The sequence below is a fragment of the Peromyscus californicus genome, unplaced genomic scaffold (genome assembly GCF_007827085.1).
Source record: "Peromyscus californicus insignis strain IS unplaced genomic scaffold, ASM782708v3 Scaffold_17__1_contigs__length_78620276, whole genome shotgun sequence".
Classification (NCBI taxonomy): domain Eukaryota; kingdom Metazoa; phylum Chordata; class Mammalia; order Rodentia; family Cricetidae; genus Peromyscus; species Peromyscus californicus.
The window spans coordinates 4,349,339-4,421,427 of NW_026294469.1; the positions used below are offsets into that span (position 1 = coordinate 4,349,339).

Consider the following 72,089-nt stretch of genomic DNA (forward strand, 5'->3'; position numbering starts at 1 on the left):
GAACTGGCATCCATGCTTATAAAAACTGTCAGATGCAGGTTTTATGAGGTCCCCACAGTGTGAGAGTGTCTGTTCCCTTGTTTCCACTAAGTGACGTGGGCAAGGATTCTGTGGAAAAAGGAACTTTATGCTCATTTTCAGGTTCCTCAGGCAGAAGGCTTCCACAAAGCCCAGGTCCCACTCTGCCTCTCAGCTTATGTGGTATGTGGCCCCATGGCCAGTGCTCAATGGTGAGCACACAGAGAAGAGGACTAGATACAGAGATGGGAGGGAGGGAGCAAAGGAGGCAAAGGAGGAGAAAGAGAGAGAGAGAGAGAGAGGAAACATTGCAGACCAGAATCCATGGGCATTTCAGTTTCTCTCCTGTAGTCAAAAGTTTCTCTGGTCCTGCCCAGCCCCCTGTGGTCCAGACAAATCTCTCTCACTCGAGGTCCCACAGCCACTGGGTCCCAAGTAAACACACAAAGGCTTATATTATTTACAAATTGTATAGTCTATGGCAGGCCTTTCTGTGGCTAGCTCTTATATCTTGATTAACCCATTTCCATTAGTCTATGTTTTGTCATGTGTTCCGTGGCTTCCCGGTCTGCTGGCACATTTTCCTAGGGCAGCAGGCTGGAGTCCCTCTCTTGCCTCTGCCTTTTTTCTTCCTGTCTCTTGGATTTCCTGCCTGGCTATAACCTGACTTGCCATAGGCCAGAGCAGCTTCTTTATTAACCAATCATAGCAGCACATGTTCACAGCGTACAGAAAGACATCCCACAGCACTCTCCTTCCTTTAGCTCCATGCTAGTGCTGTTTTGTCCTAGGGATCAAGCATATACCTGGGAGAGGCCTTATTCCTCTCCTTAAGAAAGTTCACTTGACGCCGGGCGGTGGTGGCGCACGCCTTTAATCCCAGCACTCGGGAGGCAGAGCCAGGCGGATCTTTGTGAGTTCGAGGCCAGCCTGGGCTACCAAGTGAGTTCCAGGGAAGGCGCAAAGCTACACAGAGAAACCCTGTCTCGAAAAACCAAAAAAAAAAAAAAAGAAAGTTCACTTGACATAGAGAATGTATATGTTTATATATTCATATAAATGTATATACATATACCTGTGTATTTAGTAAAAATACATTCACATCATTGGCAACAGCCCTTTTCTTTCCCAGGGATATTTTTATTTGTTATTGTTGTTTATGAGTGTTTGTCTGCATGTATGTATGTAGATCACGTGCATGCTGTCAGTGGTATCCACTGAGGCCAGGAGAGGGCATTCGATCCCCTGGAGCTGGAGTTGCTAACACTTGTGAGGCATCTTGTGGGTGCTGGGAACTGAGCCAAGGTTCTCTACAAGGGCACTGGGTACTCTTAACCACTGAACCATCTCTCTAGCCCCAATATTAGACTTTTTAAAGATTATTAGGTGATGTGAAGGAATGTTGCACTTGTAGACCAGGCTCTGGTAGGGGGCCACACAGGCATTAGGTAAAGTCCTGTAGAGGGACTCTCATCTACACAGGAATTGCAACGCAAGAAGAGAGAGTTGGGAGAGGCAGGCTGAATCCATTCTCTAGGAAGACAAAATTCAGACCAATGCAAAGCCCCTGGTCCGAGGTTAATCCCTACTTCCTGACTATGCACCATCTATGTGGACGTGCTGAGCACGTTGACACTGTATTACATGCACTGTCTATGGTCTATGTGGACGTCCTGAGCACATTGACAGTGTACCATATGCACTGTCTATGTGGACGTCCTGAGCACGTTGACAATGGACCACATGCACCGTCTATGTGGACGTCCTGAGCACGTTGACAGTGGACCACATACACTGTCTATGTGGACGTCCTGAGCACGTTGACAGTGGATCACATGCACCATCTATGTGGACGTCCTGAGCATGTTGACAGTGGACCACATGCACCGTCTATGTGGATGTCCTGAGCACGTTGACAGTGGACCACATGCACCGTCTATGTGGACGTCCTGAGCATGTTGACAGTGGACCACATGCACCGTCTATGTGGACGTCCTGAGCACTTTGACACCGACTCACAGAGGAGCTATCTCTTTTATCTGTAAGGCCAGCTTTTTTATGCAGCTGGGCTGGCCATGAAAAACTAAACACCCTTGTCAGGCAGTAAATTCCATTAAGGCAGGAAGTGTGCCATCCTTGAGCATAAATTTGGTATGTTTAGCTCAGAAACCTGCAGCTCATGGCCACTTAATAAAAATTTGCTGACTTGTTGGCATGCTGCTTAGAAAGGATGTGTCCATGAAAATAAGTGTCCACAGCATTTGTCCAGGTGACCCTGGGTCCATGGGCTACTCTTTTTCAATGAATGTTTCCTTGTCTGCAAAAGATATGGTGCTGAAAATTTATTGAGTGCTAACCCTGAACCAAGCATTGAGCTTAAATACTTTACCATCACCATCTTATTGATTTCTCAAAACATAGCTCTAGAGGATCACTATTTCATAAATGGAAAGCCTCGGCCAAAAGAATTCCCCGGTCCCTAAGAGGGTGAGTGGCGGACTGGTAGCATGAAAGCAGTGGTCTTGCCCGGGAGCCAGTGATTTACCCAATATCTTGTAGCAAGCAAAAAATTACCTGCGCCTGGTTTAATATGCATTCAGATGTTATTCTAGCTTTGTCTCTGTTGCTGTGACTGAGCACTCTGACAAATAGCTTTGGCAAAGGAAGGGGTTTGTTTTATCTTACAATTCCTGATTATAGTCCTTCCCTGTGGGAATGACCACTAGCTAGTCACATCACATCTACAGTCAAAAGCAGAAAGAAGCAAGTGCATGCGTGCTCACTTGCTTGCTTGTCCTTAGCTCCATTATTCCACCCTTATACAGCTCAGGATCCCCCCATCCCACCTAGGGTACAGTGCTGCCCACAGTGGGCTGGATCTTTCCACATCCGTTAACTTAATTAAGATAGGATCCCACAGATAGTCCACAAGCTAATCCGGTGTAAATAATCTCTCATTTGAGACTTTCTTTCAAAGAGATTCTAGGTTATGTCAAATTGTCAGTGCTGACTGTCACAGGGGTCATGTCTCTGGGGAGTGGCTTCTTGGTTTCAGTCTCCCTAAAGACTGGGAGTGAATTCTCCAGGAGGACAACCCTGATCTTGCATTAGGAATGCTTTTGGCTGCAAGTCACGTACCAGCTAATGGTGCAGGCAGGCAGCAGACTTTCTGGGAAGGATATGGTGGTGCCCCATTGGGCGTTGGCTCCTATTATACTCTGCTGAAGAACTGTTTTCTTGTACCTTTTCAGAAGCAGCACCCAGATCAGGGAAAAGCAAGAGCTGGGAGGTTCTATGCCTCCACATGAATTTCAGTTCTTGGCCTAATCCATGTTGCCACCCAGAGAAGAAGGGGAGGCCTCTGCCACTAAGCAGTCATTTTTTGTGCCCTGAATATCCCATGCATGCTGCTCCACCTCCTCTGTCCTTCCCTCCCAACCCTCAAGCCCAGCCTGGCTCAGCTTGTGGTCAATAGAAGGCTGTCTTCCTCCAACTTGTTATCCAGCCTTCCTCAGCAACCTCGATTCTCAGTTCCCAGAAATTCTACAGGCCTGGCTGTCCTGAGACCTGCTAAGATGGCTGAGCAAGTCTCAGGGGAGCGTGGCTCTTGCATCTCCTGGATTACGCCATTTCCACTTCTAGTTGCCCCAGAAAGAATTGGTGATTCATATCACAGTATTCTGAGCAACTTTGGGGCGCAGTTGAGTCACATACACACACACTAGGGGGGCTTTATTCATTGCTCATTCAACATACCTTTTCTCGTTTGCTTAGAGGTTTTCGATTTCATTCAGTACTGCAGTGTACCCACCCCAGGTGGATTCATCTGAAGTATCAACTAACTGTAACACGCATGTACCCATTTCTCAGCCTTCCTTGGAGCCAGAGGTGACCTTGTGATGTTTGACTGCTAAGTGCTGGAGAGCTGGAGAGAGGCTCTTTTCAGATACAAGATGGTGAGGGAGGGGGAAGCCTGCCAGTATGGGCCTTTCCTTTCTAACTGCCTTGATGGTGATGGACAATTTCAGCCTACAGGGACCATTGTGCAAACCTGAGGCCACAAGCCTGGAGGCAAAAAGTCAACACATCTGTTGTAAACAGAACTGGAAGAAGGCAACAGCAAGGCTCACATCTGGAATCCCACCACTCAGGAGGTAGATGCAGGAGGATCAGGAGTTCAAAATTTGCCTGGGCTATATAGTCCCAAGAAAGAAAGAGAAAGCATTTGGATGCTTGGTGACTCTGCTGTTGGCTGTAACAATGTATAACCACATCTGGGCTTCTTATTTGTGACATACTTTTTTAACTACTTAAGGCATTACTAGCTGGATATTCTGTTACTTGCAGGAGAAAGCATTCCTAAATTGTACCGCCAGCTTAATTTTAAACATTATTTAACAAATCAAGTACTTTGCATCAATATAGGAGAATATGATCAGATAGTTCATAAAATAGAAATTTTTAGGTAATTAACAACATATGCATCTAGGTATAGTACATTTATAATATAAGTGAATCATCCTGACAAAGTTAAAATGGTGTTTTGTGGCAACGGTCTATTAAGCCATAGCTGATCGAGCAAAGGAATATGTCAGTTCCACTCACAGGAAAAGAAGATGTTTGCTTCCTTTCTTAAACAACCAGACTTTTTACTCTAAATGAAACCACACTAATATTTACACATTCATTACATTAGTATTGTTTAGGGAGTCTCCATTCTGGCTTTGTGAAAAGTCTCCTTGAGCAAGGCTCCTGCCAAAATCATACCACTGACCCCTTGGTTCAGGCTTGGTTCCCCTCAGGCTTCCTTCCCAGGGAGTGAGGTGTGCCTTTAGGAGAACACTCCAGGCCTGCTCTACTCAGCCTCTCTGGTTTCTCAGTCTCCTGTGGAGTGCCTTGATCTTCCACTCTCTGTACTCATTTCTGGCACCCCACGCAGCAAAGTTTCATGGGCCATGATCTGGCCCTGCACAGGTAAGGCTGGAAAACTCACATCTCCAGGGAAATATTAGGAAACCCAGTTTGCAGCCATTAGTCAAGCATGGCTCCCCAGTTCAGCCTGATTAGTAATTAAGTTGATATTTTGATCTCCATCAGTCTCTCTCCTGTGCCTACTTCTTAACTGTTTCCATACATAGAAGGAGGTAGAACGTATTTTGATCAGTGACCTGGAATGCCGGTGGACTTCAAGTCACCAGTGTGGCAGTCTCCTGGAGGCTTTCTTACTTTAGTAGCAGAAATGCTCATCTTCCCCATTTGGAATAATAATGTTTTACTTATTTAATCGTTTATTTATTCAATTGAAAATATTGAGTATCTACACCATGTGCTGTGAATATATGACAGACACACAACTCCTATAAGACAAAACAAACATTCTGAGTGCCATTAAAAAGAGGCCCAGAAGGGCAGGCTCCATGAAATGGATAAGGAGATTTGATTTAATTACAGAAATTAACAAAGCTGTTAGGCAATAATCAATCCAGCTGAGATGGAGAAATTGTCATTGACTAGTTGAAGGGAACAGGGGAGAATATTCTAGATACATGCAAAGGTCTTGAGATAGAGGAAGCATCAAGGGGTTCAAAGAGTCCAGAGTGGACAGAGGAGAAAGGGATGAAGTGATGTTAGAGGCAAGACTGAAGACGTGGGTAGTGGGCCAGCAGTATAGAACCTCAAAGGTCACAGGAAGTTACAACAGAGGGAGAGCAGCGGGCCCAGCGGAGGGCAGTGAGTGGGAGTTTGATGTAGGTGACAGATTTGGGAAGAGAAGATATACACAGTGGAAACACTTAGAAGATGGTTCACAGAAGTGAGTTTTGAGGAAGGACTTAGCTGAACGGCAGCGGCACCAGGGCTTAGCTGCTGCGATCAAATGGATGGAGGAAATACATTTATTGGGAGAGAAACCTTTGGAGAAGATCATGTTTTCTAGGACAGACAATGAGTTTAGTTTCGGACCTGATGAGCCTCGGATAGAGACTTTTAGATAGAAAAATGGGGATCCAACAGGTGATAGAATCTTTGGGTCTTCAATGTAGATAGGGAGTCTCCCATCAATATACTAGTGTGTTTGGCATGTTGAGGAATATGTTATGTATTAATAATTAAAACCAAATGCTGGAAGAGCTTCTTGGGGCAAAATGTATAGATTATAAACCTAAAGACCAAGGCCTACAGAACTGTAATCCTCAATAGTCAGACAGGGATCTGTGTGAAAAAGGAGAATGATGAGAATTGGGAGGGGTAGGAAAAATCGAGAGAGAAGCCTTCGAGAGGGCGCTTGTTCTGTGGAGCAGTGCCCGGAGCAGGAGGGTGCCCAAAGCATGTATTGAATTAGCCACCGAGATCTTCTCAGGAGCTGCAGCCCCCAGTGGAGGGATGAGTGGGAACCCTGCTGAGGGGGTTCAGTAAGGAACTGGAGGCATCATTAAATGGGACTAGATTGAGACAAAGTCTTCTAGAAACTGTTCTGTGAAGGGAAGGAATAAGGTGATGGGACTGAAGTTGACAATGATCTAAAAACAGAATTTAGGCTGCTTCAACAGGGCTGGGTGTGACGGCACATGCTTGTAATCCTAACAGTTGGGAGGCTGAGGCAGGACGATATCATTAGTGGCTAGCCTGGCTTCCATACCAAATGCAGAACAAAATGAAACAAAACAAAAGATATAGTAATTGGATGTGGTAGTTTTTGCCGGATTTAGTGGGGTGGGGAGAGGGAGAGACAGAGATTTGAAGTTGGTGGGGGTACTGAGGAATTGGAGGAGACAAATGGGGGCATATATGATCATATTTCATTGTACACATTCATGGAATCCTCATGAGAAGGCGAGATGGCTCAGTGGTTAAGGAGCGCTTGCTGTTCTCACAGAGGACCTGAGTTCAGTTCCCAGAACTCACCCTGGGCAATTCACAACTGCTTGTAACTCCAGCTCTAGGGGATCCAGTGCCTTTAAAGGCACCCCAAAAGCCACCTCCACACACATGTCCACACACATAAATAATAAAGATACTTTTTAAAAGCTAAATAATTACAATGTCAAAACAGAGACAATTTGCCTAACCAATGGGAAGGATTTTCTTAAGAGGTATTTGCATATATGAAAGGAAATTAGTCGAGGGAGTAAGGTCCTAAGCAAATGGGAGTGAGTGGCAGGAAGAGTGCAGGCCAAACGGGCAACCGAGGGACCGGCAGGAGAAGTGCCTCTGTGTAAGAGGAAGGCAGGAAGGCTGTTTGTAGAAGCCGTGCGTCCTTCCTGGGATGTTTTCTCCATGAAGTGGATCACGTGCTGGGAGTGAGGTTGTAAGTAGAGAACGGGGCTGGGAGCACACAGACGACCTGGTCACAAGAAGCAAGATGCAGCATTGATCAAGATGCAGGTACCGATCGTTGGCCATCATCAATGGTCCATTTGTTGTAGGTGACCAGGAATAAAGAGTGAAGGGTAATAACTCCTACAGCAATTAAAGCAAAAGTCTGACAGCTTGGTTATCTGTGCATTTGCTTATATTAGCCATTCCATTCACCATGATTTATGGACAAGTTTCGTCATCTCATATGCCTAGATGCTTTTTGTTTTTGTTTTGTTTTTGAGACAGCATCTCACTGTTTAGCCCACACAGCCCTGTCACTCAGATTCTCCTGTCTCAGCCTCTGAGTGCTGGAATTACAGGAATCCACCATCATCCCTGGCCATTCTTACTTTTGATTGGGTATGTACTGATATTTTTAAACAATAGACATTTTACTGCATGTGCTGGTGGTACCTACTTGCAACCCCAACACTCAGGAGGCTGAGGCAGGAGAACTGGGACTTTGAGGCCAGCCTGGGGTGTATAGTGAGACTTCATCTCAAAGTAAAATAAAATAAAATATATGTCTCCCATGTCTGTGGGTCAAAAGCAATTTCATGGGATGGTTCCTGTTATTGTCGCCTATGAATTTAGACCTGGGTATCACTCAGAGCTGGAGCCACCTAAACATGTGGCTGGAGATAAGGAAGCCTCTTGTTACAGGCAGAAGGCCAGAGTCCCGTTTGTCCCATGAGGACTGTCCTTGAGAGCTATCTGACTTGGGGACTGGCTCTTCTACAGTGAATGATGTGAGGGAGCAAGAGAGAAGTGAGGCTCAGTGGATTTGGAGTGTTCTGTAGGGAAACCTGGAGTCTCAGAACAACCTTTTCTTCTTCTAGGGAAGGTTTGCCTCTCCACCCAGGTTGCTGGGTTACAGACTCTGGCAGTCCCAGGCTGTGCTCATCCACCAGGAGTACAGATAAGAAACTCTGGTTCCAGCAAGGGCGTACTTACTTCCAGTTCACATGGATCTTGGATGTGGTCTTTAGGGTCTCAACTAACACCTTGAAGGGGGTTACCAGGATCCCTCTGTCTTGGCTGGCTTTCAACTCAGACTCCTGAGTCCTGTGATTTGGGGTTGATGGAAATCCCTATTGGAGTGCCACAAAGTTTTGCTGTGAGAGCTACAGACATCTGTAGCTTGTATGTTATACCCCAGGACTCACTAACATCCTAAAGCTGGTTCTTACCCCAGAGCTTCTGACTGAGTAGATGTAGGTGGAGCCTGAGAACCTGCACTGACCCTCAGCACCCACCATGAGAATCACTGCTACTAGGAACATAGGTTACACAGAAGGCATAGATACTATTATTTCATGAAACCCTAGGAAAATATAAACAAAAGTGTGTTCTACCTTTCAAAATAGAAGGGAGGGATTTGAATACTCTCACCAGAAAGAATGTTTAAAATTCCAAGTCAATGGACTTGCTTATCACTCTGAATGGATCATTAATCAGTGTATCCATGATTCAAAATATTACATTAAACCTTATAAACTCTCACAAATGTTATGTATCAACAAAAAGGTAAACAAAAGAGTTGGTGATATACTGGGTGGTTAGAATGCTCTTGCTGAGCACTGGAGTTCCCAGCACCCACATAGGGTGGCTCACAACCACCTCATATCCAGATCCAGGAGACAATGCCCTCTTCTGGCTCCTGCAAGTACTGCACTCACATGTACAAATCTACCCCCAGACACACATACACACACAGACACACAGACACACAGACACACAGACACACAGACACACACACACACAGTTAAATAGTCAAAAAATTAAGTAAGCAAATGGAATTTTAAAAATAGCCTTCTTTCTTTCTTCTCTGGGATATGAAGAGTGTGATTTTTCTCACTACTTTGGGGGCTGTTTTCTGATATCCTAATCTGAGTCCCCCTACCTCCCATGTTATAGAGGGGTCGAAGACAGGGTTATTCTGAATTGCTTATTCTACTCCTACCAGAAAAAAAGCTTCCAAACTAATAGCAGTGACTAATACTTCCTGAGAATGCACACGTAGGACCTTGGTTGGCATGGCTGTTTGCTTGCACAACTCCAGGGGACGCCATTGACATTGTGTTCTAGTCGAATGTCAGTAAGATGTCTTAGGGTTAAGCAAAATGGCAGTTCTCTGCAGGAGGGCACTGTGCAATGACCTTTATGTGTAATTCCCATGATTTACAGATAAGAAAATGAAAATGTAGCATAAATTTCCCCACCATGACAGGGCTGCACTGGTAAATGACAGCTCTTGGAGGAACCCAGAGTTGTATGATAATTGAGACTCTGTTTCTTGATATGTAAAAAGAAAGTTTGCCTTAACCCTTGACCTTCCCACCATCCCTGTAAAATGGGTGGAAGGGTGTTTCCTTTAAGCATGTAGCTGGACAGAATGAAGCAGGGATCCTAAACTCCTGGGGGAATTTGCGTGTCTTTACCATCATGGCCCTTTGGAGGAAGTCCTTGTCTCAGGAAGGAATCAACAGCCCCTGTCATTAAGTAATAAATGAAGACAGTCAAGGAGGCAGAGTGAAGGCCAGAGCAGATGTTTCAGAGAGCGCTGTGGTGTGGGAGAGGGAGGCATCCACCTTCAAATGGCACAATAATTTTAAAAAACAACTACTTCAAGAAGCAACAGCTTTGGGGACCAGGGAGGTGGCCCAGCTGGTGACATGTTTACCCTGCAAGCACAGTGACCTGAATTACACCCCCAGAATCCATGTTTAAAAGACTGTGTATGTGGCTCACCCTTGTAGCCCTAGGGCTGGGTAGGTAGGGAAACAGGCAGGAACTCCGGGTTCCCTGGCCAGCCATTCCAGCCAAGTGTTGCATTCTGGGCCAATACTGTTTCAAACAAAGGTGGACAGCACTTGAGGGATGACATTCAATAGGCCTCCAAATATGCATCCACATGCATGTGCATCCACACACGTGCGCACACTTAAGTAACAGCTTCACCCTCTGAGTCATGTGACTTTTCCCTCTGCTATTTTTCCTTTCCCCCTTCATTCCTTCTTCACTTCCATTTCTCTCTAAATGCCTAAAAGTGTTCCTTTAAGACAGGAGAGGTTTTGAAGGTCCTTAAGCCCTTCAGGCATTTATATTGCAACATAAAATCCTTTACCTGGGGTCACAGGTTCAAATCCAGGCTGGGCCAGTAGTGACTAAAAGTCTAATGACTCACCATCTGTTAGCTCTTCCATGGCTTATGTGAGATGAACAGATAGTCTCTGCTCGTTTGCCAGCCTGCTTCAGAATGGGCATTGCCAGACACTGGTTGGCATCCTCAGCACAGAGGGCAAGACCTCAATCGGAAGCTTTAGCTTCAGGGTACTGCAGTTACCTCCCGAGGACACAGCCGTGGGAGGAGCAGCAAGGATGGGAAGTGATGGCGGAACAGGAGAGCCCTTGTCTCCTGTTTCTATTTTCTTGATTAAGAAGAAGACTCACTATCCACGGGTATTCTCACACACCTGTAACCCCAATGCCTAGTAGGCTGACGGGAGGATTCTGGAGTTTGAGGCCAGCTCGCAGGCGCCACAGTAAGTCCGTCTTCCCAAACAACGACAACCCTTCAGAAGCGGGGAAGGGACGCACGTCCTGGTTTGTCATTCGCTGTGCAGCCTGGAGGTGATAGTTGACAGCAACAGATGATGTGGAGACGGCTATAGCAAGCAAAGGCAGCAGATGAGAGGACAGACAGGGAGGGGACCTGACAAGGAGCCTGGGGCGTGGACAGAATACCCAGAGCCTTACGAGCCAAGAGAGAAAGTGGCAGCTAGCCTGTCCTTTCTCGTTTGCCTGCCTTACTTCCTGCTGGTTGCAAGCTCCCCTTAGGAAGGAAAGATCTGTGTCACTGCCCCAGACACCTCTCATGGAAGGTCTTTGTCAAGGGCAGGCAAGGACATTGGTAGCCTCTACTGCCACTTTTCACTGGAGAATTTTTCATTTGAGCATTTCCAGGCTAATTACCGTTCAGGAAACATATACCCCCCCCCCCCCACACACACACAACACACACTGTTCTTTCAAAAACGGCAGTTCAGTTTTAAGCATCATTTTCTAAAAATTGTCCTTATTTCTAAAGTCTTGCCTCAATTCCAGGTCCTTCTTAGTTGAGTCTCCAAATCCTTAGTACATCTGTCCATAGAATACAATGTTGTGGAAGGTCAATTTCAGTGGGTCCAGGTGCAAACGAAGGTAAGACGGTTGTAGTTAGGGGCACGGGATGGTCCTTCCAGAAGGCTGGTAATGAAAGAGGGGTACGGAGCAGTGGGGAAGGGAGTATGGCAGAAGCTTTGCTGTGGTGAAGAAGGAATCACGCAGACACCCCTAGTTTGCAAGATAAGGAAGAGTGGGCGTGTTTAGGGAGGAAGGGGATTTGAGCAGAGCCAAGCGTAGAAGTGGAAGTGAGCCTGGAAGGGGAAGAAAAGTCAGGGCAGCATTTCAGAAGAGGCAGGCTGGGTCAGTGGATCATCTCCAGTGTGCCTGCTACAGTTCCAGGGTTGAATGTGTCCCCCAAAGCTGAGTGTTGAAAACTTAATCCCCAGTAAAACAGCTTTCAAGGGCTGGGGGAGATGGCCCGGCTGACAGAGCACTTGGTATTCAAGTGTGAGGACATGAGTTTGGATGCCCAGAACCCAGGGAAGAGCCAGCTGTGGTAGTGTGTGTCTGTAATCCCAGCCCCGCTATGGGGAGAGCGAGGCATAGGCAGGAGAATCCTCAGAAGATGGACAGCCAGCTAGCCTGACATCTATGCATCCTCCAAGATGGAAGGTGAGGACAGGCACTGTGGGTTGTGCTCTGATTCTGCACAGGAATACATCAATGTTGATTAGAAAAGAGTCCAAGTCTGTGAACTCCATTCCCCGTTTCCTTTCCCTGTCTGGTTCTTTACCATTTTACTACACAGCAAGAATCCCTTCACCATAGTTGATTCTTGAGTTTAGATTTTCCGACTTCCAGAATCATGAGCCAAATAAATGTCTGTAGTTTACAAAGCACTCAGTCTGGGCTATTCTGTTACAGCAGCATGAAGATGAGTAAGGCATTGCTCTGCATCCTTGGCGAGGTGGATCGTGAGGCTGTTCATAGAGAAGTGGTCAAGAGTCCAGAGAACCCGCCAGGGGTTTGTGGGGAACGCAACGCGAAAGGATGCGAGGGAAAGAAGAGCTGGTGGGCTGGGCTTGGATGGCTTTGAGTCCTTGCTTTGTATATTAATATCATATTTAAGCACCATCCAGCGTAGCTTGGCTTTCAGTCACGCAGAGATCAGCACTGCTTTATATTATACAAGGAAGTTTGACGTGAGGAGAAAGAACAGACTAGAAAATTCCATCCAGTATATCTATGGAATGAGGGAGGGATGAGACAAATGGGGTTGTCAGAAAGTTTTCAAAGAACTTCACACACACACACAAAATCTTTTCTCTTATTTAAGTCAAAGCAGCATGGAAAATAATATTATGGCATTCAAACAACATTCTCTCTGTTGGGGGTGATACATGAAGCAAAAGAAGAGTATATTCTGTGGTTAGTCAGATTTTAATTGGTCGCAATATGAAGCAAAAGTTCAAAACTATATGCTAGAAATATCTCCCCTCTGGAACATTCAATTAAAATCTGTGGGGGGAAAAAGTCTCAAAATGACAGCCAGAGACTAACAATAATAAAAACTCACTGTAAGCTGAAACTTTAGCGAGGCCGATGACATTGAAACAAGTTAGTGTGTGGATGTTTGCGGGCTTGGCAGGCGTGGGTAGGTTACCCAGCTGCTCTGAGTTGATGGTTGGGATCCAAAGCTTAGCATTCTGCTCCTGGAAGTGTGACCTGGCCAGAGTTTGTCGTAGGCATCAGAAGCCCTACCTCGCCATGTGCTCTCTTACCCACGGGCAGTTCCTCCCTCCAACCCTACCAACATCCTTCCTTCCGTCATAGAGGACTAGCACTGATTCACACTAAGGTGAAAATAATGAGGGTACAAAAGAGCGGTTGCTTCCTCAGGAACAGTACCACTTTAATAAGCTGTGTCTTAGGCAAGATGAATGCCACTCAACTCTGCATCATGGTAAGAGCCCAGCAGGGCTTATTTCTGTGATCCATTTGAGACCCTCCCATGTTTCACCCAATAAGAAGCCATGGTGCAGAAGGAGCTCCTGGAATTATTTGGGTCCTAGAAGGGAGCTTAGAGGTTTTAACATGCTGTATTGATTTTGATGATGTCAAAAGCACCATAAGAAACCATTAGGGTTGCAATCTGCCTCAGCAACCACTTCGATTATTCTGTGTCCACTTAGCATTTTGGTTTGGGCCTTAAAGGTGAAAACACATGTTTTATAGAACACGTAGAGTACATGTGTGTACACAAGTATGAGCATATCTGAGTCCAGATGGCAAGGTTGTAACATGAGAAGTATACTACCTTTGAAGAGCCAGTGCCTGGTACTTTATTAAATCATCCCTCACACCCACCCCATGAAGTCACAGAGAAGCGAGCTGAGGCAGAGTCCGGGTGACTTGCCAGGGCACTTGTATGGTGCTGAGACAGACACTTATGAGTTCAGTATGGCCCTTCCTCTGGAGCCCAACACTCAGTCACCTGGCGTTGAGAACTCGAGGCAAGCATCACTGAGGTGCTGGTTTTTAAATGGGCATTGAAGGTTCTGTTCTCTAGTTTGGGGTGGGATGAGCCATGTTTGGTGTGTTTCCCACTAAATATGGTGGGTTGGGGAAAACTCAGTATTGTGGGAGACACAGGATAGATTTGAATGCCTCCCGTTTTACTTTCTAAAGAGGCAGAGCTTAGCTGGTGTTAACGTGGTCCCCTCAACTATGGGGGCTTGCTCATGTAGGAAATTGAAAGTATGCTGTGGAGTTTGGACAAGATTGGGAGGGAGAATGTTTGATAACCACAACTGCTTGGGAAAATGCACAGAGAAATCTTCTTTGTGTGTGTGTAGGGGGAAGGGTTCGAGACTGGGTTTCTCTGCGTAGTTTTGGTGCCTATCCTGGATCTCACTCTGTAGACCAGGCTGCCCTGGAACTCACAGAGATCTGTCTAGCTCTGCCTCCTGAGTGCTGGGATTAAAGACGTGTGCCACCACCGCCCAGACAGAGAAATCTTCTTAATGGCATTAAAGGACTCGACTTGGTGTTGAGTTTGGAGGTTCAGATCTGTTACACCAGCTGCTCAGGAGGTTTGCAAATTCAAGGCCTCTTTTTTGCCAGAGTAAGTTCAAAGTTAGCCTGTATAGCTTAACCAGACCTTGTCTCAAAATGTAAAGTAAAACAAGAGCTGAGCATGTGGCACAGCGGTAGAAGCTGTGGTAGAAGTCAATTCTCAGTACCACAAAAGAGCCAATAATCTCACCTGGTAGCATTACTGTGACAGTTAGACAAAATGAGTTCAGGACTGTCTCAGTTAGGATTTCTATTGCTCTGAAGAGACACCATGACCATGGCAACTCTTATAAAGGAAAACATTTAATTGGGGCTGCCTTACAGTTCAGAGGTTTAGTCCACTATCTTCATGGTGGGATATGACAGCATGCAGGCAGGCATGGTGCTGGAGAAGGAGCTGGGGTTCTACATCTGGATCAGCATGCAGCAGGAAAAGAGAGTGACACTGGGCCTGACTTGAGCATCTGAAACATCAAAGCCCCACCCCCAGTGACACACCCACTCCAACAAGGCCACACCTCCTAATAGTGCCACTCCCTATGGTCCTACGGGGACCATTTTTATTCAACCCCCTCAAGGATGTACAGTAATATCTTAGTAAATTCCATGTCCTCTTCTTATTTCTTACTCATTCTTTTCCTTCCTCTTCTTGCTCTCCCTCTTCCTCCCTCCCTTCTTCCTCTTCCTCCTCGTCATCATCATTTGAGACCATGCTCTGTTGCATCTTCCCTTTTACACTCTCTGGCCTGGTCTCCACATTCAAGTGGCCCCTGTGAGCTTTCAGCCAGACAGACACAAGGTGACAGAGTAAGACCACCTGAGAGAGACACTCTAAGGAGCACTCAGGGCCATCTGGAGGTGGGAAGACCATTTCTGCTCCCTGGATCTCATTTGTCTCATTTGCAAAGCTCAGAGAAAGCCGCTGAAGGCTGTAACTCCACGTGTTCAATCAGCCTCCACCAGGCAGTTTGGGAAAGAAAACCCTGAGGTGCAACTGCAAGCCCAGGGTTCATTGCTCCCAGCTGGGCTTCCGGACAAGGTCATGTTACCAATACACACTGCAGAAAGCTGGGGCTCTAATATTAATAGCTAATAGATCCAGTATCACACATTGGCACTGCATATCAAACACAGTGTAACTGGTTTGGAAGCTGATAACAAATAATATTTCCACGCTTGATTATTTTCCCTTTGTTCCAGGGCAGTAGAGGGAAAATGAGCAAAACATCCCTCATCATGTTAGGTTAGGAGTTGTCATCAGCCAGGAAGTCAAGGGCTAGAGAAAAGATTATGTTTAAAGCACCATCAACACACCAGTGGTGTAGTATACACCAAGTTAGTCCTTCAACAACCTCAAGAGTAGGGCTTGTTATTCCCATTGTACACATAAGAAAACAGTGCCCAGAGATTAAATAAGGATGGTGCCGAATGGAAATGCTGGAGCTGGGACCCAAGTACAAATGCTTTCTAAGTACAGTCGCATGGGTGCAAGTATTAACATCGCCAAATCATATCTCTCTCTCTCTCTCTCTCTCTCTCTCTCTCTCTCTCTCTCTCTCTCTCTCTCTCTCTCTCCCTGTCTCAAACACACACACACACACACACACACACACACACACACACACACACACACACACACAAAAGGGGGGATTGCTCCATAGGTAATATGGCAGCGACAAGGCAGCCCAACACTGCATCTACTTAAGGCTTATCTTCAGTAAGAAGGACATAGTCACCACGATCAAAAGCTGCCTAGAGAAAACCAACAAAGCTCCAAATAACAGTTTGAGACCCAGAGCAAGCAAGATACTAGTTATTAAACTAAATAAGCAAATAACAGAATGGTCAAGAGTATCAAGTGCAGTGAAGGAGAGCACAGCAAGGAAGAGATTGAGAGTCTTGGGGCCATCTTGCTTCTTTTTTAAAGTAATGAATGGTGCCTGTACCAAGCGAATTTCTCTCTTCCAGATTGCAAGCTTCATGGTGCAAAGGTTGTGTTTATTTTGTCACCATGCATGTTTAGTGTCTGTAGCAGGCTACAGTGGAGTAGGTTTTCAGTTAGCATTTGTCTAATGAACACGAACGCACACGCACAGGGGTGTCAGCATACACACTGTGCACGGGGCAGAGTCACACAGAATCAGCATTGGGGCAGTAAGATCTCAGGCCCGAATCATGAACCTCTCATCTTAGTTCTAATTTCAAACTATGAAGGCTGAAGATAAAAGACTTCTAAGAAAGGCGAGGTAATCATCTAACGGATTTCAGAAGGAACAGGAAGTAAGAGGCCGCAGTGCCCAGGCCAAGCTGCAGGAGTTGGAAAAGTCCTTCTCTGCAGGGAGGACTTAGCTTGTGGCTTTGGAGAGCGGGTAATGAATCAGCCTAGTTAGTCTCATCCTTTCAGTCACTACCAGACAAGGCCTTGACTACACTCTCATTCAGTTCTCAGGCTGCTCCATCTAGCACAGGTTGCATTGTATGCCATGTGCTTCTCAGATGTCCTGTGCTGAATACAGAATCAGTAAATGCTTTAGAGCAATGTGAATCTGCATCTTTCGGGATGACCAAGTTACCCATGTGCAGAGAGCTTTCTGGGTCCACTGGGTTCAGTGTGTAGTTTACTTCAGTTCATGTCTGGCTTTAGAAAATGGCCAGTTCCTGGGTAAATAGATTGCTTCTGTACTGATCCATCATATGCTAGTTCAAAATTAAAACGGACTGCATTTGGTTAACTTAGACGGATAAAATATCAACTACCTACTGTCATTTTTCTCCATTTGCAGAATGTGGCCATAGCAGCATGGGACAGTACCAGGACCAGTTAAATTAAAACTACAATGCTTTATTGGGTTGCAAAGAACAGAGACATGAGCTGAATAATTTTAGCATCAGCAAGTTAGTGAAAGAATTCAGAGGCAAGCAAGGGAGCAACAAAACCATCTTGGCTCTCCACGGGCTTCATAGAGCCGAGGGGCCACACAGAAAGACACAGCAGAAAGCAGGTTTAAGTTCTAATTCTACTCGCAAGCTGTGTGATCTTGGCAAGGAGCATAATCCCGTCATCTCTTCAAGGGGAAAGGACAGTACCGGCACCGTGAGGCTGTGCAGGTGAAAGCGGGCAGCTCCCGGCAGTCCCTGCCATGTGTCGCCTACCCTAGTAGCCCCACCGATAGTTCTGCTGTCACCATCAAGCTCCTCCAGCCACAGCAGTGGTGGTGACCAGCTCGTCTATTGTGGTGGATTTAAAAGTGGACACTCCTCTCCTTGTCCCCACATGAGGAGCTCAGCTGCTGTCTGATTTCATCTTAGTGTCCCCTCTTCTCTCCTCACTAGATTCCTAGTTGGCTTGCTCCTGGCTCCACACTGTCATTTAAACCTTCTGCAGTCATCCTTCTGTGTAGCGAAACCACACACTCCCCAAATACCAAATAAACTGAAGAAACACAGCCATCCCTGCCCCTCTCACTGAGACCGAAAGGAATTAGAGAGAGTTCTCTCAAGTTCTTGCCAGGAGCTCTGGAAGACACCTTCCCTCAGTTAGCGCCTCGTCTGCTGGCTTCCTGTTTTGTCATAGTGTCCTTTCTGTCTGGACCACCCCCTCAGTGGACCACTCCCTCAGCATCTCCTGTCTGAGAATTCTTTGGCCACCCTGCCTAGTGTTTACAATGATCCTTTCTTTTCAAGATTCTGCCTAGACACAAGTTCACCTTTTCCCATCTTTAAAGATCTCCCGTTCCATCTCTCTTTCCTCTCTAGAAACATTAGTGCATGTGCTGTCTCCATCTTGACCCTCACCCCTCCCTAACCAACGTTCAGCCACCTCAGTCTCCTCTCCACCTCCCCAGTCAACTCCAACTCTCCCCCCAAACCACCAGCAACTGGGATTTTACTTAATTTATTGGACAAATATTCATTAGCATCCAACCTGTTTGACTCCCTCCCTCCCTCCCTCCCTCCCTTCCTCCCTCCCTCCCTCCTTCTCTCCCTCCCTCCCTCCCTCTCTTCCTCCTTTCCTACCTTCCTTCCTCCCTCCCTTCCTCTCTTCTTCCTTTCCTACCTTCCTCCCTCCCTCCCTCCCTTCCTCTCCCTTCCTTCCTCCTTCTCTCCCTTCCTTCCTTCCTTCTTCTCTCCCTTCCTTCCTTCCTCCTCCCTCCCTCTCTCCCACCCTCCCTCCTTCTCTCCCTCCCTCCCTCTCTTCCTTCTTTCCTACCTTCCTTCCTCCCTCCCTTCCTTCCTCCCTCCTTCCCTCCCTTCCTCTCCCTTCCTTCCTTCTTCTCTCCCTTCCTTCCTTCCTTCTTCTCTCCCTTCCTTCCTTCCTCCTCCCTCCCTCTCTCCCACCCTCCCTCCTTCTCTCCCTCCCTCCCTCTCTTCCTTCTTTCCTACCTTCCTTCTTCTCTCCCTTCCTTCCTTCCTCCTCCCTCCCTCTCTCCCTCCCTCCCTTCCAGGGAATCAACCCTACTTAATGTTGACCTCTTTATCTTCTTTCTAACTTCTCTGACTACTTGTTATTCTTCTTTGACAGTTCTTCTTCCTCTTTGGAAATTGAAAGAAAAGCTATCTGATCTACCCTCTTTTCCCCACCTCCTCCACTACCATTTCAGTCCAAAGCTTCTTCCCATGAGTGCTGTTCCCATCAGTGACTCTCCCATTAGAACTCAATTCATGATTTCCCAGAATGCTTACATACAAAAAAGTGGTGATGTTTCTTGGCATGGCTTGGAAGATTCTGCATGTTCTACACAGCCTCACCCTTCAGCCTCATCTTAGCTTTCTTTATTATTCACTTTCTGCTCTAGATATACTGACTTTGGTTGGCTCCTCAGACGGTCATGTTTCTTTCAGCATTCAGGTTTTCGAGTTAGCTGATATCTTTCATTGATATTCTTCTGCTATATTCTTAGCCCAACTCCTGTTTATAACCAAGGCACAAAAGTTCCTCAAAGAAGTTTTCCAGAATCTTGACGGACTGGATCAAGCCTTTGTTCCAAGCTCTTCAGGTACCTTAAGCATCTCTTCTATGACATGTACTGCAGTTAACTACCCACCCTCATAAACTCATAAGAACTCATCATGCTTCTTTATTTCATCCTGGTACTCACAATATCTTGCAAACTGCCTATTCTATGCACACTAACAGAGAGAGAGAGAAAGGAGAGAGAGAGAGAGAGAGAGAGAGAGAGAATAAGCCATCTTCACTGTGAGTGGTTATATGTGGTGCTGCTGAGCTCCTGGTGTTTGAGCTCAGACTTCTGTCTTCAACTTCTTTCTTCCCTTGACTCTTTTTTTAGTTAAGATTCTTTATACAGATTTTTTTTTTTACACACATGATCTCATGTAGTCCAAGCTGTCCCTGAAGTTGTTATGTAGTTGAGGATGAACTTGAACTTCTGATCCTCCTGCCTCCCACTCCTAGCTCCTGGGATTACATGCATGTCCCACCACACCTGCTTTATGTGGTCCTGGGAATCAAACCCAGGATTTCATGCATGCTAGGCGAGCACTCTACTGACTGAGCTACATCCCAAGCCCAGCCAGACATCATCTGTCTCCACTCTGTGAGTCCTGCTTTGAGGATATGTCCCTCCCGAGCCCTCTCGGAGTGTTCATCTCCATTTCATCACTTGTGTAGCTGGAGTTTTCCTGCCTTGCCCACAGTCAGGACAAATCTGTCACCTGCCAGTCCCACAGCCTCTCAGGCCTGACCAAGTAAACACAGAGACTTATATTGGTTACAAACTGTATGGCTGTGGCAGGCTTCTTGCTAACTGTTCTTACAGCTTAAATTAATCCATTTCCATAAATCTATACCTTGCCATGTGGCTCGTGGCTTACCGGCATCTTCACATGCTGCTTGTCATGGCGGCAGCTGGCAGTGACTCCCTCTGCCTTCCTCTTCTCTCAGTTCTCCTCTCTGTTAGTCCCGCCTATACTTCCTGCCTGGCCACTGGCCAATCAGTGTTTATTTATTGACCAATCAGAGCAATTTGACATACAGACCATCCCACAGCACTTCCCCTTTTCTTTCTTTTTTTTTTTTTAAAGAGGAAGGTTTTAACTTTTACACATCTCCAAAGCCAGCTTGGTATATTTGGGAATTTGGGCGTAGCTTCTCTTACTACTTCCTGCTGGAGGGGGGCACTGTATCTTATGGGGACATAAAGAAAATTTTAGGATTATGGAGTAGTCCATGAGGGTGTATCGTCTGAGCCAGTTGCCTTGAAATGGTTCTGGATGTTGGATCATCTGGGCCATGGTGTCATCGGAGACCTTTCAGGGGGTCTTGGCTGGTCAAACCTCATGTATCTTAATCTGGAACAAATCCATAGCCTCTGGCTTTCTGTGGAAACAAAAGCAGAGCCTCCTTTCCAAAGCAACATATCCTTACATCCAAATTTTGAAGTCAAGGTACCTTTAAAATATACATTTTGGCATAACTCAACAGCTTTTGCAATCAAATGTTTTTCTTCAGTTACGAATATCAAAGAGAACATAATCCAGATTCTCTGTGTGGTAGCCATCTTTCTGTGGCTTATTTTTTATATTACCTTGAGCCTATTACTTTAAACTGCACCATTCTAAGACTGAAACAGTGCTGTGGCTGCTGGCTCCGCCCACTTCAGCTTCCCAACATGGCAGCGGTATGTTTTCCACCAGCTCTGGGAGCCATCAACTCTCAGTAATAGTGGGTCTATGCTTTTATCAAAGCAGCATGTAGCCCAGAAATCTCTTTTTGTTTTGTACTAGCAAAGGCTAAATCCACCACACAGCTTAATGTGCCACTTGCAGAGGCCTCATTCCTGCCATATTGCAGGTCAAGCGCACACGTCAGGAACCTGCCATAGTAGCTCAAACACGCAGGCTGCCACTAACTTGAGAGAAACAACTAGGAACTGTTTTTAGCTCAATTTTAGAATTTTTTTTCTCAGGTTTTAGGTGGAAACTCTTGCCAACCCGTTGGGCACCATTTGTAGCTAGAATTTTCCTGCCTGGCCCACAGTTAGGACAAATCTCTGTCACCCACCAGTCCCACAGTCGCTCAGACCCAACCAAGTAAACACAGAGACTTATATTGCTTACAAACTGTATGGCCATGGCAGACTTCTTGCTAACTGTTCTTATATCTTAAATTAATCCATTTCCATAAATCTATACCTTGCCACGTGGCTCGTGGCCTACCAGCATCTTCACATGTTGCTTGTCATGGCGGCGGCTGGCAGTGACTCTGTCTGCCTTCCTCTTCTCTCAATTCTCCTCTCTGTTAGTCCCGCCTATACTTCCTGCCTGGCCACTGGCCAATCAGTGTTTATTTATTGACCAATCAGAGCAATTTAACATACAGACCATCCCACAGCACACTTGCCTCATTATTTCATTTACTTCTTCAACATCAGAAATGCAGAAACTTTAAAAACAGCATTCAGAATTCTTTCCATTACAAAATAAAACATATTCATTGTAATCACTTGAAAACAAATAAAAAACCCAAGAAAATAAAATATCTGTGTAACCAGCAGCAGCCCTTATAACTATTTTGCTTACACTACTACAAACTTCTACACACACACACACACACACACACACACACACACACACACATTATTTTGAAAGTATCATGAACTTTACTTTTTAAAAGGAAATTAGTGACAAACTCGCACATTCCAAGAGAAACCTAAATGGCTGCTAACTCTGTGAAGTCCTAGTTGATGGTCCTATGGAACGTCAATGGGGACAGCAGCAAGATGCTTCCCCTGCCAACTCTGCTAAAAGCATTCCGTGGACATGGAAACCTGAACATTTCTGTTAGGAGAACTTTCAGAAAAGAACTGTGTAAGTAATGATTATCAACACATTGTCATTCTTACTTAGCTTTCTTAGTAATTTTTCTTTCATATTTTAAAACAAATTCCAGAGTTCATGAAGTTTACCCCCTATAAGATGTCAATTCGGTACATGTCTGTAAAACAGAAACCTTGAGATTATAACTGAAACATCATTAGTCCATGGATGGAAACCAACAACCAGTACTTGGTCCCATCCATTGCTTAGTCCATATTTGGTTTCTCTTGTCTCAAAAGTGTCTTTTTACAGCTTGCTTGTTTGAATTACAATCCAAAAATGGCATGTTATATTTTATTCATATATACAGATTTTTAAAATTAAGAACATATTGAACAAGCTGCTTATAATATGCCTTTTAAACCCAACATATTATGTGAGTTTTCCCATATGTTAACGATTTTTTGTCAGTGGTTCTAACATCTTTCCAATTGCTCAGACTTTTTACACTGCCTTAGATTGGGCATTTAGCTTCTTTTCAGATATATTTCCCATGAGTATGCCTTTGATGTATGTAGCTAGGCATGAGACTTGGGCCCAAGGTAAATGAGTGTATTTATAATGCTACATTGCTCCTCAGGCATCATACACCAAATATTCTTTTCATGGGTGTTTCCTTGTAGACAATCATGACTGTCATTGAAAATGTCATTATTTTTATCCACATCAACAAGCAAAAGTATCTTGCTGTTGCTTTATTTACATTCTGCAGTATGGTAAATATGGCTTCATGTGTTTAATAGTCATTTGATGTCTTTAGAAAATTGCATGTTCATAATCTTCGTTCATTGTCTGATTTGTTTTTTGTCTTGAATTGTTTTGCAGGGGCACTTTGTTCAAGGTATGCTAGGAATGTTACAAATGTTGTACTTTTAAAGTTTGTCATTGTCCTCTCTAAAATTATGTATTTTCTCCCCCTCTCAGAGTCCTAAACAACCGCAACTTTTAATCACCTGGAGTTTTATTTTTTCACTGGTTCTCAACTGTGACCCTGACATTACAGTGCTATGACTCCAGCTGAACTGCCCTCCAGCTCTTCTTTCTGCCTGATTATTTATCTCCAGTCTCCTTTGTAGTCCATTGTGAAGACTGCCATCTAATGAGTTATCACATTTATTCTCTCTCCTCCACTGAGGACTTGACAATGGCTTTTTGCAGTTTGTCTGATGGAATCTAAGCTTTCCAGCCCAGCATTTAATAACAAACATAGTTGACCTACCCGCCCTCCTTTCTAAGTCCATTCCCCATTCTCCTTATCGCAGGACTGTCCCTGGCTACCCAAATGCTTTCTCTGCTCTGCACATCAGTTCTTTGGCCTGTGTCTTGCTTCTCTTCTTTCTGAAGCTCATTTGCATCAGGACTTCCACATCTTTGAAGGACAACCGATTTCTCATCTGCTTTGGGAAGTCTTCTATGAGTCGCTTCAAGTCTGGGAAGTCTTCCCCCATCTCCACACATGTTTACACCTACCACCATGTCTTTAGCATCTCCTAATTATTCAGCTATAACTAAGCAACCCAAATCCAGAAATGCCAGATCTGAAGTGCTCTAATATCTGAATTTTCCTAGACACCCATGACATCATAGGTGGACAATTCCATACCTGACCTCCTGTGACAGTCTGCAGTCACAACATGGGCCAACTAAAATTACTGCATAAAATTTCCTCCAGGCTGTGTGTATAAATTGTGTAAGAAACATAAATGAATTTCATCTTTCTACTTGGGTCCCATCTCCAGGATATCTCATTATATATATGCAAATATCGTCATCTCTGGGAAACGCTGAAACACTTCTTGCCGCAGGCACTTTGGTTACAGAAAGCTCAACCTGTATTTAAATTTCGTTTTCTCAATAAAACTGCAGTTGTTTTCTAATGGTAGGTATTCTGCCGTCTTCTTTGGATTCTTTTGCAATGCATGTGCTTGCCCAGTCGGACACTTAGTAACCATGAGTTCATTCTTTCTTTCTTTCTATCTCTGTCTCTCTCTCCCTCCCTCTCTCTTTCCTTCCTTTCTTCCTTCCTTTCTTCCTTCCTTCCTTCCTTCCTGCTTGCCTGCCTGCCTTGAGTTCTTGGTATTCTTGTTGAAGCCACTTGAGTGCTGAGGTTACAGGTATTAAGCACACAGTTTTTGACAGCTGAAGTCTGCATGGGAAGAAGGCACTATTCATTCACCAAGAGCAGGCCAGGCACTTTTTAATCATTCTCCAGATGGTGATAGCTTGGCTACTTTTGCATAGATTTCCTAGGTAGTGATAAGAAGAGTCACAGATCATATCATCTAAGTCTTTTTTATTCATCTATAATCTTCAGTCCACTCTTCCTTTTAGCCCATACCAGTTCCTCTTCATCAAGGAGTGGAATCGTATGTTCAACTATACACAAGCCAAAGGACCCACTGGAAGAAATTTATTTGTTCTGGCAGATGGAATTGTTGTATCAGAAAAGGGTGTGGGATATAAGGTTAGTTCTACCTCTTAAAAAGCTAAAGGAGAGCTGGAGAGATGGCAGAGTGTCCAGAGCACTTGCTACTCTTGCAGAGGACCAGATTTCAGTTCCCAGTGCCCACACAGAGTGGCTCACAACCACCTTTAAGTTCAGGTCCAGGAGTCCAGAGTCCTCTTCTGAACTTCCATTTTTTTGGTACACACACATGCATCTCCCTCCACAAACACAGAAATGCATAAATAATTTTTAAACTCAGTCTTAAAAAGAAAACAGAGTAAGAAAAGTAGCATTTATACCTGCTTCGTTTCTACTGTTAGAATTGGGGACAGGCAAGCTCAGCCCTCTTTTAGTAATTTATTTATTAATGTCTTTATTTATACCATGGAGGTGGAAAGGGGAATCCACTGAAAGCCAAGTGGTGTGTCCAGTGGCTTTGCAAAGAGACACCTCCAGCAATGTCTACAGTCAAGGTCCTAACAGAATACTATCTCTGCCATAGTGAAGGGCAATTCATCTCCCAACAGTCTACTTTCCAAGGTTCCATCATGAATTCTCCTGCTAGAAATGCTTAAATCAAAACAGAATCTTAAGAAGTCTAACTCTAAATTGCACCTAGAGCCTGGCTACGAGGTCTTAAATCAGCACAGTTTATCAGTGTATGCTGTTGGTTGCTTTAGGATGTGTCTGAAGTGCTTAGAAAAATTCCTGATGCTTAATAGGTACCCAATAAGCATTTTTAATGGAATTTATTCTTAAGTTCTTCAGTCACATGTGTGCACGCCTATACACATGTGTGTGCTTATGGTTTCAGTGTAAGATGGCATTCATGGGTTCCTGTGTTAGAATTAACCATGAGTTAATTCTCTCTCTCTCTCTCTCTCTCTCTCTCTCTCTCTCTCCTTCCTTCCCTCCCTCTCTTCCATTCCCTTCCCTTCCCCTTCCTTCCTTCCTTCCTTCCTTCCTTCCTTCCTTCCTTCCTTCCTTCCTTCCTTCCTTCCTTCCTGTCTGCCTCTGACCCACAGTGCAAACAATTCAAGTTTACTTGGACATGAAGTCATGGTTAAGAGCATGGAACCTCTAAGTGGCAAGATGCCTTTTCAGTGTCTTTAAACCTTTGTGGTCACTGCTGACTTGGTGATAACTATCAGTTGTTGGAAATATGAAGGTAAGTGATAAGTTTTGTCTTTAAGCCTATAAGAGAGTTAGACTCAGTCAAAATGCTGCAGTGGACTGGCCATACCTGTAATGCCAGAACTCTGGAGACAGAAGAGAAAATGCAGCAACAGGGTTAAGTATAAAGAGAGGCGTAAGAAGGAGGAGAGATCAAGTCAGCCCTGGGACTCAGCGGAATGTGGGGTCACCGAGAAGATGACACTTATGTCAGACTGTGACGTTTGAACAGAGATCTGGGAAACAAAGAAAGAAGAAGACATCTGAGGCACAGGGTGTTGAGTGGATCTCAGGGTCCCGTCCTGCTCAGCCAACATGGCTTGTATGTACAAGCAAGACACTTGGTCCCTTTGGATATCTAGTTCCTCTTTACTGAGAAAATACACTACACTAGCTAACCACAGAAACGCACTAGCATCCTTTCCTGCTTGGAAGTCTGATGAGTTAGCAGAAAAACCTGTTCTAGTGTTCTTATTGCCTAGGGTAAGCATGAAATTCCCTGGTCTTCGTGTTCTCTGGGGTGGGAAGAGCACTCACCCTTTCAAGCCTCCAGAAGCCCATTTAGTTAATGAATACTGGAGGTGCTGTGGGATTGAATCACAGCGTGCCATTGGCATCAGCAGAGCACTCCTAAAGACAGACTCTCGCATGCAGGCTACCAGGGTGCGTAGGAGAGAAGGGTTAATTGTCCTCTCATTTCTTCTTCTGTTGTAGCGATTCTCGTGGAGAATCATCTGTTAAAAAGGAGAGATAATTATGACAATATCCTCCATGCGTGTTTTTTTTAAGTTGGAGATAGTAACTGTGTGTAATGCCAGCTCTTCATAATGTGTATTTGCATTTTTTAATTTCGATTTTTATTTTGTTTTGTGTATGGATGTTTTGCCTGCATGTGTGTCTGCACACCACGTGTGTGCCTGGTGCCTGTAGATGCCAGAGGAGCAGGAAGGTCTCCTGGGACTGGAGCTATAGATGGCTGAGAGCCCCCATCTGGGTGCTGGGAATCAAACCTGGGTCATCTGGAAAAGCAGTCAGTACTCTTCTGAGCCCTCTCTCCAGACCCCATAATGACTGTTTTTAATTTAGTGGACAGAGTTAGCATCTATCTCCAAAATACTCTAAAATCTGAAACTTTCTGTTCAATATCATGATGTGCCAATTCCTATACCTGACCTGATATAAAAACCCAAGAGGCATTTAATAGATTGTACGCAGTTATCTCCAGAATATGTATATGAAATATGCAAGAAACATAAATGAATTTTACATTTATAGTTGGATTTCATCTTCAAGATATATCCTTTTAAAAAAGATTTTCATTTAATTTATGTGTGCATGTTCTTGAGTATGCTTTTGGAGGCTGGAAGAGGAATCAGATCCTCTGGAGTTGGAATTACAGATGCTTGCAGACCTACTGACCTGGGTGTGAGCAACTAAACTCCAGTCCTTTTGTAAAAGTGCCCAATGTCTCAACCTCCGAGCTCTCTCTCCTGCCCTAGAGAGTTCATCATATATATGTAAATATTCTAAAATCCAAAGCCACTCTGGCCCAAGCATTTTGGGTAGACACTATGTGACCTGAAAGTGGAAACATTATGTTGTTAGTATTCTTCTGATAAACTATTTTTAAAGGCTTCACAATGTTCTATATATTGTATGACTTACTCATGACATAGTAAACCAATCCTCTACCACAGGGCAGGGTGATGGGGTCCTAGCATTGCACATTCATAAACAACTCCGTGATGAACATCTTGAGCTAGCTCTTTGGGCACATAGGTGATTACTGTAAGCCTGGGATGGTATTAAGCAGGCAGATTGGATTCAAAACTAAGCCTTCTGCATGACTGCATGCATGGAAGCTTTGCTTAGAGAGTTATTTTACCCTGGTTGTGTGTGCTGGGGATGATTGGCCAACCCAAGACCCTGGCACACCCTGCTGAGCCATATTGGTACTGCCACCTGGCACCTCGCTATGAGCTCAGAAACCTGCCACCGGGCTGGGGCCTCCCAGTTGAGATAGAAGGCTTGCAGGGTGGGAAGGCACCGTGGGGAGAAGGAGGAGAGGGCCCTTAGCAATTTTTTATGACACTAGGCTTCTGTTCAGTGCCTTGGATAATTAAAAATAGACCCCCACCCAGGCCTCATCTTCAGTCTGAAATGTACTGCGTGTGGATTTTGGAATTAGCTCCTGAGGGACAGGGTGGAAGCATGGTCCTCTGGGACATTTCTACTAACTGCAGAAGTGTTCCAAAAGCTTTCTGTGGAGATGAGGCCTCTGCAGGCAGTGCTCGGAGAGATGACCTCATAGGTCCTTCCCATCTGTAACTCCTGCGATGATAGGAACAGATCTGAGACTGTGGCCAGACTCAGAACACAAGCATTTAAAAAACAAGCTGGGCTGTGCACAGTTATGGATAGATAAGATCTGCTTTCCCTGTGTTTTCAGCTCTGCTCTTGGAGAATGGCAGCATCTCTTCCTTAGTCCCCATGATTGGAGGGAGGTCTGTCTTCCTGAGTAATGGCAGAACATTCCAGAATCCACTCTTTGGGGATTTACAGATGGTCTCCACCATAGTCCTGGCTGCACATGGAAAGAGAGGATCAGTGTACCCTCTGCCAGCCTCACATGCTGTAAAATGTCCTGTGATATCATCAGGAGAGTTGTGATGGAGCCACAGACTTCTGTGTTTTCCCTTGGTGGCTTCAGGAATGTTTTCTCAGTTGGAGTAGAAACTATGGCTGCAAAGGAACACACAGGGCTGTGATATGGAGATGGAACCAGAGTCCTATTACTATAGACTGGGCTGCAGGTATCCAAACTTGATCCATTTGGCCAACATTTACCACAAGAATGCTACAAATTCTTCTGTTTCTTACTGAACTTTTGAAGGCAAGCATGTTCATTTGACTTGTCTCCAGAAATATGGTATGCCCTCTGTAGATATTTTTTGCACAAATGAGTGAGTGAATGAATGAAGCATCTACTATGGCAAGGCACGGTGCCAGGTGCCAGGACACCAACACAGTACCACAGAAAGGCTTGACACTGCATTTACACCTTTATGGTTCCAACAGGCAGTCTGTCGCTGTTTCTCCTGAAATCTGGTGCTAATGATGCCCTCCTCATCCCAGGAAGGCTGTAGTGGTTTTATCTGTTGGGCAAATGCCTAACCTAGGACCCAGACTCAGGAGGTATCTAGCAGGTCCTTACCATGCTTTTCCTGACGGGCGTTCTGGACTGTGTGGCTCCCTGAAGACCCAGCCAGACTGGGAAGATGCTGCCTAAGAGAGCTCTGGCTGCCCTGGGTTCCGCTGCCCTGGGTTCCGCTGCTCCTCCCTGTGCCCGGTGGAGGAGACTGGCGGTGCTTCCACCAAGTCATCCATCTTTTCAAGTCCCACACCTGGAGCTGTGCACGGAGAGGGATCTGCTCCAGCGGCAGCTGGTTCATTTTCCAGCTTCAGGCCAGACACTCGGGAATTAAGAGAGGAGACGGGTTTGCGACCCTCTGCATGCACTGAGAAGCCGTCGCTTTGGTTCTGTGCACTGGAATACCAGCTTGGTGAGCATTGCCTTGCATAAAACCACACCAGTGCACCGTATGGCACACCAGAATTCCATTATAGTTCAGATATAGAAGGTCTCCATGGTCCACACTGGGGAAAAGGAGGAACAGCACCATGAATAACTATTCTTCGTACACCTAACATTCCCACAAACTAATTGCTCATTTGGTTAAATAAAAGGCTCTGCTACGGCCGGGCAGTGGTGGCCCACGCCTTTAATCCCAGCACTCGGGAGGCAGAGCCAGGTGAATTTCTCTGAGTTCGAGGCCAGCCTGGGCTACCAAGTGAGTTCCAGGAAAGGCGCAAAGCTACACAGAGAAACCCTGTCTCGAACCCCCCCCCCCAAAAAAAGGCTCTGCTACAAGTGTGGTCCTTAGCGAATCAAGCTAATGACATTTAATAAAAATGGGTCAACTACCTGAGCCTTGTGCTTCATACCAGAAACCTTAGCTGAAATGTTTTTACGTGGTAACGCTGTCGATGGAAGCAAAAAATAATTTAAACAAATAATTAGCCTTGAGAATAAAAGTGTACACAAAAGCACAATAAATGAATTTACTAATTGTTCTTCCCTGCTGTGGACATTGCTCAAAGTTGAATTTTAAGCCCTTGAATAAATAGAAAGTTCTGTACCAAGCCACAAAACAGAGTGACTCACCATTAGTCACTAATGCTGCCTTAAAAACAAACCAGAGCTCTCGGAGAAAATGTCTTCACCTAGGCAGACTTGAAAATAAAGCAAGTCTTGGATGATAAACTCTTCTTTGAGTCTTTGGGAAAACACACACACACATATGTGTGTGTGTGTGTGTGTGTGTGTGTGTGTGTGAGAGAGAGAGAGAGAGAGAGAGAGAGAGAGAGAGAGAGAGAGAGAGAGAGAGAGATATTTGTGGGGTTTAATGCCCTGTGTAATGTCAGACAGGCACCGTTTTTCTTATTCAAAACTCTCCATTAGCTACAAAAGAATAAATTTGGTCTGTCCTGACCGTGTGATCAAAAATGTCAACTTCCATCTCTACCTCAAGCCCCTGCTGAAGGGGAATAAAAACGGAACCTCAAGTATTTCTATGTCTGCTGTCTTCTTTACTAGGTACAGACGGTCTTCTCCTCCGTCTCCCCCTCCTCCTTTACCTTCTTCTCCTTCCTCCTTTAATTCCTATCAAGACAGCTTCTCTGTGTTTGTCAAAGAGCTATAGGCCGCAGACTGAGAGACAGAATTGGTCTCCTTTTGTCCAGCCTGGGGACCACAGGAAAGGTAGACAGCGCTCGAGCGATGCTCAGGAGTTGGGTCCCTTCCTGACAGCATGGCCAGGTGTTTCCTCAAACAGAAAACTCCAGCATCAAAGGTCTTTCTCTCATAGCGCTGTTCGCTAAATATGGTCCCCAAAGGCGGTTATTTCTAACTTTTAAATTCCACATAAAGAGACGATGCAGGGCACACCTAAGTACAGTGCACTGCAAAGCAAACCCATCCATTAAGGAATCACACCTTCTGCCTAGGACTTTGCAATCCAAGATATGGAATATCTGGATAGCCATTGCACTGTGTGTGTGTGTGTGTGTGTGTGTGTGTGTGTGTGTGTGAGAGAGAGAGAGAGAGAGAGAGAGAGAGAGAGAGAGAGAGAGAGAGAGAGAGAGAGAGAGAGAATCTGTCCTCTCATCTACACTTTATATTGCACTGGACTGAGTCACAGCATTATACCCTGCTCCTATCAGGGAAAGAGAAAATGAAGGAGGCCCTGGGCGTCAGGAAATGTCTCAGGCTGCGCGTTCAATGTCACAGATCCTAGGAAAAAGAAAAAAGAGGTGAGCGATTTAAAAAGGGGGGGCGCTAACTACTAAACACTATTTGAAACACTGCTTGGAAATACTCCAGCGGGTGTGCAGCAAAGACCTTGGGGTGTCCAGCAATGAGAGTTGGAGGAGAAAAAGAAGGTGGGGACAGTCTGCACCGAGCTGAAGGTTCCCTAAGTCCGACTCCAGGTGCAGCCAGGGCAAGGCAGGGAGCAATGCAATAGCGCGGTTTTGGGGGCTCCTGCAGGGACCTCTCTGTCCACCTGGGTAAGGTTCTCTTAGAAAAGTTTGTTCTCATTCCTCCCACCCTGCTGGGGGCGGGGGGCGGGGTGCAGGGTGTGGGGGTGGCATTCCCTGGATACAGGAAGGATCCAAGAAGGAGGGGGCGCTCGCGCGCGCCTCTCCTGTCGATCTTCGCTGTTGACAGCCTGGATGAGGTCACGGTCTCTTCATTTTTGTTTGTCCAGATAGTGCATTGCTGATGATTTGGGTAATTTCGGCAGAAAAGGAGGCCCCGGCTCCTCCCTCGGGGCCAAGGAGGAGGCGGCGGTTGCGGGTGGGGCGACAAAGGACACTGCAAGGAGCTGGGAGTGGCTGGCAAGCCAAGGTATTTTTCCATCTTTACATTTCACTCCGGGCCTTCCAAGTCCATCAGCTCAAACCCTGGCTCCCCCTAAGAGCTACTAGAGAGAGCATTTCTAACCGGCACAAAATCTAACAGAGAACGCGGTTTTCAGCCAAAGGCAGCACAGCCGGGAGCCCCGACGCTGAGATGCCCTGAGCCAGAAGGAGCGGGCTTGGGGACGCGGTGGGGGGAGCCGCCCCCCCCCCCCCCCCAGGCGGGCAGGGGCTGAGCTGGTTGCTCTCTGATGATTTCTTACCGAGAAGTCCTGAGCTCAGGATCTCAGCGAGACAGATGGCCTGGTGCCAAGCTTCCCTCTCTTTGGATCCTGGCTCTGCCATCTCCCATCTGCGTGACCTTGGGGCCGAGATTTGACCTCTCTGCTTCTCAATGTCCCTCTCTTTGAAGTGGAGATAATGACAGGACCCACCTTCTCTCCCCACTGTGAAAGGAGTTCATTCGTAGAAGGCATTAGAAGGAAGTCTTAAGTATCCTAACTGTTAGCTGGAGTCTCAGTAGCTTCCTCCAGAGAGGGCAGAATTTGTCTTTGCATCCAAGTGAAGAACGAGTCAGATGTTGGAGGTTTTTTTTTTTTCTTTCTCTTTTTTCCCTTTCCTGGAATGTTCTCCAGGATGATTTGGCTTCTGAAGAGGGAGTAATAAGGCAGCTGAACTTGCCTGGTTCTGTCTCCCACTCATTATCGCACAGGAGTAACACAGGTTAATCACATAGCTAATTAAGAGATAACATTAATGGAATCTGAGTTGGTGCCCTGATAAAGCCGGAGTCCTGGCAGATAAATGCTGAGGTGGAGCCAAGCCATTTATTTGAGGAGCAGCAGGGCTCCTATCAGGGCACAGGCTCCACTTCCATTAAAGTTATTGATATTACACCCCAATCTACAACTGTATGAAAATCCAGGTCTCTCTCTCTCTCTCTCTCTCTCTCTCTCTCTCTCTCTCTCTCCATTCCTCCCTCTCTCTGTTCTTCTCCCTTCCCCTTCTGTTTTCTCCTCTCCTCTCTCCTCCCCTTCCCTCCTCTCTTCTGCTGTCTCTGTCGTTCTGAGGGAGCTCAGTGTTAGCCATCCAGATTAAACCCACAAAGAGCAAGCTAGGTAACACAGCCTTCATCACTGGACACACTTAATATTGAATTAACAGATACATGAATGACTACATACTAAAAAAATTCATTCATGCAAACACAGCTGCAATGACTATGTTGTTATTCTCAGAGAATGTTGACTGGGAATCTAGCAGAGCCTTTTTGAATTGATTATTTCTCTCTCTCTCTCTCTCTCTCTCTCTCTCTCTCTCTCTCTCTCTCTCTCTTGGACTTTGCCTTCAAGCAAATCAATAAAGCACCCAAAGTGCCATTTCAGTACCTCTCCTGTCTCCTTCCGATTCTCTTGATGAAAGAGCTTTTGGAGACCCTCCCTTCCCAGCTTAATAAATTCTCCTTCAGTTTCTTTAATTGTTGCTTTTTTTACCTTTCTCGGGGAATCATGATCAATTATGGCATTCAGCTAGCTGATAGCTGACAAATGCTATTTGACATAATACAGCCATGACTTAAAGAAAGAGCCCCTTGCTAACTGCGTAGCTGCTTCGCTTCGGGAGAAACAATGATTGTATTGTACCCTCTTGGAGGTGTGGGCTTGGGCATCTGCAGTGAGCCAAGTTTATTTCACTGAGAGCCACTGACAGCTTGAAAGGGAACCAGACACTCAAGACACTGTCATCTCTGGTCATGGATTTAGTGCACATCATCACACATGTCCTGTGGGCACTCCTCATCTCTGCTCCTTGAAACCCCCACACAAGCAAATTCCCTTCAGAGTCAATAAGCTTCGACAAAGGCCTTCACTAGGGTGAAGGGACCTGACAGCAGAGCAATGAGACTTCACTTGGCTTTCTTGTGCTGAGAATGTTAAATACCAATTCCATAATGAGAGGTAAACACGGGAGCTGGTGGAGAATTACTAATCAGCCAGCAGCAACTCACTGGCCATTCAGGTGTGCCTGGGAGTGGATCACAGGACTCCCAGGCCATTCAGGTGTGCCTGGGAGTGGATCACAGGACTCACCGGCCATTCAGGTGTGCCTGGGAGTGGATCACAGGACTCACTGGCCATTTGGGTGTGCCTTGGAGTGGATCACACGACTCACTGGCCATTTGGGTGTGCCTGGGAGTGGATCACAGGACTCTCTGGCCATTTGGGTACACCTGGGAGTGGATCACAGGACTCTCTGGCCATTCGGGTGTGCCTGGGAGTGGATCACAGGACTCACTGGCCATTTGGGTGTGCCTTGGAGTGGATCACAGGACTCTCTGGCCATTCAGGTGTGCCTGGGAGTGGATCACAGGACTCACTGGCCATTTGGGTACACCTGGGAGTGGATCACAGGACTCACTGGCCATTTGGGTGTGCCTGAGAGTGGATCCGAACTGTGCCACTCTTGCACATCTTGGACTCAAGGGCTGGGGTGTGTCTCCGTGGGTAAAGCACCTGACTAGCATTCACTGTGTCCTGGGTTCAATCCCTAGCATTGTGTTAATCCAGGTGTGGTGCCACATGTCTAGAGTCCCCACATGTGGAGACCGAAGGCAGGAGAGTCAGAAACCAAGGTCGTTTCCATCTGTATTAGGAGATTGAGCCAGGCCAGGAGAAATGTATCTCCTAAAACAGAGCCTGTACTTTATGGGAGATAGTATTTAATTGTTTTATAAGCCAGGCTTATGTGGAAGAAAGCTGAATTCCAAAGGAGGAGGAGGGAAATACCTACTCATTATGAGACAAGGTCTCACCACAAAGTCCAGGCTGGCCTTGAACTTGTGATCCTTCTCTCTCAGCCTTCCAGTGCTGGGATGTTAGGAATGCATCATTCCACCCCACTTCCATTATGCCTGTTAACTCAGAGAACAGGAAAATTTATCCGAGCTGGTTGTATTTGGTGGTCTGTATTACAGCTTTGAATAGGAGTAAATTTAAATTCAAGGAATAATCTGCCTTTTATTTTCAGTTACATAAATTAAAATATGAGTTGAAAGTCGAACATTCATGCAGTCGTGTGCTCCTCAAATTTTCCATTTATTGAGTCTCCAAAGCAGATAGTTTTTTTTTTAAATAATTTACCAAATAAATCTGAAAACACTGGAGACAGTAAAACTCAAGAGGAAAATCTTTTTTCTCCTGAAAATGTAAGCAGATATTTTACAATAAAATTAGATGTCATAATTGTGCTGTTATATATTAAGGTCTGTAATTAAGCCTTATAAACACATGATTACACTATTTACTTTAATTGCTTCTTTGGCAAGTAACTCTTAAGCATATAAATATGTGACAGGAAATAGTCTGTGAAAACCGCACACAAATATCCTCACACGAGAAAAAGGACTCACTAAGTAAAGAAACTCACAGCTAGGAATTAAATCTCTAAAATCTACATACAAAGCAAACCGGGGTTTTATGGAGATGGTGACCTACCGTGCCTATGTACTACAGAGTAAATTCTATTCCTCTCAGTCCTTGCTAGATACACACCATTTCCATGGCAAGCTAACTCTAATTACCAGTAATGTCAATACAAGGTTCGTGCCCAAGAACACAGAATAGCTACTGGACAGGAGGAGACTCTTGCCTTTTTATACCTAGGGGACTGAACTTGAGTTTTCAAACACCAAGTAGGCCGGGGTGGATGGGTTCTCTCTCTGTGTCTCTCTGTCTCTGTCTCTCTTCCTCCCTTCCCTCCCCCTTCCCGTGCCCCTCTCTCCTCTCTCTTCTCACCCTCTCTGCTTTCCTCCGGCCTTCCTTCTCATTCTATTTAGAGTTACAGCGAGATGCTATACAAGATGTCCTTGGGCAAACAGCAGCTTCTGACTTTCTCAGAAAGTGCAAAACAAGTCTGGGGCTTGGTAAGAAGCTTGCTACCTGACCCAGCCCACCTTGCTACAAGGAATCTCCCTTTCCCTTCCCGCTGTTCTCGGAGGCCTTCATTATATCCAGATTTGTCTGCGTCTCCAGCCTCCACGCAGCTCTCCTGTTTCACACCTTTGCTTCTGCAGTATGTTACCTACCATCTGCATTCTTTCACTGAATTCCTTGTAAGTCCTTTCAACCAAGTTTTCATTTACTTCATGAGGACAGAAACAGTTTCATTTATTTCTCCCTATTCCCTGAGCCAGATGCACAGTCTCTAGCATGGAGAAGGTGTTTCTACGTGTTTATTGAATTGAATTATTGAATGTGATTCTCTTGGTCATCACCTCTCGTTCAGCGTGTGTGTGTGTGTGTGTGTGTGTGTGTGTGTGTGTGTGTGTGTGTATCACAGACAGACAGACAAAGACACAGATAGACAGAGAGACAGCGTCAGCATTTTTTCCTACCTAATACGATGGATTTTAAACAAGAGAAGGTGTATTTGTACTCTTGGCTCCAGAGGTTTCAGCCCGGAATCATTGACCCTGTTGCTTGGGGCCACAGCAGCACAGAGCACCATGGTATAAAAACATGGTGGAAAGGGCCCCTCAGCTCATTGCAGAACAGTCCACCATGATGTAAAACATGGTGGAAAGGGCCCCTCAGCTCATGGCAGCACAGTCCACCATGGTATAAAAACATGGTGAAAAGGGCCCCTCAGCTCATGGCAAGCCAGAAAGTGAGGAGGTAAGGGTCTAGGGTCTCCATATTCCCTTCAAGAACATGCTCACTGTGACTGATTTTTAACTAGTTCCACTTCTTGACAGATCCTCTACCTTCCAAAGCACTGGCTGAGAACTGATGGCTTCAGTCTAGGGACTTGTGGGGACATTCAGGACCCAAACCCAGACTGTATCAGCACGAGTTTGCGTCCTGCGATCCCATGATGACACGCTCTTAATTGTTCTGCCACACAACCACGCTCTGAGGTGGCCAAGCTCTGCCCTCGGCATCTCAAAACTCCCTCATACGTACCACTTGTCCTTTCTTCTCTTCACGTTTTTCTCACAGGTAAGTTGCCTTTTTCTTTTGCTTAACAACCCGATTAGCTTCTGGCTGGATTCTGACTGATAAGAGCACCTATTGCTGTTTGCAGAAATTCCTTATACAGTATTTGTATTTTTCAATAAAAAAAAAAGACCTAGGAATCACACTAGTTTATTGTCAGTGAGCATTTATTTTCCTGTAAATTCCCCTTATAATACCTGCTGGCATCCATTCTCTAGCAGAGGATGAGTTCTTCCTCTTTCTGGACAGCTGTCTTGAGCAGATTGAGCTACCCAGCTTCTGTTATTGGAAGAAGAATGCATAGAGAGGTCCTTAGCCCAAGGTGCAGCCCTTACTGAGCAGAGGCATAACATCTATGGCATTTCCTAAAAATCACTATGATAATCCCATGGCTATCCTGAAGATTAGAATCTCAGAGTATCATGGTTTGATGTTCATGGTGACCGCAGGAGAAGTTGAGGAGATCCTGCCTCAATACATATGGTGGAAAGTTATCAAGGAAGGCACCAATGTCAGCCTCTGGCCTCCACATGTACATGGCACACAGAGGTGTTCCCACACACTTGTGAACACACACATGAAGAAAGAAAAAGGCAAGCCAGAGATGGCCTCTAAGAATTGAAAGATGGCATTTCCAGACAGCAGACATCATCTGATGGCCACTGGAGTCATAGAAAGAAGACCTGTACTCAAAGGTCTGGACTACAGAGTCCCTGGCCCAGCTGTCACTAGAGGTAGAAGAAGAAGGAAAAGAAATTCGGTTCCCTTCTTTCCCCCAAATTCCAAAGCCAGAACCCAGAGCTTTCAGTAGCAACAGCAGCACAGTTTCTGCGGGGTAACAATCAAGAGCCACAGAGAAAATTAACCCCAGCCAGAGCAGAAAAAGACCCCAGCCAGTTCACCAACAGTTCTGAGGTTTTCCATTTTGCTCTGTTAGCTACTTTGAAAATGCGGACTAAATGGACCCTGGTAGAGGAACTCCAGCACACACGCATTTACAGCTCCTTACAGTGTGCTTTACTGCATATCGCTCTCCTTTCACGGCACAGCTGCCATCTCAACCAGCGTTGTTATTGTCTTCACAAGAACTGACGACACTGAGGGAGTCTTACAGGTGTTGTCTCAGACAGACGTTTGAGCACGGAGTTGCCCCCTCTTGACCATTACAAGAATTACACTGGTGCCTGTGACAGTTTATGTTGCTTGGCAACTCCACAGGGTCAATACCTTGGAGACAAATTTCTGTGTGTGTTTGTTAGGGATTGTCTAGATTAGGTTAATTGAAGTGGGAAAACCCACCCTAAATGTGGGCAGAACTGTTCCCTGGGCTGAGATGCTGAATTACATAGATAGGAGAAAACGGACCGAGCACCAGCATCCGTCACTTCCTGTGACATCCCCCTGCCACCATGCCTTCCCCACCAGGGACTCGCCTTTGATGTGAGTGAGAATAAGGCCTTCCTTCCTGAACGTACTCTTTTCAGGGTATTATTTTATCCCAGCAATGGAAGAATGAGGAATGGACTGTGGACTTGGCTGGGCTGGACTGGAAAAGCCGCCTGTTGGACTCACACATACAGATCCTTTTCTCCTTTTAGTGCAGACCATCTTTGAGACTGTTCCATCAGACAAGGTGACTGTCCCCTAGTAATCTCAACCTTCCTCCAAGCTGCGAGACATTACAATGCTTGTCCTGCTGGAGCCCCTTAGATCTCCCCCAAGGTCCACCCTTCTCTTCTCTTCTTTCTGGAACATAATTTTTGCATATTTTCTCTCCATAGCTGAGTATCCCAGGATCTGCTCTTCTTCTAACTGAGCTGCTAGAGTTTGGCTCTGACATGCCCAGGGAACCCTGAGATCAAATGCTTACTCTCTGTCTTGGTGCTGTTGGGAGGTGGGGTAACTTTTAGGAAGTGGGGGTTAGTTGGACACCCCTAGGGAAGGCAATCCCCAGACAGGGATAAGCCCTCCAGCCCCTTCCCTGTCTCTTTCCTTCCCACCCACAATGGAGTGAGCCAGGAATAGACCGAAGCCTCAAGACCGAGAAGCCAAACAACTTTTTTCTCTTATTAAGATTTATTTGCCTTGGCTATTTCATTATAGTCACAGAAACCTAACACAAACTTAAAAAACGAAACCTGTTTTCCCTCCAGAACCTTCCTTCGATTCCACTTATCGGTTAGGAATGCCCTCCATTATCCCACATACTGTCCCTTAGTGCCCGCCTGCTCTTTCTGCTTTCCTTTCCCTCCCAGTCGCCTGTCTCCTCTGTGACCTTCAACCGGGAGCACCTTGGGAGTGGCCTCTGCCCTCCTGCCTTTCTCCATGCAAGACCTTCCTCCCCCCATGCCCTACATACTTGCTTTCCCACCTCCAGGCTAATTCCCATCTCTCACTGGCTTTTGGAACTCACCCTCCTGTCTTCTAAAGTATCAGAGAGGAAAACCTCCTTTCTTAAAAATCAACATGTGCGTCATAATCAAAATTCAGAATAGGCGGCCTTGGTGTCTTTGTTTCCTCCCACGTTTCATTTCATAAAACATCTTGCCTGTGGCCCGTCTTAGGCTCATCCTTTCTCCTGACCTCACAGCTTCCTCCCCAAAGCACCAATCAGGGCGGCGAATCCAGGTTAAAACAAGCTCTGTGGCAATCTGGACTCCAAAGTCCTCCAAACCCTAAACCTGGTAGCCAAGGAAGGGGAACGTGCCCATCATTTCCAGGGTGGGGAGCCCCTGTGGGGATTTCTCAGCCTCCCATCTTAATGAGTTTAACTCCAGAGATGGGCAGCTAGAGCATTCCCGCTGAGCATAATTACCATGATGGGGCACCTGGGGAGAGATCGTCACAAAGATAACTGGGTCTCAGGCTATTTAGCATCTTACAGATGAGAGTAAGGTGGTGACTTGGAAAAATGAGGTCTGGTTGGGATCGGGAGATTGCTGTGGTTCATTTTTCCTCCCTCCTTATAGAGGCATACACTGTTGTGGTTTAACTGATGTGCATGAGCCCCAAGCACAAAGTCCAGTCACTTTTGGAATCACAGGATCCTGAGACCGGATGGGACCGGAGGGGTCAGGCTGGGCACACTTCCCCTCCTCCATCCCCTGCCTGCAGGCAGGACCTCCTGCTAATAGCCTTGGAAGGATGGCTCCCTACCCTTTTCATCAGAACCTCAGGAGGTCAGAACACAACACATAACCAAGGGCTGCCTGGGCACAGACATGCCCTGCAAAGGACTATTTGTGTGTGTTTATTCTGGCTTTCCTCACTTAAAAGCCACAGTGAAGGTCAGGGTCGGGTCCCTAACACAGGCAGCTTAGAGTAGCACACCGAAATGTCAAAAAATCACCGGGCAGCGTGAATGCACTGCAGAACACACAGGAAATATATTGAATCATCTTGTGCAAATTCACACTTCACTGAGGAGCCGAATGGGGAGCTTGACCTCTTACCCACTGTCAAGCTCTTCCTGGGAGTGCAGCAGGGTGGGTGGGCTTCTCTCCACACCCTACAAGCAAGTGGATGCCCTCAAGCAAGGATTGATGGCGGGGGCAACGGACAGGTAGTCTGAGCCATTTAGAGGTGACATTCAGACCCTGGCAGAAAGCAATATGCTAAGTGAGCAGGCTGAGAGAAGGCAGGGGGACTAGGGAGCAGCTGCCTCCACGCTGCTTCAAGGTTTCCTTTGTGTGGCTAAGGCATTTTCAAGATTCTTGTTTGGGGACTATGCATGTGAACCAGAGGAGGGGTGTACAGAATGTTTCAGAGAGACTCAGCTGTCCCATGGCACTACCCAGATGAGCAGGCATCTCCCAAGGAGCCTAGGCGTGTCCCATGACGACAGAATATAGAACATTGTAGAGCAAGTAGACCCAGCTCACTGAGGATTCTAAGAGCAAACATTTCTCTCTAAACCATCCTTAATCAAAGTCGTGGACTTCATGTATCTGAATTCTCTGGCGGAGGGCGAGAAGTCCATCCTTTTAAGGTCAATGAGCCAAACCTAGCCTATGTCGTGCTTCTGTGCAAGGTAAAACTAAGAATCTTAAAAATATATATATATCCCTTCAAATGCTCCTCAAGTTGAACTTAGTGGGGGTTATATGAATTTATAGAGGGGAAAATACTGGGGGTATTGGGGTAGCTGTGGGGGGATGGCGAGTGGATTCAATCACATGTCATTGTATATAATGTACGAAATTCTCACGAATAAAGAAAAGTTAATACATAAAATCCTTCTGAAAAGCCAGTTAAGAAAGGAGAACACAACACTGATGGTATTTAATTCACAAAGCCTACATTATTTACTATTTGGCCCTTTTCAGAAAATACCAATTCCTGATTAGGCCACTAATGCTAGAAATTCCATATTCATGGAGGACACTCAACAAATATGCAGATCACCCCACCAGACAGCTAATGTAGCAGACTCTGACCTGAGCCCCTGATATCTCCATTCTAGCAAATAACAAACGTATGTGCGTGCGTGCGTGCGTGCGTGCGTGCGTGTGTGTGTGTGTGTGTGTGTGTGCATGTGTGCACACAAGCTAAAAGTCATCTCCAAATGTTGTTTTTCAGGCACTATACACTTATTTGTTGAGATAGGGTCTTTCATTGTCCTGTAGCCCCTCAGGCAGGCTACGTTGGCTGGCTAATGAGCGGCAAGGCCCTACTCCATTTCCCCAGCGTTAGGTCTACTAGTACATGCCACCAGGCATGGCTTTTTTACATGACTTCTGTCAATTAAACACAGGTCTTCACGACTCGTGCTGTTCGAGCTATCACTCCATCTCTTCTACACACAAAAGATAGTTACAAAGTGGGTGGGTGCAAGATGATGTTAGAAATATTCCCTTTGAATTAACCACTAAGTATGTACTTGAAACTTCCTGTGTGCCTAGCACGCTCCTGAGTGTGGCAGAGGACAAAATCTGTGGAAGATTACTCCTCTTGTTCCGTCTGAGAAAGGACAACCTAGTTGGCAGAGGAAAGTTCTTCAGCTGAGCACAGTAGAGAGAAGCAGGGATAAAATGGCCGGCGTTGGTTTTACATGGAGTAGAGGTCATGAGCAGGGCTACTGGGATGGCACTTGGCACCTTGACTGGGATCAGTGAGCAGTGGGGTGTCTGAGGAGGAGTCAGCAGGGATTGTGGCATGAGAAGGGACCACAAACACTTGCAAAGGCACAACCCTGGAAGGCGCCTTTGGAATGAGTAAGACAGAAGTTTGGGCAGAGGAAAACAAGCCAGACCACTGAGCACAATCCAGAGAACAGTTCTAATGGTCCTCGAGGTAGCTTGGTCTCTACGCCCCTTCATCAAGGCTTAGACCCCACGCCACAGCAACAAGGACTCTGTGTCATTTGTACCTGCACTCATGTACCAACATCTGTCCCCTCTACTCTCTCCACACCTACCTCTTTGAGCTATTATTATTATTATTGGTTACTAATTTATCTTGTTCTTTATTATGTTACTCTTGCAAACTGGAGCCTTCTTTCCATACCATCTTATTTATAGAGAAAAGTATACCCATCGCCAGAGATCCACCTCAAACCTTCTGTTCTCCACAAAGCGAAATGTTCTTCAGTTTCTTCCCTTTGTAACAAAGTCAAGTAACTTTCACCTTTGTCGTATTGGTTGCTCAAAGAGCAAAAAGACAGAGCTTATGTTCTATAGAAACTATTTATCATCACCTCCATCTCTCTTTTTGCTGAGTTGAAGATCATGTCTTGCCCACCTCACTTCCTGGGTGCTAACAACAGCACACATGGCAGGGGTCAGTGGGTATCCCTTCACTGGACAACTGAATGACACTTTAACAGTGTGTTTTCAGATTCTGGGGCCCTAAAACATCAGAGGACTGCGGCAATGCTGAAGGTACTCGTGAGAGCCATACTCCTCCTTAAACAGGGGAACATTAGGATCTCATTTTCATGAACATGTAAATAAAATATTAATGTCAGTAAAGATAGTTTGTTGAACATCCTGAAAGATGGGAACATCTTTGAAGGAAATACAACCTCTTACTCCTTCAGTAATAGTCCCCACCTTCTTTAAACTCTAAACCATGTGCAGAGGAAGAGCATAAAGGAGATCTTAGCTGGGAATTTTCTAGTACTCTGCTGTAGCTGTTGGATAACCTAAGATTTCAGATGACACAATATGTACTACATTCTCAGTCAATTGGAAATCCTACAAGACTAGTATGAAGAAAAGTAGTAACTTTGGGGTTGATATGGTAAATGCCTGCAGTTCCTGTGCTTGGGAGGCAGAAGCAGAATGTTCATGAGTTCAAGACTAGCCTGAGCTACATACCAAGACCCTGTCTTGAAATAAAATTTTAAAATATTTTATATTAAATTTAATATTTATATTTAACAACACTAGCTTTAATCTTAGGAATCTTATCATATTAGAGCTTGATTTTGCCCATGATAGGATATGGTTCTGTGATAAGCAGAGCAAACACTTTTCCTTAATGACAGGAACCAGAAGACCATGTACAGAAACTGAAAAGTTCTTGAGAACACCCAACAATACAAAGGAAGGCAAGCCTTTGAAGTTTAGTGAAAGGCAGCAGGACAGAAGAGAAGGGAGAACAGCCTTCACCGAGCCCTGGTAAATAGTCATGCTGACCGTGTACTTCAGTTAAGAGAGAAAAGGACCAGAGTGGGTAAAAATGTGGAAGAGTCTCTAGTTGGTGATGGGAGACATCTTTCTCTTGTCATGAGTTTTGAAGTAGGGCACATGGAAAAACTAACTGCTCAGAATCTGAAGATGCCGTTTGGATAGAATTGTGTCACCTCACTTCTAATGCTCATGGGGCCATGTGAGCACAGGGCAATGGACCGTGGCCAGAAGTAGCAAGCATCACTCCCTGCTAAGATGGCAGAACACCTAAGCTACCTTCCCATGCTTTCCTGCTCTGTGGTCACTGTCGAGGCCCATGGGCTAAAACTGAAGTCATCTCAAGGTGAGGGAAGTCTGCATCCCTAACTCATGGCTTTGAGAACACTCAGAAAAGCTGGAAGCAGGGAAGTATCCATATTTATCCCTGGTTAGGGTAGAAAAGAAAACCTTTTACTATGCTATTCTTTTGAGTTTTGAGGTTGTTTGTTACAATAGTGCTCCAATATTTATTTATCCAGAGTAGGAAGAATTTTCCAGAAGTGGCTAAATGGTGCCTGGATTTGCTTCTAGAGCAAAGGACACGTGGGGCAGGAAGAGTTCTGGGTGGCCTTGAGCATGTGGAGGAGGGCTGTTGGCTCCCAAACCCATTCTGCCATTGATTTTTGCTGGGGGCAGTGGTCTTGGACTCATTGATTTCCGTTGCTGATTAAGTTGTGTTCTTGCCTGTCATCAGTCACTCCATTTTCTTTCATCTGTATTCCCATCAGCTTGAAGCTTCGCAACCATGGAGCTCTTGACTCCTCAACTAGACATTCCGGAAGGATTGAACATGGCTCCTCTCCTGAATGGCGGGGTTCAGTCCAGACACTTTTCCCTTCTCGAAGAGAGCTGCTCTCAAGGCTGTATTGCCTGTTAGACATAGAGAACTGTCAAAGCCAGAGGAAGCTCGTCTTCACAGGGACTATGAGTTTACCTGGAGGAAGCTGGGGACCTCCCAGGAGTTACTTAATACAGTAATGCTGTTTTCTCCTCCACAGAAAGAGCTGTGAAGACACCCAGGACCCAAAGTGAGCTTTCCAGCAAACGAAGTAAGGAGTGTAGGGCAGGTGAGAGCTGGTGTGCCAGAGCAAAGCTCTTTCACCCTGAAAACGGTGCAAAAATAAATAGAACCTCATATGGCCCTGAGTGCTTAGACTGGGAAGGAAATATAAGGATAGAGGAGCCGGGGCACCTCTTCTCTCCTCTCCCTGCCAACACAAGCAAATGTAATGAAATAGCTGTGGATGCATGCCTACCTCCTGAAGAACACACTCAACAACACTATGGGCAGGGGTGCCCAGCTGGACACATGCCACAACTGATCTGTCGAACGGGCCACACACATCCTCTGCTGATCACGGCTCATAGAGATGAGAGAGACTCTGAGCTGGGTGGACTTTGCTCATGTGGGTCCTCTCTACACCTTGTTCTCCTCTTTGTTCTTGCTACAAGAAAGTGAGGCAATGGTGAGGACCCACTCCTCCCCTCCCCTCCCTGTACTGCACTACCTTATACATAACGCCCCCCAAAAGATGGTGTTTAGTGCCATCTCTACTGCCCCAGAGGAGAGTCAAAGAATCAGAACAGATTGGAAGCTTTGGGTAGACAGGAGATCCGGCTTCCTTTTGTTCCAGAAACAAATTCTGTCACCAGACTGGGGGCAGACAGGCCACTGTGCTTCTTTATTAGGATTCTAACAGGTAGAGGCATGCATTTCATGTTTTTTGTCCTTTCTCCCTAAGAATAGACAAGCCAGTATGTTAGCTCCTGAACAGTGACAATCTTCAAGGAGGCCAATGCCGTGGGCAGCCCTGTCCCAGATACAATGATAGTGCCTAGATGGAAAGATGGACCCTCTGGGCTCATGTGTGTAAGTGTGTGAGTGGATGTGTGCAGGTTTTTCTGTATTGTTTTATATGTCTCTGTGTGCTTTGTGTACACACATGCATGCTTGGGTTGTGTTTGAGCTGTCTTTTCTGAAATTTCCTTTACAACCGTGGAGAGATGGCCAGACTTAGCAGGTAAGAAAAACCACGTATCCAAAAGATGGCATGTGAGAGGAAGAGGTCCTGGAGTCCTTGGTTTGCTTCTAGGAAGCCAGCAGAATAATCTCAAGGCACTTCTGAGATTCCTGCCTTTTTCTCCTCACACTGAAGTCTATGCAACAATCATGGAGGCCTCTTTGGATCTCCACTCTCCTTTACTCCCTAAACGTGGTTCATGCATTTTAACTTCAGGCCTGAGACTAGCCCGCCATCCTTTCCTAGTCCCTCCTCTCATGTAAGCCAAAGGGGTCTCCTCCTTCCTTGAATGGCACTCAGTGGACTAGCCCCCATAATTTTCTACACACTGTGTGGCTCAGATAATTGGCCCTGTGGACACTGGTACCTTGACTTAAGCATTTTGATGTCTCTATACCACAGAAATAACAGTGCTGATCAACTACTGAACTTGAAATACTCCCCGATAAATGAATGCATTCTCAGGAGGAAGCAACAACTTCAAGTTTTACCCCTTGCTCCCTTCAAACATCCTCATGAACCAACATACCTTTTAACTGACAAATCCCAGAGTGCTTTGCTGTCCTTGCGTGACCCACCGTGAACCTGTTGGAAATCTTTCTCCTGGGCTCCCATCTGCCCTGGGCTCTAGGGCTAGACATGCTCATGGCTGAGCTTTGGGCTTCCAGCTCATGCAGAAGAAGCATTTTCATATGTGTCCTTTTCCATCTGACGCTCAACTAATCCTTCTCAACTTCAGATCTTTGCACAAACTCCTCATGTCATCACTGGGGAGTTTGGGGCCCAGAGCAAAGGTAGGAAGAAAAAGCCCCAAATCTGCACGTTTTATTTCATTGGTACATGTATTTAATCCATCTGCAAACTGTTCATTGGATAGCATCGTCGGCTTCTCTCTCTGGGAACACTAAGGTATGTGTATTCAACAGTGGAAAATAAACATAAGATTTTATTACAAAGTGCCACTGCCGCTCCTGGCATGAGTAATTTGTGCACCTGCATTTTTAAAATGTTTCAAAGTTTTTCCCCTTGGTGGATCGGTGGTAACACACATTAGCTTCCCGGCTGTCACAGTCTGGTTCTTGTAGGCTCCTGTTATTTCTACCCAGGCCATCCAGAAGTCACTGTCTTTAGAACAGAGAACAAGCAAATATGAAGGGTGATCATGGAAGTCTCCAGCAGTCCAGACTCTGCTTCTGTCCTGAAAAATACTTGTCTCCAGGGAGTCTTCTGACCTGTTGCTGGTCTAAATACCAAGGGATAGGAAACAAGTCAGAGTGGTCCCAGTAAGATGTGGTTTGTGGGTACAGAACCGGAGTTGACCTCTCCTGCCATCTCCTCTGCCTTGCTGGCTGCTTTCTCTTAAGCACTGGGATGAAGGTGGTTGAGTGGGACTCCTCAGCAAATATGTGACCCAGTCTAAACCACTTGGTACTGGGTAGCCAGTCAGAAGAGAGCCTGGCTCTGGGGAGCCCCAGGTTTGGAAAGTGCTATCGAGCCACAGGAAGGAGGGACTGTTGCTATTATGACAGCATCCTGGCTTCCTCAGGCTTCCCACTCTTTTGTGTGTGCGCGCAATGATTCCGGTTTGTGCAGGTGTCTGAAGTCATCTCGGCATGCACTGTGCTAGCTAACAATTTCCCCTGTGATGTCTGTAATCTCCTGGAAATGTTCTCCGATTCCTTCCAATGTCCCCCACAACAGCCCCCAAGGCTGGCAATTCCAAGTCATCCCAGGCATGTTAATACTTTCTTGAGTCATATTGCAGCATATTGTACTCTTCCCTCCAACAGCAGGTCTCAGAGGAAGATGCTAATGGCCCAGTGCTACACCAACTTGATCATTAGAGTTCCCGTTTCTCCAAGCAACATCAGGCGGAGAACTTGCTCTAAAGAGCATTTATTTATCTGTCCAACACTGCAAATGGAGACAGAGGGAGCGCTCCTGATGGAACTGCTAGGTGTGACATCTTCATTGTTTAGTGTTATGGAGAGCAACACAACCCTTGTTCATTTAAGCAATACTTAGTTTTCAAACACCACATGCCATCTGCCTTGATGCTCTTTGGCCCAGGCACAGGGTTGAATATCCACAGCATCTTCAATTGTTTAAATGCAAGCCTTCTCTGCCTTAGTGACATGGGTATTTGGGGAATGACATTTTGCTGGTGAGGATCAAATTCCTTATTCTACCTATGGACAGGTGTCTGTGGGCCAGCTGTTTGTCTCTGAGTTTGTCTATTAAAGTGGTTTTTAAGATTCCTTCTTGGAAGGCAGGAAAGATCCTGGGGTGATACTTTCTGTGTTCTGTGCACTGATGTGTACATATGTTAAAGTCCTGGGTTTAAGTTCACAAAGGTACTTCTTAGAGTACTCTAGAACTTCCAAAGCAGTTGGTCTCAAATCCTGCCTTAACTAATGTATGCACCATTGTCCAAAGGCAAAAACTGAATTGTAACTGAAATCATACCACGCATACACCATAGAAGCACACACTACACACATCATATATAAAACACACACATCACAAAATACACACTACACATCCACCACAACAAATATACCACACATATGGTACTGCGTACACCACATATATCACATTCACCACACATGCTACACACAACATATACTATACACCATTCCCACCTACGTTTTTCCCAAACATCACCCCCCACACCACACAAACATACACATGACACCACACCACATACATAAACCACACATACGTACCACTTCACACACACCACACATCACATCCCCACATGTCACACACCCCATGTTTGCTCGACGAGAAATCATGTTTGAGAGTCTTCTAGACTGTTCCCCGCCTTAGTTTCTTGTTGATGTCGTTCTGCATAATATTCTGCAGACTGGAAATAACTGGGGAAATGGTGGCCACATTCAGCAGAGGCCCACATGGCCTTGGTAACACGATTACAGTAAAAATTACTTAGACCATCTACAGTTTTAGGCAAGAGATTATTGCACTAATTATGTCAAGGGTCCAGGGTAAGGACCTTGCACTTGGAGGAAATGTTCAAATGAATAGTTACAACATGGGAACAAAACTAAGGTATGTGGTCCTCCCATCTGGATCGCTGTGATTTTCTTTTGTTATTATTATTTTCTTAACGTGAGGTCTCCTTATAGCCTAGGGTGTCCTCAAACTCATGTATCTGAGGCTGGTCTTGATTTCCTAATCTTCTTAGCTTCATCTGTCGAGTGCTGGGATTATAGGCATGCACCACTAGGGCTCTTGACATGATGGGAACAATTGCATAAGGTTCGGCACCAGGCCGCAATTCAGGGATTCAGGCTACTTCCGTCTTTTGTGACTCTCATCCTTACTCTGCAATCTTCAAGGTCCAAGAAACAAACCAAAGTCTTCTCAATGCAAAGGAGCGTGGAAGTACAACGTGGAGCAAGCCTCTGCCACCACCTCTATTGCCCTGGTATCTGGATATTTCAAGTGGAAATACCCAGCTCCAGTCATAGATTGTTCCTGCACTCTTCTGTGTCTTTGAATGGGTGGAAGACTTGCAGAGGCTTCTTCTTAAGGCTTTTAATCATGAGCATTAACCCAGTGTCATACAATCTGAGCTGGTTATAACTTTGTCGTGTGCATGCACAGGTCTGAGATATTCTTCAATCAGCACCTACCACCTAGATTTCATTATGTAGACCAAGTTGGCTTAGAACTCAGAGATTTGCCTTCATTTTCATTCCAGGTGCTGAGATTAAAATGTGTACCACCAAGACTGGCTGACTTGGTTGCTTTTGACAGTAGTATTTTTCCAATCAGAAAAACAGTGATATCAAAAATGGAATATAATATTATTTTAGAATACCCGTGATAAATTAAATAGTAACTTTATAATAAATTAATAAATACTAGTATTTACACATATTAATATTTACTAATATTATTTATACCCATTTATATACTTCCACAGTGTTTGTAATATTATTATATTAAGAGTGTTAACAGTGTAATTCACTGACGCTCTCTAATGGCACACAAATACGATTTTTTTTTCATGACTCATTATTTAACTACTTAAGCTTGGTTTCAACATGCATGTTTCTTAGCATGATAATTTTGCCATGTTAGCCTACAATGCTTAAAATGATTCTTTTTTAAAATCATTCTGAAATACTGGTTTTATTGTGGCATCCTATTTTTGGAGTTCTGATGAGAAACAGCAGAACAGTGAAACCTCTTCAGAAATTCCACACACTGGAATCTGAACCACTTGGAGTCAAAGCTTCGCCGTCTAATGACACCAAGATCATAGGTTTGGGGGCATTTGCTCCATTGTGCCTGAAATAAACTTGCTGTCTTCCCGGTCTCTATTTTGAGGACACCGAACTAAAGGGAAGTCTACTTCTCAAGAGAATAACCAAGCCAAGGATGTCATGTTCCATCTTTGTGATGAAATGCAGACTTGTCACTAAAAGGCCAATTCTTCATTTCCAGACCCAGAATATAAATGGATCCCCAAAAACGTTGGTTAATGAAACCCTGGCCCCTCTCTCCTAAAGAAGAATTTGGGAATATACTCTGGGCCTTAGCCAGAATCTTTCATGTGAGTGCAGACCATCTGAGTGTTCTTTGTCTCTTGATCTTGTCCTACAGTATTTGCTGTCCACAGGGTGGCAGACCATTTTGTCAGTGGTCTCCATGAGTACCATGCCTGACTTATTTCCCGGTCTCTCACAGGTGAACACAGCCCATTTGAGTTCTGGGTGCTCTGGAGGGAGACACTGATTCAGAAGACCTGCAATCATTCCGGGTGTTTGGGGCCTTCCAGGCACTGCCCTGATTAGCTTCCCTTCTCCTAGGCAGACATTTTCTTCTTCTTCTAAACAGTTTGTGCAAAGATAAAACAGTTTGTGCAAAGATAGGGATGCCCTCTTTCTTTCTGCCTACCATTTCTAACAGTTTAGGTTAGGTTAGGTTAGGTTGGTGTGTGTGTGTGTGTGTGTGTGTGTGTGTGTGTGTGTGTGTGTGTGTGTGTGTACAGGCTGAGCTTAAGAGATTTCTAGGTCTTGAGGGATCTTAAAGACTCTTTCCTCACTTGCCAGCTAATCCTGGTGGACTTCAGTTTGGGGCATTCCCTTCATTTCCGAGCACCAAAAGCTCCTCTTTTTTCCCTATTTACTGATATCCCCGTGGCTTAGATGACTCATAGTGGACTTTGGTGGCTGCCGTGGACTGGTCACGGAGGACCAGATGGATAAGATTTAGTATCTCCATTCTACATTGTTGTCTTGCAGCATAAAGGGGGTTCTAAGGGAGACACTTCCAAACCTTAGGAGGACACAGTAAATGCACGACACAGCAAACACATCTGCTTCTTTCCTGTTGAGGCCCGAGGGGTCAGCCTGCCATCTAACACCTTCTTGTGTTTGTGTTGGTTTTTCTGGGACTTCCAATGCGACTTTGGAGGGTTAGCCTCTGAAGTCTGGCCTGTCCAGTGTGTTCCTCATCCTCAGTATCAACAAGGGGAGAGCCAAGTCCATGCTTTCACGGGGATGACGGGAAAGCAGAACTACCTGGAAAACTAGCTTCTACTTGCCCATGGCAGAGAAATGCAGAAGCAGTACCCATCACCCTAATGTGCTCATCTTCAGACACCCCACAGTCAGTGTCAGCGTTCTGCACAGAAGCTAAGTGGGGAGACAGGTAGGGTGACCTTCATAGCAGAGGGGGGCCAACCTCTCAAGCTACAGCTGTGTGGCTCACTCTTGATGTAAACTTGTGTGAAGAAAGGAACTGAATGACATTCCCAGCCTAGAGAGATTCCGTTTCATCATTTTGTACACATACATTCACGATGTGCTATATGTTATATATAATTCACTAAAGTATGCTTTTTAAAAATAGATTTGAGGAGCATGGAGACCCCAGAAGCGTATGTTATTGTACTGGGCTCAAGTTTCTCTTTCCCGCCCACAGGGGACCTCTGAGGGTCTATTTGAGGGCATGAATATGGAAAATTCAGCTCCAACCCCCCCACCCCCACTCCCTGAACAGCACTGCAGAACTATGAGATTTTGAAAGAACAGATGCAAGAGACAAAATAAGTGTAGGAGGAATTTGGGGAATGGGTCCTAGGAATCGCCATGTTTCCTATCACTCTCAGAACACGCAGATATTTCCAGGGGTACTGTACATCTGTGTGGCTTCAAACCACCAATTATTTTTCCAAGCAACATAATTACTGCCTTCTCCTGAAAATGCCAAACACTCGAATGAAATGCAGCTTTAGAGATCTTCACTTACGTTAATTGGTTCCAATTACTCAGACCAGCTTTGCCCCCCTAAAACACGTGAAAGCCAAGAGTTCCTTTTCTCTCCCCTCCCCCCACTCACTTTTTGTAAAGAAAGAAAGGAAGGGAGGAAGGGAAGAAAACAAGAAGACTTCACGTGAGATCTCCATATTTGCTGGGACTCAACCGAACTTAGATAGGGAGCATAATAATTGAAGAGACAAGAGAACCAGTCCAGCCTAGTCTATGGCCTGTGGTCTGCAGGGACACTCAAGGGTCGCAGTAGTCACTGGCCTTCCCATCCAACCACTCTGAACATATTCTGTTGGGCTTGGTTTGCTGAGTGTACATGCTCGTCAAAGAATGTGGGGATGGATTATTTATAAGACATTCACTTCCAATTAGTGTTGCTTAAAATGTGAGCTTGCACTTGGCACACAGCACAGCAGCTGGGTCTGTTCTGAGGCTGGGCATGTCGGGGAGTGGGGTGTGGTGAGGTGCCTCGTACTGAGCAACTGTGAGACCCTTCAGCCAGGACGACAACTGGGAACAGCCTTGACTTGATGCAGATTCTTAGTTTAGATGTGCAGCCCTGTACATGACGTGATAAAAGACATAGAAGGGGACATTTTTGATGTTCCTGGGAACAATGCATACAGGCTTAGAGACTGTCGGGCCATTTTGACCTATTCTTCTGGTGCCTGCCAGGAGAACTGATCCATTTCATTTAGTAACTGTGTCTGTCTCAATGGAAACCAACCCCACATATAACATCGTGGAGGCCGAGAGCCGCTGGCTTCTAATTCCAGGATCTGATATGGTAAGTAGACTTTCTAAAGATGAATTTACCCATTCTTAGCCAATCAAATTAACTAAATTGAAGACTCCTTTTGCTGAGTTTGATGAAACCCCTGCTAACTGGGGTCAGGAAGGTGAAGCTTCTAAGATATGGAGCCCCGCCTTTCTCAAAGACAGGGCCGAGGGTGGGGCTTTGTCTGCTGCCCGTTCAGCAGGGGGCGCTGCAGAGGAAGACAGATGGGAAAGGAAGCCAGAGCATCTGGGAAAGCTATCCAAAGCCCGCCTTTATTACTCAGGCTAGAACATGGTGGATCCCAGAACATGATGCATTCCACGGAACCTACAGCAGGACCCTCTAACTTGGAACATATGTGATCCGGGGTGGGGGGGGGGTGTACACTGTGCATTACTCTGTGCATTACCGGCTTGCTGTTCCATGTTACCACAGCGCCTCCTCTGCAATTAAGGCCTTAGGCAAGCAGAGCTATAAACACCCAAAGCTCCGATTCTCCTGCTTGAAGTTTAGTCTCCATGCAATGAAATGAGTTCAGTCTGAGCTTTACATGCCAAGTGTCGCTGTCGTAAAACTCCCCTTCATCTGGCATTGGCTCCGAGCCCCCCTCAGATGATGTGACTGCGGTTTGGACAGACAAAGGGCCGTAGCCTGTCTCGTCCTCAGGGGTGTCCCCTTAGCAGTTCCACAGCCTGCTGTATTTGTGGGCCCTTGAAGACAGTCAGCTGGCCGAACCTATCCTTGTTGAAAGGGTGGTTTTCTGAATGTCAGTCTGGACTCAGAACTAAGACTGGGAGAGATCTTTGCAGACATGAAGAAAAAAGTCAGAGGATATTCTATCATGGCACATGATTCAGAGAGCACTGTGTTAGGAAACCACAAAGGCCCTTTCTTCCGGGTTAAAAGATAGTAAAATTGTCTCAGGAAAGGTGTGGCCAAGCAAAAGGACTTCAAGACATCACATACCATTGAATACAAAATGCCCAAGTTGATGGGTGGGGGAGACAGCTGGGTTGGGCAAGTGTTTGTCTTGCAAGCCTGGGGACCTGACCTCAGTCTTTTAGGGCTTCCAAGTGAAAAAAACCATGTGGAGTAGTGCGTTTGTGACCCAGGCACCAGGGAGATGGAGAAGGTGTGGACCCCTCAGGCTCACTGTTCAGCCAGTCTAGCTTACCTGGGAAACTCCAGGCCAGTGAGAGACCCTGTCTCAAAACAACAAGGTAAACACTGCCTGAGGAAAAGCAGCTGTCATTGCCCTCTGGTACACACACACACACGCACACGCACGCACACGCACGCACTCACTCATCACAGAACCTGAGGTATGCTTTCCCTACACTTAAATCTTTTGCTTCCCATCAAATCTTCAGTGAGCTAGAGATTTAAAAAATAAACAAATAAACAACAGCAGCAACAACAAAAGAAAACAAAACAAACAAACAAACCCCAGGAACACAAAAACCCAGTCAGGAATTCAGGGAGAAGCATTTTTCTTCCTCTAAGGGAATGTTTTTGTCAAGCTGATGGAGCCAAGTGATAGACACACAGTTTATTCCTTATCCATCAGAAAAGCAAGGAAAAACCAGAGGCCACTCGGCACTGTGGGAAGGACTTCCATAGAACAGAGCACTTTCATGCTGGGGAAAGCAGTGACGATATTTGGATCGCCTTTGGATGACGGAAGCTTCCTATTGATTATTCTCAATCTCTTTCAAAAGAATTTTCCTGGGGCTTCGGCATAACTATAAAAAGACATTATTCATTTGTGTGTGAGTGGGGTGGCTCCTTTCACTCTGTTGTGCTTTCATTTGTTTGTCTGTTTGTTTGGGCGGGGGGGTCGTGTAACCCAGCACGTGTGTGGTGGGCAGAGGACAACTTGCAGGAGTTGGCACTGTCCCTCCGCAGCGTGGCTCTCAGGACTGAACCCAGGCGTAAGCCTTGGCAGCCAGCACCTTTACTTACGAGCCGTCTTAGCAGCCATAGATGGCTTTTATTCTTTATTTTTTTTGTTAAAAATGTGCATAATAAATTTTGGCGTTACTTAGTATGAAAAATATTTCATGATGTATTCCTATAAAATTGTCCATGTCTTCACATTGGAAGTAGTCTTTTTCTGAAGAGTATTAAGTCTGAGCTATTCTCCTCATTCATTATCTAGATAAATGCCTCTCAATAACCTCCAGCTCTCAGTAAGAAGCAAAAACGGTTTAGATGTCCTAGAATTGCAATAACGTCATCCGTTACTATCACTGAGGAATTGGTTCCAGGACCCCTGTGGGTACCAAAATCTAAGGATGCTCAAGTCCTTCACAGAAGATGGTGTAGAATTTACATATCACCTACCTCTAGCCTCCATATACTTTCAGTTGTTTCAGGATGACTTCTGATACCTAATACAATGCAAATGCTATGTAAATACCTGTGTTGTTTAGGGCATCGATGTAGAGAAATGAGTCCGTGAGTGTTCAGAACAGATGCAATTTTAAAAAACGTTTTCAGCCCGTGGCTGAATGCGAAGATTGGGAAGGCCTGAATGGACTTCTCTGAAGTTGACTGAATGACTATGGTGGCACTCCTTGTTATCCTCTTTGTGCTTCCCCTAGGGGGTCAGTAAGGCCAAGAGCTCGTTCATGGAATAAATATTCATTACTACTGTCAAGGACACAAAGGAAATAGGGCCATAGATTTTTGTCTCAGAAAGAGAGTAGTTTGGTTAGTGAACTCAGACACACACACACACACACACACACACACACACACACACACACACACGGGTTGATAATGTCAGACTCTTATGTGCTTCTTCAGCCACTGACAAGTCAAGCGGCATGGACTCCAATTCAGTTCGGAGTGATGGTACAATCAAACACAGGGAAGTGTCAGGTACCAAAGTGGCCGTCCTGGGACAGTCCTCAGAGACAGCTCATCCGCATCCTTATCTCATGGTGCAGAGCCAGCACTGAAGCCTGCAGACGTCACAGACAAGTTCCGTGTGGTGCAGGTCGTGGATGTGGACTTGCACACATAATTTCTCACTCTATTCCAACGTTCCCACTCAAGTCCACAGTTAAGCACTTCTGCCTCAGTCTCAGTGACGTTCTCTCCCATCTGGACGGAATCTTGGGGCATCCAGTGGGAAGAAGATGCACATCCTATGGCAAGCTCTGCCTCTACTAGCCACATCACTTGGGTGGGTTGTGAGATGACTTTAAGTTTCAGATTCCTCGCCCGGTAAATGAGGTCATTTGACTTTTCCACCGCTCTCCACACTTTTCCACGGTAACCCTCAGAGAGAGTTGCCTAGAAATTTAGGGGAGGATTTTAGAATTATACCTATAAGCAATTTCCCTAAAGCAAGAGATGTTCTTAAAGCATTGGGATTTGTCCATCTTTGTGATCTGTGTGACTTCTACGTTTATGTTAATGTGGTACAAAATGGTCAACAAGTATAGGACATTAAAGTTTCTTTTGTTGTAATATGAAAATTATGTTGGAAATCTCTTACCATTGGGGAATGTTCATTGCCAGAGAGTTAAGGACTAGATTTTCCGAGGCTACCTATTCTATACTGGCTTCTTGTTCTACAGCTGTGTTTTACCATAACTTCCTATTCGTGGTTCCCAGACTATAAGCGGGTATCTCCACCACACACTATACTTCTCAGTGGCCCTCAAAAACGCTGGGACTTCAGAAGAAGGAAGAGAAGCAGAAAGAGCAACAGAGCCCGTGATGGAGTTAATGTACTATGTGCAGAGTCTAGAAATGATTACAGGCATCTGGGGGATGCAATCCCCAGATGCAAGCTGGAGAGCACCTTTCTAGACAGTTCTGTGGACCATCAATCTAGCTTTTGTCTGAAGGAGATGGGCTTTGGTGTCTAGCCAACTTTTGATCCTTTGCCTTAAATCTTTTCTGGAAAGAAATGCGCTGTGAATAAGTATTTGGATTTAGGAGGAATTAACCTAAACATGTCTGAAAACTTAACGATATTGCCTCGTATTCAGATGCAAATCTTTTGAGTACCTAGGAGTGTTGCTTCTCTCTCCAGAGTCAACACCACAGCAAACATCTTTCCCTCTTTGGACTCTAATGATGGCTCCCCTGACCTCTTGGAATTATGGGTGAGTTGGAGTAGAAAGGATAATGCTGGGGTTGCAAAGAAGGTTGGTTCTCACCCAGTCCCTGGGCGGTAATCGGCGGAGACAGGAGGTCAGCCAAATGCCTCATCTGCTGTGGTTGCAGAGTCGTCCTCCCTGGTGGCTTTTCCAGATGGAAAAGTACTCCGAGCTTCTGACCATGCCCCAGAGGATGGTGTGAATTTGATGCAGGGAGACGCTTGAGCTTTGAGGCAGCTGAGCCCATGGGAACCCAGCTGTTTGCTGGCGTCTTCAAGCAGCTTACGTGTAGTAGGCATGTGATAAGAACAAGTCAGACACACAAAACACTGCTGGTTCTCCACCCAAACAGAAAGTGGCTAAGAGATTTATGAAGAAGAGTAGCTCATGGCGACCAGTATCTCTGTTCAGGTTCAGCCTTCAAACCTGAATTTAGAGAATACGAGGCTTGGTAATTAGCATAGGAGATAATGGAACGTCACCTACCCAAATGGTTCGGTGCTGGCTGCATATTAGAACAACCCGGCAAGTTTTTGACATTACTGATGCCAGGGCCCTACTCCAAAGTGACTCAATCAGAAACTTTCATGAAGGGCTGGGGCAGCTTTGTATAAGTCCCTGGTGGTTCTGTTCAGTGAACCTGGAAATGGCTCCTCTCATGGGGGCAGGTAGAGTGGCTTTCCCAGAATCCCAACAGGTTGGTGCAGAGCTGGGTGGAGAACCCAGGTCTCCCCGTCCAGTACTGTTCACTTTCCCACACATCACATCAACTCTCCCTGTGCCCTGTGGCCCGAGGGATAACTTGTGCTTCTCTCCTGGGAAAAGGGAGCAGCAGTTGACCCCTCACCCCCTGGAAACAAGTGCGTTAGCACCATGGGAATTTTCCTGGTCCTATTTGTGGAAGTGGTCCAACCTTGGATGATTTTCCAGGAAGGAATATTATGAGCAGAGTCCCTTTGGTAACTGCCTATAAGCATTCCCTGTAATGCCTGGGAATATTCTGCCCCAAAACATCCCCCTTGGCTCTCAGTCACTCATGCTCAAAGGCATCACAAATAGGGTGAAGAGATGTTACATATTAGAACATAAGTGAAGTCACAGGATCCTTTTCTCTCCCCACTGAAATAAAGTAAGGATTGAGAGCTTAAGCGCCTAGCCAAGTGTTTGACCTTAATAGTTTCACAATGCATGAATGGCAAGGATCTCTTTTTATATAATTACTCTGTGTGAGAAAGGCATGCTGGGTCTTATGTGCATTCTCTAATGTAATTATTACCCCAAACTTATGAGGTAGTTATTATCCTTGTATTGAAACAAGGACACTGAAGCTCTCATTCTAATTATCATACCTACAGGCTTAAATTGAACCAGAAGATCCTATTAGCAGACTAACCCCTCTGCTTTATGTATGAGGGGATGGGCCTGGGGAGGTGGTGTGACTTTCTCCAGGGATGGATAACACATTCAATGGCTTATCAATGATTCGTGCTGTGTTACAAATTAATGAACCCGTTCCTTTCAAAGCTGAGAAAGGGAAGACAGACTAGTAAATCGCTCAGCTTAGTGTTCAAATCCTGCTCTGACTATTTGTATCCTGGGGCAAGTTACTTAAATCTGCAAGAGGCTCACATTGGGAAGAGGAGGAGGGAGGGAAGGGAGGGAGGAAGGAAAAGATGGCCGAGGAAGGCAGGGAAGGAGTGCAATAAGAACGACAAGACAGAAATCAGGAAGGGGCAAAAGGAGCCGGGAGAGGGGAGGAAGAGCCCTCCACAGGAAGTGGAGAGGAAGGAAGAGCCCTCCACAGGAAGTGGAGAGGAAGGAAGAGCCCTCCACAGGAAGTGGAGAGGAAGGAAGAGCCCTCCACAGGAAGTGGAGAGGGAGGAAGAGCCCTCCACAGGAAGTGGAGAGGAAGGAAGAGCCCTCCACAGGAAGTGGAGAGGAAGGAAGAGCCCTCCACAGGAAGTGGAGAGGGGAGGAAGAGCCCTCCACAGGAAGTGGAGAGGGGAGGAAGAGCCTTCCACAGGAAGTGGAGAGGGAGGAAGAGCCCTCCACAGGAAGTGGAGAAGGAGGAAGAGCCCTCCACAGGAAGTGGAGAGGAAGGAAGAGCCCTCCACAGGAAGTGGAGAGGAAGGAAGAGCCCTCCACAGGAAGTGGAGAGGGGAGGAAGAGCCTTCCACAGGAAGTGGAGAGGGAGGAAGAGCCCTCCACAGGAAGTGGAGAGGAAGGAAGAGCCCTCCACAGGAAGTGGAGAGGAAGGAAGAGCCCTCCACAGGAAGTGGAGAGGGGAGGAAGAGCCCTCCACAGGAAGTGGAGAGGGGAGGAAGAGCCCTCCACAGGAAGTGGAGAGGGGAGGAAGAGCCCTCCACAGGAAGTGGAGAGGGGAGGAAGAGCCCTCCACAGGAAGTGGAGAGGGAGGAAGAGCCCTCCACAGGAAGTGGAGATGCAAAAGAGGCAGAGACCAGGAAGTGTCTGGGAGTACCAAGTCACCCAAGGTCCTAGGTTCTCTGGGATTGCTTTCCAAAGGGAATTTTCTCTACCCCATGCCCCACGCCAACCTCGAGGATGGGAGGGATGGCTTGAGACAGGAAAACATATGAAGAAGGAGGAAGGGTCTAAGTGACTGTCCCTGCAGAATAAGGACAGCACAGTGGCTGGGTTTACTCTTGAGACATTCATTGACAAGAAGGCTATAGGAAGAAGGAAGACGGGGGCAGGGAGTATGAGTGAAATATCTAAAGGATGCTTCCCTCTCTGACTGAATTGAAGAGCAAAGTGGCCCTAAGAGGTATGAAATGGAGAACCTTCCACCAAGAGCAGGGACCACTTTGAAGTGTCACCCCACCAAAACAGCATGTCATGGACTACAGCTTTTGAAGGGATGACAAGGACAAAACTGGTCAGAGTAAATCAAAGGACATGATAAATCTGTCTGTGACCCTTGTCTGAGACGGAGCACATGTCATTAATTAATGCATCTAGCTACCTGACCAGAGCGGCCTCTGAGCCAAACCCACCTTAAGGGCCCCATCTAACACGGAGTTCTTTGAAGATGAAAAGCACTTTTAAGTGCTGATTCTGACCATGACCATGGATGCTGCTCACTCCACAGGGAAAGAAATAAAAACACATATTCAAAGTGTTACGGTGCCCACAAATGCCTCTTTGAAGGCAGTGTCCTCTAAGTGCGGATAGGCGGACGAGAGGATCACAAAGTAAGACGGGAGGGAGGGAGACACAAGGCCGCAGGGCGGTCCTTCACTGCCGAATACTGGACAGGGTAGAAAAAGGCTGAAGAAGGTGGAAATGTCCAGGTCGGAGCTGGGAGAACACTTAGAGGGGGAATGTCGTGCAATACTCCGAGAAGAGCAAACCCAGACTCTCAGAGGTTGGGCCACGGGAGAAGAAAGGAACCAGCCGGCCGCATTGAAGGAGTCAGTGACTCAGGAGGGAAGGAGCATGACTGACATGCAAAGGCGTCAAGCACAAGTCTTCAGAGGGCGTGAGAAAATAGCCAGTTGAGTATGATCATGCATGAAATTCTCAAAGAATAAATAAAATATAACATGAAACTCTGTGTTCTTAAATTGGCCTATGGTTGGTACCCCTTAGTGAAATTTTAGAAGTTTGGTGTTTTTCATAATTTTCTGGTATCGTCTTCAAAACTTGACTCATGAATCCAGGTGTAAGGAAAGGGCTGCATCCTAGCTCTGTGCTTGCCAACTTCCTGGCTGTGGCACAGTTGTGTTTTATATTTCTCTCTAGGCAGGCCTGTATGCTGCAAGGCATTGCTGTTCCTGCCCTAATGAACAAGCCTAAGAACACCTCTTCCAGAGTTACTTGTGTACAGCCACTGGAGAGGCAGAAAGGACAGTGGGCAAACATGTGACTAGCATTCTAGGCTGTCCCAGGCACAAGCCGTGCAGCTGGGACAGATGTTTTGTGCTCCTCGAGTCTCAGTTTTCTCATCTATGAAACAAGAATTACTGTGTTTTATAAAGTTGTGAACATTAAATAAAATGACACATGGAGACCCACCTGTACTGTTTTAGATATAGGGCAAAAACAATAAATGAAAATTATTGTCCCAAGTTTCTTTCCTGTGACTGTGATAAACACCATGACCAAAAGCAACTTGGGGAGGAAAGGGTTGGTTTGGCTTACATGTCCTGGTCTCAATCCATCCTTGAGGGACGTCAGGCAGGAGCAGAGGCAGGAGCTGTGGATGAACGCTCGGTTCCTGGCTTGGTCCCTTATACAAACCAAGTCCAGATGCCTAAGAATGGCACCACAGACAGTGGACCGGGCTCTCCTCCATCAATTAGCGATTCAGCAAACACTTCACAGACATGACCACATGTCAGTCTGATCAAGGCAATTCCTAAATTGAGACTCTCTCTTCCCAGGTGTGTCAAGTTAGCAACAAAAATTAGCCACCAAAATTAGTATCCTTCACTTTGTGATTACAGGGAACTGTGTTCCATAATGTGGGGCCTCAAACTGAACTCAGCACACTTCTCCGAGTCCTCATGACTATATCCTTTTGTCTTGCCTTTCTGATTCTTATAGCTGGGTGGTTTCCCCTTTCAAAATCTTACAGGTAGAACATTGTTGAATGAGGGCAGTTGGTTCAGAGAATTCCTTCCTCTATATTTTAATGCTTGAACTCACTCCACCTACCTTTCTACTGGGGTCTTTAGGGTTAATTACGGAAGCTCACTTCTTGGAGAGTCAGTTAATCACAATCCTGAATGTTGGGGGAAAGCTCCTCAAATGCTTTTCATCTTAGCATACAATTCCTGGGAGCCCTGGAAAAACATGGTGTGACTTCTCTAAGGCCTCCTACAGTATGAGGTGATTATTAAGGCTGATTGAATATCGGGGCCTAAATATAGCTCTCTAGACTGTACTTCACTCCTGTTCCTCTCACAGTGAATGAATCAGAGATGCCGCCATGTATTTTTTGAAGAGTAAAGCTTTGTGCTAATTAATTATATCAATATCAACATGTTGATATTGATATAATTAGCACAGTGGATGACACTGATATAATTAGCACAAATATTTACTCTTCAAAAGTGAGTGGCAGTGCATATGCATATAATAACTTTAATAACAATACCACTTGGTTACAGTAGCACTTTCTCTGAGGGGCTTCGGAAATACATTAAATGGCAAAGAAACGAAACTGAATCTTCTCTGAGGGCTTTGGTAACATTGCTGAGCAAGGCTGAAGGGTTCATGTAGTCAGAAACATCTCATGGATCTAGTCCTGAAAGGGGAATTCTCTCCCTAAAGATCAGTGAATCTAAGCAGCTACGAATAATTCTCAAAATAAGGAGAAACACAAACAGTTGGGGCTGGGGAGGTGGCTCAGCCTGGAAGAGCCTGCAGCTCTAGCAGAGGACCAGAGTTCAGTGCCTGGGACGCACCTCATGTGGCTCACAGTCACCTGTAACTCCAGCTCCAGGGGATCTGATGCCCTCTTCTGTTCTCCAAGGGCACCTGACTCATATCCACATGTTTATACAGAATACACATTCATGTAACTAAAGGTAAAATGAGATCTTTAAAAATATATTTCTATAATTCTGAGTAGGGATTAAAGGCGTTTCACATTTTCTTACCATATTTCCAGCCACCATGGCTTAAGGCACTACAGCATATATAAACAGAAACACACCCATACATATATCCTGAGAAACGTGCTATTCATTGAATTTGCTGTACAAATAGCATGTAGAGCGTGCGTTCAAAAGTAAGACAGCTATGATGTGTGGCTGCTAGAAAGAACCTTATGGGACCAGCTCTGCATAAACTACACATGATTGCAATTGGGTTGAAACTGAATAGGGCTCCTTTTCTTTCTTTCTTTGGATTCATGTTCAGCTAATCGAAAACCACAGTTATTTTGTTTAGAAACAAAACAGAATTAGGTAAAAATCAGAGGTTGCAAATAAGACAGAAAGAACACACTCTGCTGTCTTTTCCGTGACATTGCTGTGGAAGGAGACCTCAGCCCACTCACTCTGCGTCATCCAGGTTTTTTTCTGTTTTTTTGTTTTTGTTTTTGTTTTTGTTTTTTTGATAATGTAGATTCCTCGCCTTGTCACATCACTGCGACAGAAGAGAGGGTTTGGGAGAAATGTGTGTGGTAGTACCATGGGAAGAGAAGGAACGTGGCATGGTGCCTAATGGTTCTACCGGCATACTCTGCTGCCAGGAGCCAATGAGACCCACCTCCCCCGCTGGGTTTGTGATGGGAGATATTAATCTCAACTAATTTCTTATTTCTTTATTTCTGAGTCCTGGCTAAACAAACCCCACATTTTCTTATCATAACAACGATGGAGACAGTCACCACGGTTTGGAGTCATCAAGCACATGTAAACAGCGCACACACACAAGTCTTTACATGCAAATGAACGCTGGCTCACACAAAGCAAGGCTCCACTTCACATTGAAAGAAAAAAACGTGGGCCCAGAAGACCGTGAAAATTGGTTGCATTTTACAAACACTGACCTCCTGGCAAGCATCTGAAAAGTGAGCCTGGTTTTATGGACTGCCGGGAAGGAACGTTAGCTTTCACCCTGCTTGCCTCTGAGCACGGACTCCTATAACGGGACATCCCAGATGTTTCCAGTATTAGGGCCTCTTTGGACGAGGAGATTACACAGCAGGAGGTAACATCTGGGGAAACCAGGAGAGACTCGAGAGATGCAGAATGTTGGTGTGTGCCTGGTTGTGACTCTTAAATATGTTTGAGAGGGTTTGGGGGCAGCCTCCATTGCAGGTTTTCATTTACCATTGCTGGGGGCAATGAGAAAGACTGCCGGCGTTTTTTCCTGACGCTGGAGTTATTGAATTTTCAATCTTCTAAAGAAAATAGACTTTTTTTCTTGCATTAATGCAGACTTTAAATTTCAGACACAGACCGGCCTCCTCTTTAGCACAGAACATACTGTTTTTAAACCTCTTAATACATAAAACCACTTTAAAAAAAACGTTCAATAAAGAACTTCATTGTTAATCCTGGTGAGCGAAACAAGACTGTCCCAGCCTCGAGGGATCGCCATCACGTGGACAGGCTGGGATCAAGGGGAACTGAGTTCATTTCTGATGGTTATGATTCATGTGATTGTCTCATTTCATTGTGACATCATAATTGAGACTGATCTCCACGTTTTTCCACCCCTGCATTTTTGCTTGTGAGTTTAGTCTTGCAGTACAGTTTGAACACAACAGAATTGGAAACTGTCCGTTCTTCGAGCACACATTGGAATCATTTGCCCTGTAGCCTCGGCTCATTACTCTTTCCTGAGCAGGTATCCAGAGGCACACACTGAAATCATTTTGCCAGCATCATCGTGACTTTTAATAGCTTCCTAACAGGGCATCCAAAGAAACACTCTGGAAACATTTTATCCTCTTCATTTCATGTTGTAACGACACCAAAATGTCATAAAGCAATTATCATCCCAAGCACAAAATGATCTTTAGAAGTTACCTTTTCCAACTTTAATATCTTGATGTTTTTTAGTGTTTAATAGTAACTGAGAGACTCTGTTTAAAACTGCATGTGATTTATTTAGTTCTCTCTCTCTCTCTCTCTCTCTCTCTCTCAAATTGCAATAGACTGACAGAGCTCTAGATTTATAGATACCCATACACCTTCTGACCTCTCAGTTAAAATTCTAAGTGGAATTGATCTGGTACCAAGCAGAAATCAGCATACTGCATGGATTGCTTTGGGGACAAAGGGAACAGGAGATAGTGATAGTGTCCTTGGCACATCTGAAAGTTTTGGCAATGCTTCTAAAATGAGATGCTGGGTACATGTTACGGGGTCTGGAAGAAGTGTGACGGGCTGAACTAGAGAAGTTTCGTACATGAGCTCCCCACTTCTCCTGACAGGGGTCTGCCGTATGCATTTCTCCAAATGGAAAAGGTAAATCAAGAGAGAAGACAATGACAGATTGAGTTCCATCGCTCTGTGATGCAGACTGTGGTGTGCAGCTGTGCCCTCCCGAATTGTCTATGGGTTAAGTTCAAGCTTACGTGTTCTCTGGGCCATTTGAAATAAATAAGAAACGGCAGCCAGCCTGAACCACCTTTTCTGTCATAAGCAGAGGAGCCAGTTTGCTTGTCCACAGGGCCAGGTGCCGTCTGTAACTCAACCTTTACTACCCAGGCACGTTCACATCTGGATAATGGGATGGTGCAGAATGAGCCCAACTAATTTGTGCAGCACAATGTGAAGGGAGTATGGCCCCTGTCCTCAAACCAGGAGATGCTGGTGGCCTCCGACTTTTTCTACAGACTGTGACTGAAGGTCTCAAGTATAATTTTCTGTTTCAAGCGCTGTCAGAGGAGGCCTGTGGAGGCACAAGCATCAATCTCATTATTTACTGGAGAAGAAACTGAACCATTGATTCTGATGCTTAAAATAAAGCTAAGATGGGGAGGAGCTATTTGCTTCATAATAAATAACAAGGAAGATATATGAATTAAAATAAGCACCTTAATGATTTCATGCCGCTAGGAAACCAATAGGCTGGTGATCCAATCTGAGACCCGCAAATTTGTATAATCCTCCGGGTAAAACAATTTAATAGGCTGTCTCTTTTATAGTTACAAAAAGCCTTACATGTGATCAATTATACATAAGAGTACAATAAATGTAACTTTCTTCATACTAATCACATCTAACTTAAATTCTCCTGTTGGTCTTTGGAGTGTATGTAGCATTCCCCATAAAGTTTTGAGTTCTGACTTGTACCAAAAGTTAATCTGCCCAGAACTTCCAAATAAATGTTCGGTATGAAATCCTCCTCCTCCCCTCCTCTCCTCCCCTCCTCCTCCTCTTTGTCCCACACTCAATAAAACTGTTCAAACAATACCCTTCATTAGGAAACTGCCACCTCCTCCCAGTCTGGCCCCTTCTCCCCTACAGCAATCCTGCTGCCTCAGTCAGTCTGTGGGCAGTGCGGGGTGGGCTAGATCGTTTTTCTTCTGTTTGGTTTTGTGGAAAAGGCAGCCTAACACTGTGTTAACACTGTCACCCGAGGCTAGCAAAACTTTTTAAGAGACGGACATTTCCAGTCTTCACTTTAGTGCGGGTCTCAGAGGCCCTTGGACCCTCCCAGGATCCTGTAAAGTCCCAATTCCCATCTGTTTTATCCTATGCTTAATTGGTTTGTTGCTCTATGGAACAGGAAAGTAAAATGAACCCCCTCATCATGTGCCACTTTAGTTAGGGGCAAAGGTCACTTTGACTCTACTCTTGGAGTCTGGGTGAAGAATAAGACATGGCCATGGTTAACTCTAACTTTAATTGACTTGGTAAATATTGTTCTGGCCTCTACTAAGCACCAGGAGTTGTTCTGGGAAGTAAGAATTCAGTGTGCTCTTTGCTTCAAATAAGGAAAGAGCTCCAGCAACTCCCCTTCCTATGCACTCACTGTATTTATTTTATGGTATGAAATAAACCAGGACATAAAGAGCAATAACAGAGAAAAGCATAGAGGAAGACCACAGGACCTTCTCTGCAAGCTTCACAGGAGAGAATACAAAGTTTCATGACAGAAATTTCTTTGGGCCCCAGTTAGGAGACAATTATGTCCCTTGAGGCATATCCTTGGAAAGTAACATATGTAAAAAGTTTAGGAAAATCCAGTCTTAACCACTGAAATGAAGAGTATGAGAATGTGTATTTGTGTGTGTGTGTGTGTGTGTGTGTGTGTGTGTGTGTGTGTATGTGTTTGTAGTGTATGTGTGGTGTGGTGTATGTGTGGGGTGTGATATGTATGTATATGTGGCATGTGTGTGTGGTGTGGTGTATGTGTGTGTTTGTGTGTGTAGTATGTGTGTGTGGTATGTGTGTGGTGTGTGTGTTGTGTGTAGTGTGTGTGAGTAGTGTATGTGTGTATGTGTGTGTGTGTAGTTTTCCCAAGGAAAGCTTTAAAAACATCTTCTGGGTCTATGCTTTGGGCTTTTCCAATGCAGTTTGCTTAGAAATCTGGCTTCTAGTACCAAATAGCAACTTGAAAAATGATTTGGAATGCCATATATAATCTGCTTCAGTTATAGAAAAGAAAAAGAAATCTGGTAGACCTCTTGGAAGTCAGCCAAAGATGAAGACTTCAATTAAAGGAAAGAACATGTCTTCAGGAGAGCATCTCCAAGCTCAAGAACTTTTAAGTCCACTGTGCTACTTGACAGCCAAGCACCAGAAAAAGCCATTGGAGTGAGCCAAAGTGAGTAAGTATTGAGTTCTTCCAAGAAATATTTTTTCCTGAATATACTATCCTAATTGATGTAGTAAGTGCCACAACCCAGTGCTAGAAACAGGCTAGCACACAGGGAGAGGAGCTGAAGGTCCTGGGGAAATGGATGCTATCACAACGGTACAGGTGCACAATGACGTGGAGAGTGGGCTGAATCAGTTCCCACTCTGCCAGGTGTTACCCACGACCCTCAGGCAAGAGCTCTTCATTCTTGGGGATTTCAATTTCCCTACCTGAAAAAAGTAAGATACTAAACCTTACTTTATAGACTTAGAAGGGGCATACAAAAAGTATTCTATCCCACTGAATCTAAGGGAAGACAGTTGATTCAGTGCATGGAATAAATAACATACCCTTCCATCGTGTTAAGTAGCATAATCAGAGAGACGAGAACAATCATGTTTGCTAAGAATCAAATACTAATTTTCCTCTTTGATATATGAATGATGTTCATTCATAAATGATGTTGGTGAAATAAACATTCTGGCCTGTAAGATGTTGTGTTTTCCTGAAGAATCACATGACCCCAGAAGTATTCTCAAATATTGAAATGGAAACACTAGACGGGAAGTCATTCAGTTCCCATTCAAGAAAGAGAACAAATAGTGAGTAAGTGCAAGTGTAAAGGGTGCTGAGCACTGAAGTGGCCAGAAAGTTCAGCAGACACGAGGTCTCCTGAGCAGACAATCATTTCTATATTGGAATTTTCCCCAGAAATGCTAGACAATCATGCAGGCATAAACTCATGAACTCGGGTGAATTTAAGATGAGTAACATGGAATTAATGTAATGATGGTGTATGTTGATCACATTCAACACGTTCTGAAATATACGTACGTGATGTAATGTATTACCTTAGCTTGCAGACTTAATCTACTCTCATAGCTATTTTTGAAAATACAATTCAGTGTTAAATTACTAACACTGAATTATAAGTACTATGTTACAGAATAGAGCTCTGAAACTCTCCTATCTAAAATTTAGTCTTTCACACAGCATCTCCCATCTCCTCTCTAATCCTTGGTAATCACAATTCTAGCCACCCCCCATGAGTTCATTTTTTCAGATTTCACACATGTCCTAATTTATTTTCCAATTACTGTGATAAAATACTCTGACAAAAGCAACTTAAGAACTAAAAGGTTTATTTTGGCTTTCAGTTCTAAGAGTTTATGGTCCATCTTGAGGCAAGATATGGCAGCAGAACAGAAGGCTGGCTGGTCACATCTTATCCAGAGTCAGGAAGCAGAGAGTGAACAGGACAAGAGGCCTGGGTATAAAACCCGAGGGCCACTCCCAGCGGCCCACTTCCTCCAACAAGGCTTCCTTCCTCCTAAAGGTTCTACAACCTTCCCAAATAATAGTGCCACCAGCTGGTGATCAAGCATTCAAACACAGGATCACATTTCTCATTCTCATTCAAAGCACAACAACATACAACGCATGTGAGATCCTACACTATTGAAAATGGTTTTATGCTTGGCTTATTTCACAAACAATAATATCCTCCGCATTATCCATATTGCTACACAAAACAAGTTTTCATTTCTTTTTAAGACTGAATTGCATTCATGTGTGTGTGTGTGTGTGTGTGTGTGTGTGTGTGTGTGTGTAATTTTCATTGTATATGCATATACCTGATGGGAACACAGTCCAAGAATGAAGTCATGTGAAGAGAATTCTGAGTGCTTGTGAGAACACTCCAAGAAAACAAAATACGATCCTAGTGACCTCCGTTTCTTTAAAGCTTGCAATTGCTCTTGGAATGTGTTTTCATGCCCCTTCCAAGTATAGTGGAGAGGAGTGAGTTTACTTCAGACTGTTCATTATAAAAGCGGTTGTTATTTATTTATAGGTCTCTGTGGGAAAACATGGTTGTGCCTCATGTGGCTTGCCTAGTGATTGTACACTTCACTCATGTGTCTCCTCTTAACGCTAAGAGTCTAAACTGATGCTCTGAATAAAGTTGGCTACTGCATGAGACATTAGTCCACTTCATTTACTGGCCCCATTCTCCTAGGTCTCATAGCCTTTAGAGTGGTAAACAATACATTTGCATTTTGTATGTGTATGTGTGCATGTGTGTGTGTGTACACCACGTTATCTTTCTTCCTTCTTGTATTGATAGACATAGATCTTGGCTATTGTAAGCTCTGCCATGAGAAGCAGGAGATTGCAAACATCTCTTCAACACACTGGTTTCATTTCCTCTGGAGATACACTCAGCAGCAGATTTGCTGGATCGGACATAGTTCTAACCTTTCTTTTTCTTTGAGAAACTTCCATTCTGTTTTCCATAGTGGCTGCATAAACTACATCCTTCAACAGTGTTAAAGTGTTCCTTCTTTTCTTTGTCCTTGCTAATCCTTGAGTGACCTATCTCACAATAGATTTTGTTTAAGATTTAGTTTTGTTTACTTGTGTGGGAGTGTGTGCATGTGCATATGCAGGTGCACACCATGACCAGAAGAGGGCAGCAGAAATCCTGGAGCTAGAGTTGTGACAGTCATGAGCTATCAGAAGTGGGTGCTGGGAACCGATCTCCAGTCTTCTGTGAGAGGGACAAATGCTCTTACCTGAGGAGTCCTCTCTAGCCCCCTCACAGTGATTTTGACAGGCACTTATGTCCCTTGGTGATGTGTTATGCTGAGCACATTTTCGTACACCTGTTGGCCACCATATGTCTTCCTCTGAGAGGTGTCTGGCCCAGTCTTTTGCTTGCCTTCTCTTCAGGTTGTTTCATGCCCTGTTATTGAGTTGTTGAGTTCCTTGTGTATTTTAAGTATTAACCCTTGATCACATATCTAGTTCACTGATTTCTCCCTCCTGCTGCACTGAAACACTTTATTCTGATGTAATCCTATTCATCTATTTTTGTTTGTTTGTTTTGTTGCTAGAGCTTTGGGCTTTAGGTTTTAAAAAAGCATTCCTCAGACCAACGTTAAAGAGCTTTTCTTCTCTTTAAAATTTTTTTATTTCATAGCTTTATATTTGCAGGTCTTCTATCCATTTTGAGTTGACTTTTATGTGGTATAAGACAAAGGTCTAATTCTGTTGTGTTTTCTAAATTTTTATTACAACTATTTATCCATTCATTTATTCTGCATATATGTGGGTGTGGGCTCATGCATGCATGACATGCGGGCACAGATCACAGGACACCTTGTGGTACCTGGTGCTTTCCTTTCACAATGTGGGTTCTGGGGATGGAATTCAGGTCATCAGGCAGCAAGCGCCTTTCCTCAGTGAGCCGTCTCTGGCCCTGATCCCCTTCTGCATGTGGGTATCCATCATTTACTGAAGAGCACATTCTTCTCCTGGGGATTCTTGGCAACTCTGTCGAAAATTAATCCAACCTGCGTGTGTGATTTATCTGGTCCGTCAGTCTGTGTGTCTCGTGCACCACTGGCATTGTTTGGATCACTATAGATTTGTAGTGTAGTTTGAAGACAGGAAGTAGGAAGCTTCAAGCTATGCTCTTTTCCATTAAAATTGCCTTTTCTATTTGGGGTGTTTTGTGGTTCCAAACAAATTTTAGTGAGTTTTTGTTCCATTTTAGTGAAAAGTGCCATGCATTTTCCTAGCAGTTGCATTAAATCTGAAGATCATTTTGAATAGTATAAACAGTATTAATTTTTCCCATTTGTGAACATGGGTTATCTTTCCATTTATCTGTGTTTGGGTGTGTACTTTTTCAGTGTGTTGATCTTTCACCTTCTGGGTTGTTTATTCCTGTGTTGTTTTCCTAACTTTTCATTGTTGTTATTAACATACAAAAGTATGACTTTCACAATGATGTTTTTGTATGTGTATGTTATATATATATTTTATATATATTTATATTTACTCCTTTCCATACTGCCTTCCTACATTCCTCTGTCTCCTCCAAATAGTGTCTTTTCTACTTTCATGTCACCACACACACACACACACACACACACACTTGCAAACACATGCACGTGCACAGGAGCACACGTCCCACAAGCACATGCATGCACATGCATTCGTACACAATGCACATACACATATATGCACACACATGTGCATGTGTGCACACACACACACATGCATGCCTGCATGATTGACTCTGCATGGGAGACTTTATATGACATTTTCCCTCTTGCTACCCCACCCTCCCTTCAGCCTTCTCCTTCCCTGGAGGATATAACCCTTGAGTAACTGATGGCTTAGTTGTTTGTTGAGGCGTATCTAGTTATTCACTCCAGCAACACTCAAGCTCTGTGCATTTTGAACCCGTGTCCCAGTAGCCGTAACCTCCATGTCTCACCAGCTGGTCCAAGTACCTGAGAGTGGGAAATCTCTGGTTTCTGTCAGTGTCAGCTCTGTCACAAAGACTGGCACATGACAGAAAATGGAAGAAAATCTGTTCAGTGAATGAATGAAATTACTCACTAAGACCTGTGGCTTTTGTGAGTGAGCTATATAAGTGGTGAGGGCAGCTGTGGGGGCCATTAGAACTGAGGCAGGAGAGGAGAGGCATCTTAACAGAGTGTGGGTTAGGAATGGAAGGCTCACCTTCTACCTCAGAGGTCAGCCAGGAAAGATCCAATCCTTACCTTTCTAAATCCAGGAAATTGCTTCGTGGGGCTGTTGACCTCAGAAAGGCTAAGGTTCACTAGTAAACACCATCTTTCTATTGAGAAATTGATGGATGGATTCTGAAATGAAGAGAGGCGAATGTTGACTTCCAAAACTGCAGGTTACAGTTGGAGAAATCCCCCAGCCCGCAAACAGAGACGCCTATCCTGCTGCAGGTGTGGAGGATTGGTGCTCTGCCTCCCAGGAGAGGAGCCAATGGGATCTGAAAGTGTGAGCGGGTTTTCTGTGAAGCTGATAATGTTTTTCTGTGAAGCTGATAATGTACAGAGCTCAGAGGCTGAGTCTGTGCCTGGATAATTGAGGCCTGAAAAAGA

At 45.1% G+C, this 72,089-nt stretch overlaps 2 long non-coding RNA genes across 3 annotated transcripts; one reads left to right on the top strand and one right to left on the bottom strand.

The window, feature by feature from the left end:
• Window positions 1-28,641: 28,641 nt before the first annotated feature.
• On the bottom strand, window positions 28,642-33,339 carry LOC128112550 (uncharacterized). 2 transcript variants are annotated; one of them, XR_008219022.1, is made up of 4 exons: window positions 32,254-33,339; window positions 30,237-31,364; window positions 29,226-29,668; window positions 28,642-28,753 (listed from the first exon to the last, which is right to left on the bottom strand). It is a non-coding gene; the product is annotated as an uncharacterized LOC128112550 (long non-coding RNA). The 2 variants fall into 2 exon arrangements; XR_008219021.1 differs by having other exon boundaries at window positions 29,226-31,364.
• Window positions 31,355-49,710, top strand: LOC128112549 (uncharacterized). Its single transcript, XR_008219020.1, has 4 exons — window positions 31,355-31,979; window positions 36,744-36,987; window positions 43,472-43,604; window positions 44,654-49,710. It is a non-coding gene; the product is annotated as an uncharacterized LOC128112549 (long non-coding RNA).
• Window positions 49,711-72,089: the final 22,379 nt, after the last annotated feature.